Source organism: Coregonus clupeaformis, unplaced genomic scaffold (genome assembly GCF_020615455.1).
Source record: "Coregonus clupeaformis isolate EN_2021a unplaced genomic scaffold, ASM2061545v1 scaf0172, whole genome shotgun sequence".
NCBI classification, from domain to species: Eukaryota; Metazoa; Chordata; class Actinopteri; order Salmoniformes; family Salmonidae; genus Coregonus; species Coregonus clupeaformis.
Genome location: NW_025533627.1, coordinates 426,983 through 497,500, shown reverse-complemented (window position 1 = coordinate 497,500; position 70,518 = coordinate 426,983). Strand labels below are relative to the sequence as shown.

The 70,518-nt window shown below is 45.1% G+C and overlaps 3 protein-coding genes across 4 annotated transcripts in view; 2 read left to right on the top strand and 1 right to left on the bottom strand.

Moving 5' to 3' along the window:
- LOC121555697 (protein phosphatase 1D) overlaps positions 1-532 on the top strand; it is a 16,152-nt gene extending 15,620 nt beyond the window's left edge. The window contains 1 exon segment of the mRNA XM_045213928.1: positions 519-532. Within this exon segment, the coding sequence (XP_045069863.1) occupies positions 519-532 (14 nt within the window).
- Positions 533-13,086: 12,554 nt separating this feature from the next.
- LOC121555698 (amyloid protein-binding protein 2) lies at positions 13,087-41,605 on the top strand. Its single transcript, XM_041869530.2, has 13 exons — positions 13,087-13,411; positions 28,537-28,625; positions 29,868-30,019; positions 30,303-30,426; positions 30,607-30,775; positions 30,918-31,007; positions 31,562-31,629; positions 33,900-34,005; positions 34,295-34,419; positions 35,056-35,141; positions 38,530-38,720; positions 38,891-39,056; positions 40,524-41,605. Exons 1-13 carry the CDS (start codon positions 13,109-13,111, stop codon positions 40,784-40,786), a joined length of 1,932 nt encoding a protein of 643 aa, XP_041725464.1. The 5' UTR covers positions 13,087-13,108; the 3' UTR covers positions 40,787-41,605.
- A 17,225-nt stretch (positions 41,606-58,830) lies between these two features.
- The window catches only part of si:ch211-167j9.5 (fibroblast growth factor receptor homolog 1), a 16,979-nt gene continuing 5,291 nt past the window's right edge, over positions 58,831-70,518 (bottom strand). Inside the window, exons 5-11 of one of the 2 annotated variants that reach the window (XM_045213921.1) lie at positions 69,025-69,123; positions 67,075-67,235; positions 66,809-66,946; positions 66,358-66,469; positions 66,044-66,143; positions 65,615-65,714; positions 58,835-59,625 (exon numbers count right to left, since the gene is read on the bottom strand). In XM_045213921.1, the coding sequence (XP_045069856.1) occupies positions 59,542-59,625; positions 65,615-65,714; positions 66,044-66,143; positions 66,358-66,469; positions 66,809-66,946; positions 67,075-67,235; positions 69,025-69,123 (794 nt within the window). In that variant the 3' untranslated portion in view covers positions 58,835-59,541. Of the gene's footprint in view, positions 59,626-65,614; positions 65,715-66,043; positions 66,144-66,357; positions 66,470-66,808; positions 66,947-67,074; positions 67,236-69,024; positions 69,124-70,518 lie in introns of both variants that reach the window. The other variant, XM_045213922.1, reaches the window with a different exon arrangement.

Here is a 70,518-nt window from a genome sequence, read left to right as displayed (position 1 = left end):
CGGTTGGACATACTGTCAAATTATCTAAAATGATGTTGGAAGTGGCTTATGGTAGAGACAATGAACATTCAATTCTCTGGCAACAGCTCTGGTGGACATTCCTGCAGTCAGCATGCCAATTGCACGCTCCCTCAAAACTTGAGACATCTGTGGCATTCTGTTGTGTGACAAAACTGCACATTTTAGAGTGGCCTTTATTGTCCCCCAGCACAAGGTGCACCTGTGTAATGATCATGCTGTTTAATCAACTTCTTGATATGCCACACCTGTCAGGTGGATGGATTATCTTGGCAAAGGAGAAATGTTTCAGAACAGGAATGTAAACAAATTTGCACAAACTTACGTTTTTTTTGTGCGTATGGAAAATGTCTGGGATATTTTATTTCTGCTCATGAAACATGGGACCAACACTTTACATGTTGCGTTAATATTTTTGTTCAGTGTAATAATTAATTAATTAATAGTTGATGAGGTGAACTGTATAATATAGTCATTCAGGATGTTGTTCCCGCTGTCAGATGAGATCAGATGACACCTTGTGGCCGTTACCTGTAATTGCAATGCTATGCCTATTTTTTCCCTTTTTGCTGCATTTACCCCAACGACAGGATCTGCATACCAAATGCAGACAATTTAACTGTGTAGGCCAGCATTTCCAAAACTAGGGGTCGCAACCCCATATAGTGTGTCCTGATTTGAAAATGGGGTCACGAGATAAATAAAATCGGGCTTTGTTCATAGAACCGGAGTTACGTCAGTAACCTCGTTAGCCTCTAGATGAGGTTGTAATAAACAGAGCAGTTTCTGTTTTCTTCCTACAAGTGTGGCTCTATCTTTGGAACCATTTAAGCTACAAAATATTATGACCCAATCATATGTCTTCTGTTTCATCTCCAATGTCCACAAACCTCATTAGAACAGAATGGACAAGACCAGGCACTAAATCAGATTGGAGGGGGAGAAGAACATCAATGATGGTGTTGTTTTCTACACAGAAGATCATACAAAATAATCGCCTGATGATTTTCTGAACTTCCCAATACCTTTCTGATGCGTTTCAGTCATTTCAAACCATACTTCCTTCAGATTGAAATACTGTCAAAAGTTCTGTCAGATTGATTTTTAATAGACTGACATAGCCCCAATTTTCAACAAGAGAAATGATTTCTATGAGTTCTGATGCAGGGGTCTTATCAGAGAAAATGGTTGTGGCGAACTAGCTAGTTGTCAATACACTGAGTGTACAAAACATTAAGAACACCTTCCTAATATTGAGTTGCACCCCTCCTCCCCCTTTGCCCTCAGAACAGCCTCAATTCATCGGGGCATGGACTCTACAAGGTGTTGAAAGCATTCCACAGGGATAATAATAATAATAATATGCCATTTTAGCAGACGCTTTTATCCAAAGCGACTTACAGTCATGCGTGCATACATTTTTGTGTATGGGTGGTCCCGGGGATCGAACCCACTACCTTGGCGTTACAAGCGCCGTGCTCTACCAGCTGAGCTACAGAGGACCACGCTGGCCCATGTTGACCCCAATGCTATAAAGCTTTCACCTGGATTCACCTGGTCAGTCTATGTCATGGAAACAGCAGGCGTTGATAATGTTCTATACACTCAGTGTGGTTGTTGTTTTTAGTTTTGAGGGGTTTGAATTCAGGAAGAGCACTTATAAGCTAATAAGTTTAATTTGATTCTCATTTTGATTGACTTGGAATAGGACTGAGACTAGATACAGTATATATGACTTATTGACATCTTTTGAATGATATCAATGTTCTATTTGAAAAGCAGTCAGAAGCTTCGTCTTCAGTTACCTACACGGATATTACTTTCATGTATGAATGATGTGAATCAGTTAAAGCATTGTTTTTACCTGTTTTCATGTATGAATGATGTGATCAAGTTAAAGCATTGTTTTACCTGTTTTCATGTATGAATGATGTGATCAAGTTAAAGCATTGTTTTACCTGTTTTCATGTATGAATGATGTGATAAAAGTTAAAGCATTGTTTTTTACCTGTTTTCATGTATGAATGATGTGATCAAGTTAAAGCATTGTTTTACCTGTTTTCATGTATGAAAGATGTGATCAAGTTAAAGCATTGTTTTACCTGTTTTCATGTACGAATGATGTGATCAAGTTAAAGCATTGTTTTACCTGTTTTCATGTATGAATGATGTGATCAAGTTAAAGCATTGTTTTACCTGTTTTCATGTATGAATGATGTGATCAAGTTAAAGCATTGTTTTACCTGTTTTCATGTATGAATGATGTGATCAAGTTAAAGCATTGTTTTACCTGTTTTCATGTATGAATGATGTGATCAAGTTAAAGCATTGTTTTACCTGTTTTCATGTATGAAAGATGTGATCAAGTTAAAGCATTGTTTTACCTGTTTTCATGTATGAATGATGTGATCAAGTTAAAGCATTGTTTTACCTGTTTTCATGTATGAAAGATGTGATCAAGTTAAAGCATTGTTTTACCTGTTTTCATGTACGAATGATGTGATCAAGTTAAAAGCATTGTTTTACCTGTTTTCATGTATGAATGATGTGATCAAGTTAAAGCATTGTTTTACCTGTTTTCATGTATGAATGATGTGATCAAGTTAAAGCATTGTTTTACCTGTTTTCATGTATGAATGATGTGATCAAGTTAAAGCATTGTTTTACCTGTTTTCATGTATGAATGATGTGATCAAGTTAAAGCATTGTTTTACCTGTTTTCATGTATGAATGATGTGATCAAGTTAAAGCATTGTTTTACCTGTTTTCATGTATGAATGATGTGATCAAGGTAAAGCATTGTTTTACCTGTTTTCATGTATGAATGATGTGATAAAGTTAAAGCATTGTTTTACCTGTTTTCATGTATGAATGATGTGATAAAGTTAAAGCATTGTTTTACCTGTTTTCATGTATGAATGATGTGATCAAGTTAAAGCATTGTTTTACCTGTTTTCATGTATGAATGATGTGATCAAGGTAAAGCATTGTTTTACCTGTTTTCATGTATGAATGATGTGATCAAGGTAAAGCATTGTTTGACCTGTTTTCATGTATGAATGATGTGATCAAGGTAAAGCATTGTTTGACCTGTTTTCATGTATGAATGATGTGATCAAGTTAAAGCATTGTTTTACCTGTTTTCATGTATGAATGATGTGATCAAGTTAAAGCATTGTTTTACCTGTTTTCATGTATGAATGATGTGATCAAGTTAAAGCATTGTTTTACCTGTTTTCATGTATGAATGATGTGATAAAAGTTAAAGCATTATTTCATTATGTGACCTGTTGTCCTCACGTAGCTGCTGTTATGATTACAGTGCATCAGACTTTTTGACAGTACTGGTGTTTTTAGAAAAAGGTCTGCCGACTGCCACATTTGCTTGATGACAAGCTCTTGTTAAATTATTCATTATTTTTAGTATGTCGCTTTTTCTAGACCAAAGTGCAATTTTAACTGGACAATTTGTAGCGTTTTTGTTTGATGTTTTCATTTCATAGTAGGCCAATTTTTTATTTTTTTTTGTAAGTAATACTGATGCTGGTGTGTGACATTCTCTGAGAACATATTTTCTGTTACTTTGTTGGTGATTGTTCCTAAAAACATTATGCCCAAAACATTCTTTCTGATAGGTGTCCCAAATTGCACCCTATTCCATATGTAGTGCACTACTTTTTGACCAGAACCCTGGTCAAAAGTAGTGCCTATCAGTGAGCTCCATAATTCACTGGACAGTGACCATTCTTTTGTTATTTTGGTTCTGTACTCTAGCACTTTGAGTTTGAAAGGATACAATGACAATGAGGGTGAAGTGCAGACTGTCAGCTTTAATTTGAGGGTATTTTCATACATATCGGATGAACCGTTTACGGAATTATAGAAGCTTTTGTACATAGTCCCCCATTTTCGGGCATAAAAAAACATTGGACAGTTTAACATAATGTCAGAATAAAGTAATCATTGTTAATATTTGGTCGCATATCCTTTGCATGCAATGACTGCTTGAAGTCTCGATGCATCGCCATCACCAGACGCTGGGTATCTTCCCTGGTGATGCTCTGCCAGGCCTGTACTGCAGCCATCTTCAGTTCCTGCTCGTTTCGGGGACTTATTGCCTTAAGTCTCCCTCTTCAGCATGTAAAATGCATGTTCAATTGGATTCAGATCTGGTGATTGACTCGGCCAGTCAAGGATTTTCCACTTTTTGGCCATCAAAAACCCCTTTGTTGCTCTAGCAGTATGTTTAGGGTCATTGTCTTGTTGCATGATGAAGTGCCGTCCAATGAGTTTGGAGGCATTTGGTTTTATCTGAGCAGATAAAATATTTCTGTAGACTTCAGAATTCATTGTTCTACTTCTGTCTGCAGTCACATCATCGATGAAGACAAGTGAGCCTGTTCCACTGGCAGCCATACAGGCCCAAGCCATAACACCCCTCCACCATGTTTCATGGATGAGGTGGTATGCTTTGGATCATGGGCATTTCTTTTTTTCTCCACACTTTTGTCTTTCCATCACTCTGGTACATGTTAATCTTTGTCTCATCTGTCCACAATACTTTTTCCAGAACTCTTGGGGCTCTTTTTAGGTGCTTTTTAGCAAACTGTAATCTTGCCTTTCTGTTCTTCAGGCTTATCAGTGGTTTGCATCTTGTAGTGTACCCTCTGTAGTCCTGCTGGTGTAGTGTTCTGCGTATGGTAGACTTTGACACATCTACACCTGCATCCAGGAGAGTGTTTTTGATCTGTTGGGCTGTTATCAGGGGTTTTTTCTTCACCATAGAGAGTATTCTCCGGTCATCCACTACAGTGGTCTTCCTCTGTCTACTGGGTCTTTTGACATAATTGAGTTCACCGGTTGTTTTTTTCTTGTTAATGATGAACAAAACTGTTGACTTGGGCATGGCCAGGGTTTTTGCAATGTTCCTGAATGATTGATTTTCATTTCTGAGCCTTATGACGGCCAACTTCATTTGCATCGACACTGCTGTCTTCCTCATGTTGTCACACCCCAATAACAACCTCCAAAGGCAATAGCAACGTCTAGAATCATTACTATTCATCAACAGCTCTCCTGCATTCACTAACGACACAAATGAATACACCTGCCTAACAACACACATCTGTGAAGCCAATTTAACAAAAACTTGTAGTACCTTAAAATGGGGGGACCATGTACAAAAGGTGCTGTCATTTCTAAACGGTTCATCCGATATGTATGAAAATACCCTCAAATTAAAGCTGACAGTCTGCACTTCACGCTCATTGTCATTGTATCCTTTCAAACTCAAAGTGCTAGAGTACAGAACCAAAATAACAAAACAATGGTCACTGTCCAATGAATTATGGAGCTCACTGTATATATGGTACAATTATGAGATGCGTCCTTTGTTTTTCCAGGTGAAGTGAGTCATTTTACAGGTTCATTCAGTTATGGCATCCTGTCCTGCTTGACACTGACAAAGTGGTGCTGACAGCAATTAGTGCATGTGTACAGTGTTCCTGTGGAAAAGAAACACCACTTGTTTTGAATTGAAAATATATTAAATAAAAATGTTTTCTGAGTGGTGTCTTCTTGACTTATTGGGGGTTTAAAAGTACACCATGTAGCTCAAGTGGATTTTGTGATTAATATTACCTCCAGCCTTTACTACACATCACCAATAACAACTACTGTATATACACTTTTATAAACATGGAATTTAAGATTGAAATCTAGTTTAAAGAATACCAGTAGCAACACATTTTGGCACAGGACCAAACAAGACATTTAGTATTTACACTACCATTCAAAAGTTTGGGGTCACTTAGAAATGTCCTTGTTTTTGAAAGAAAAGCTATTTTTTTTGTCCATTAAAATAACATCAAATTGATCAGGAATACAGTGTAGACATTGCTAATGTTGTAAATGGCTATTGCAGCTGGAAACGGCTGATTTTTAATGGAATATCTACATAGGCGTACAGAGGCCCATTATCAGCAACCATCAGTCCTGTGTTCCAATGACACGTTGTGTTTGCTAATCCAAGTTTATCATTTTAAAAGGCTAATTGATCATTAGAAAACCCTTTTGCAATTATGTTAGCACAGCTGAAAACTGTTGTGCTGATTAAAGAAGCAATAAAACTGGCCTTCTTGAGACTAGTTGAGTATCTGGAGCATCAGCAATTGTGGGTTCGATTACAGGCTCAAAATGGCCAGAAACAAATAACTCTCTTCTTCTATTCTTGTTCTGAGAAATGAAGGCTATTCCATGCGAGGAATTGCCAAGAAACTGAAGATCTCATACAACGCTGTGTACTACTCCCTTCACAGAACAGCGCAAACTGGCTCTAACCAGAATAGAAAGAGGAGTGGGAGGCCCCGGTGCACAACTGAGCAAGAGGACAAATACATTTGTGTCTAGTTTGGGAAACAGACGCCTCACAGGTCCTCAACTGGCAGCTTCATTAAATAGTACCCACAAAACACCAGTCTCAACGTCAACAGTGAAGAGGCGATGCTGACCTTCTAGGCAGAGTTGCAAAGAAAAAGCCATATCTCAGACTGGCCAATAAAAAGAAGAGTTTAAGATTGGCAAAAGAACACAGACACTGGACAGAGGAAGATTGGAAAAAGTGTTATGGACAGACGAATTGAAGTTTGAGGTGTTCGGATCACAAAGAAGAACATTTGTGAGATGCAGACCAAATGAAAAGATTCTGGAGGAGTGCTTGATGCCATCTGTCAAGCGTGGTGGAGGCAATGTGATGGTCTGGGGGTGCTTTGGTGGTGGTAAAGTGGGAGATTTGTACAGGGTAAAAGGGATCTTGAAGAAGGAAGGCTATCACTCCATTTTGCAACGCCATGCCATACCCTATGGACGGCGCTTGATTGGACCCAATTTCCTACTACAACAGGACAATGACCAAAAGCACAGCTCCAAACTATGCAATAACTATTTAGGGAAGAAGCAGTCAGCTGGTATTCTGTCTATAATGGAGTGGCCAGCACAGTCACCAGATCTCAACTCTATTGAGCTGTTGTGGGGCGGAAGTTAGCTTAGTGGTTGTGCCTGTAATTGCTCCTGTAAGTTGCTCTGGATAAGAGCGTCTGCTAAAAAAGTGCCCATCAAGCCAATTCAATTTGTGGGAGGTGCTTCAGGAAGCATGGGGTGAAATCTCTTCAGATTACCTCAACAACTAGAATGCCAAAGGTCTGCAAGGCTGTAATTGCTGCAAATGGAGGATTCTTTGACAAAAGCAAAGTTTGAAGGACACAATTATTATTTCAATTAAAAATAATTTTTTCTAACCTAATGACTACATTTCCTATGCATTTTCCTATATTTCCTATTCAAACTCATTTCATGTATGTTTTCATGGAAAATAAGGACATTTCTAAGTGACCCCCAAACTTTTGAACGGTAGTGTACATATCACCCACAAACTCAGTACATTAAACTGTCCCAGAAGAAAGCGTATGTACGTCACAAATGGCACCCTATTCCTAATGACCAGCGAGACTGCAAAAAAAGTCAACCTGGAACGCCACCTAATCTGTACCAACGATACTGTATTATACCTGTCCTCTACCAATGATACTGTATTATACCTGTCCTCTACCAACAATACTGTATTATACCTGTCATCTACCAACAATACTGTATTATACCTGTCCTCTACCAACAATACTGTATTATACCTGTCATCTACCAACAATACTGTATTAACTTGTCCTGTACCAACGATACTGTATTATACCTGTCCTCTACCAACAATACTGTATTATACCTGTCCTCTACCAACGATACTGTATTATACCTGTCCTGTACCAACGATACTGTATTATACCTGTCCTCTACCAACAATACTGTATTATACCTGTCATCTACCAACAATACTGTATTAACTTGTCCTGTACCAACGATACTGTATTATACCTGTCCTCTACCAACGATACTGTATTATACCTGTCCTCTACCAACGATACTGTATTATACCTGTCCTGTACCAACGATACTGTATTATACCTGTCCTCTACCAACAATACTGTATTATACCTGTCCTCTACCAACAATACTGTATTATACCTGTCCTCTACCAACAATACTGTATTATACCTGTCCTCTACCAACAATACTGTATTATACCTGTCCTCTACCAACGATACTGTATTATACCTGTCCTCTACCAACGATACTGTATTATACCTGTCATCTACCAACAATACTGTATTAACTTGTCCTGTACCAACGATACTGTATTATACCTGTCCTCTACCAACAATACTGTATTATACCTGTCCTCTACCAACAATACTGTATTATACCTGTCCTGTACCAACGATACTGTATTATACCTGTCCTCTACCAACAATACTGTATTATACCTGTCCTCTACCAACAATACTGTATTATACCTGTCCTCTACCAACAATACTGTATTATACCTGTCCTGTACCAACGATACTGTATTATACCTGTCCTCTACCAACAATACTGTATTATACCTGTCCTGTACCAACGATACTGTATTATACCTGTCCTCTACCAACAATACTGTATTATACCTGTCCTCTACCAACGATACTGTATTATACCTGTCCTCTACCAACAATACTGTATTATACCTGTCCTCTACCAACAATACTGTATTATACCTGTCCTCTACCAACGATACTGTATTATACCTGTCCTGTACCAACGATACTGTATTATACCTGTCCTGTACCAACGATACTGTATTATACCTGTCCTGTACCAACGATACTGTATTATACCTGTCCTCTACCAACGATACTGTATTTTACCTGTCCTCTACCAACGATACTGTATTATACCTGTCCTGTACCAACGATACTGTATTATACCTGTCCTCTACCAACGATACTGTATTATACCTGTCCTCTACCAACGATACTGTATTATACCTGTCCTCTACCAACAATACTGTATTATACCTGTCCTCTACCAACGATACTGTATTATACCTGTCCTGTACCAACGATACTGTATTATACCTGTCCTGTACCAACGATACTGTATTATACCTGTCCTCTACCAACGATACTGTATTATACCTGTCCTGTACCAACGATACTGTATTATACCTGTCCTGTACCAACAATACTGTATTATACCTGTCCTGTACCAACGATACTGTATTATTACATTTACATTTACATTTTAGTCATTTGCAGACGCTCTTATCCAGAGCGACTTACAGGAGCAATTAGGGTTAAGTGTCTTGCTCAAGGGCACATTTACGTCATTTAGCAGACGCTCTTATCCAGAGCGACTCACAAATTGGTGCATTCACCCCTATAGCCAGTGGGATAACCACTTTACAATTTTTTTTGGGGGTAGAAGGATTACTTTATCCTATCCCAGGTATTCCTTAAAGAGGTGGGGTTTCAAATGACTCCGGAAGGTGGTGAGTGACTCCGCTGTCCTGGCGTCGTGAGGGGAGCTTGTTCCACCATTGGGGTGCCAGAGCAGCGAACAGTTTTGACTGGGCTGAGCGGGAACTATGCTTCCGCAGAGGAAGGGGAGCCAGCAGGCCAGAGGTGGATGAACGCAATGCCCTCGTTTGGGTGTAGGGACTGATCAGAGCCCGAAGGTACAGAGGTGCCGTTCCCCTCACTGCTCCATAGGCAAGCACCATGGTCTTGTAACGGATGCGAGCTTCAACTGGAAGCCAGTGGAGTGTGCGGAGGAGGGGGGTGAAGTGAGAGAACTTGGGAAGGTTGAACACCAGACGGGCTGCGGCATTCTGGATGAGTTGTAGGGGTTTAATGGCACAGGCAGGGAGGCCAGCCAACAGCGAGTTGCAGTAATCCAGACGGGAGATGACAAGTGCCTGTATTAGGACCTGTGCCGCTTCCTGTGTAAGGCAGGGTCGTACTCTCCGAATGTTGTAGAGCATGAACCTGCAGGAGCGGGTCACCGCCTTGATGTTAGCGGAGAACGACAGGGTGTTGTCCAGGGTCACGCCAAGGCTCTTCGCACTCTGGGAGGAGGACACAACGGAGTTGTCAACCGTGATGGCGAGATCATGGAACGGGCAGTCCTTCCCCGGGAGGAAGAGCAGCTCCGTCTTGCCAGAGTTCAGCTTGAGGTGGTGATCCGTCATCCATACTGATATGTCTGCCAGACATGCAGAGATGCGATTCGCCACCTGGTTATCAGAAGGGGAAAGGAGAAGATTAGTTGTGTATCGTCAGCGTAGCAATGATAGGAGAGGCCATGTGAGGATATGACAGAGCCAAGTGACTTGGTGTATAGGGAGAAAAGGAGAGGGCCTAGAACTGAGCCCTGGGGGACACCAGTGGTGAGAGCACGTGGTGCGGAGACAGCTTCTCGCCACGCCACTTGGTAGGAGCGACCGGTCAGGTAGGACGCAATCCAGGAGTGAGCCGCGCCGGAGATGCCCAGCTCGGAGAGGGTGGAGAGGAGGATCTGATGGTTCACAGTATCAAAGGCAGCAGACAGGTCTAGAAGGACAGGAGCAGAGGAGAGAGAGTTAGCTTTAGCAGTGCGGAGAGCCTCCGTGACACAGAGAAGAGCAGTCTCAGTTGAATGACCAGTCCTGAAACCTGACTGGTTTGGATCAAGAAGGTCATTCTGAGAGAGATAGCAAGAGAGTTGGCTAAAGACGGCACGCTCAATAGTTTTGGAAAGAAAAGAAAGAAGGGATACTGGTCTGTAGTTGTTGACATCAGTGGGATCGAGTGTTGGTTTTTTGAGAAGGGGAGCAACTCGCTCTCTTGAAGACGGAAGGGACATGGCCAGCGGTCAAGGATGAGTTGATCAGCGAGGTGAGGTAGGGGAGAAGGTCACCGGAGATGGTCTGGAGAAGAGAGGAGGGGATGGGGTCAAGCGGGCAGGTTGTTGGGCGGCCTGCAGTCACAAGTCGCAGGATTTTATCTGGAGAGAGAGGGGAGAAAGAAGTCAAAGCATAGGGTAGGGCAGTGTAGTAGGACCAGCAGTGTCATTAGACTTAACAAACGAGGATCGGATGTCGTCAACCTTCTTTTCAAAGTGGTTGACGAAGTCATCCACAGAGAGAGAGGAGGGGGGAGGATTCAGGAGGGAGGAAAATGTGGCAAAGAGCTTCCTAGGGTTAGAGGCAGATGCTTGGAATTTAGAGTGGTAGAAAGTGGCCTTAGCAGCAGAAACAGATGAAGAAAATGTAGAGAGGAGGGAGTGAAAAGATGCCAGGTCGGCAGGGAGTTTAGTTTTCTTCCATTTCCGCTCCGCTGCCCGGAGCTCTGTTCTGTGAGCTCGCAATGAGTCATCAAGCCACGGAGCTGGAGGGGAGGACCGAGCCGGCCGGGAGGATAGGGGACACAGAGAGTCAAAGGATGCAGAAAGGGAGGAGAGGAGGGTTGAGGAGGCAGAATCAGGAGATTGGAGGGAGAAGGATTGAGCAGAGGGAAGAGATGATAGGATGGAAGAGGAGAGAGTAGTGGGAGAGAGAGAGCGAAGGTTGCGGCGGCGCATTACCATCTGTGTAGGGGCAGAGTGAGTAGTGTTGGAGGAGAGCGAGAGAGAAAAGGAAACAAAGTAGTGGTCGGAGACATGGAGGGGAGTTATAATACAGTATCCTCTACCAACAATACTGTATTATACCTGTCCTCTACCAACAATACTGTATTATACCTGTCCTCTACCAATGATACTGTATTATACCTGTCCTCTACCAACGATACTGTATTATACCTGTCCTGTACCAACACTACTGTATTATACCTGTCCTCTACCAACGATACTGTATTATACCTGTCCTCTACCAACGATACTGTATTATACCTGTCCTCTACCAACGATACTGTATTATACCTGTCCTCTACCAATGATACTGTATTATACCTGTCCTCTACCAACGATACTGTATTATACCTGTCCTCTACCAACACTACTGTATTATACCTGTCCTCTACCAACGATACTGTATTATACCTGTCCTGTACCAACAATACTGTATTATACCTGTCCTGTACCAACGATACTGTATTATACCTGTCCTCTACCAACGATACCTGTGTCTGTACCAGCACCAGACAGAAGGTGGCAACCGCAGGCAAGTTACAAAAAATATATCACCCATTGCGCAATAAAGTCATTGGTCGGGACTTTTGTATATAGTTTTTGGGCGGATTCGATTATGCTGAGCCGCAGGGCGCTGGTTCTAGACGTCAACAGTAATCTGCGCGGCACGGTCATGTTGTCAACAAGGCAGCATGGTGCATCGTCCAGAAACATACATCTCTAGCATAAAATAAACGTTTGAATTTTCTAACTAGTTTTAATTGGGAAGTCAGCTAAAGCGTTTCTATAAAAAACTATCACTTTGCATGTGAAAACACAAAACCCTACTCATTACTACACGTGCTTAATTACGTAACTTTTGTTTTGAGCCGACTTCACCATCGGACAGAGCTGGACACCTGGCTCACGCCAGGAAGCAGCCCAGTTCTAAATCGAATGCAATCAACTTTTAGCCATGCAAAACACGCATGCACGGGCGAGATTAATCGAACCCCCTCATTGGTCGGGAGCAGAGAGCGAGCGCAGTAGAGAGGTTGTCTTGCAAATGATCTGGGATGAGGGACAAAACATGGGATTGTGACAGCCAGTGGTTGTTTTTGTGCAATCCCCTTGAATCGATCTCTGTTTTCCTCTGAGCTGAAACTAAAGGGTGTATGAGGAGTTGCCGAGAAAGTGTTTTTACTCCAGTTAGGGAGTGAAGGGTATGTAGTGAGAGTTGTAACAAAGATGTTTTAACTAAACCAAGATAGACCACAGCCTGTCGTTTCCAAATGGGAACAAGCAAGGAGGTGGGCAGAGCTAAGCACGAGCTAGCGAGATCCTATTAGCGCGTTCTAGTAGACATTTGCATTTTTCCGTTAGGGAACGCCTACTCTGAATTGCGCGTGTGCAATAACTCATTTGGTTTTGCACGCTTTCTAAACAACGCAATTTTTTAAAACTTTGACAAAGGGTAAAGTCTACAAAACTTAGTCCACTCTGTTCGTAACAGATTCTAGTTTTCGGAACAGAAAACGGTATTGAGATCAAATGTTTCATCGATGAGAAAATTAGCAGAATGTCGGCCAGAGTCTCCTTCCAACTTCTCGCCACTGGGCTTCCTCTCACTACCATATTTGTGAGTGGAAACGAAAGCGGATGCTTCTCATTTATACATCCGGTGAAATATCTGTCTCGTTGTTCTGTGGTTGGAAGGGGTTTGTTGCTGAAGAAGGAAAACAATATGGCGGCGGTGGAGCTAGAATGGATCCCTGAAACCCTGTACAACACTGCTATATCTGCAGTGGTGGACAACTACAGTCGATCTCGAAGGGACATACGCTCCCTTCCTGAAAATATACAGTTTGATGTGTACTATAAGGTAAGGACTGTCACGCCAAACTTTAGCTAGTTAGTCTTGTGATTTTAGCTAGCTACCGTTAGTTAGCTCAGTTTCTTGCTTGTTATTGTGCCTAGCTAGCTAACATTATCTCGCTAGTTGTTTACTCTAAATAGCTTGCTAGCAGACCGACATTATGCTGCATATTTTGTCAAATTAAGAACTTTGCTAGCTGAAGTGTTTTCACAATTTTATTTCGTTCAGCAGCAGCAACAAAGTCTGTGTGTTCAGGTAATGAGGCCACATTGTTGAAAAACAAATACAGCCAAATATAATACTTCATAATAGATAAATCATTTCATAATATTAATATAATCGCTCTGGATAAGAGCGTCTGCTAAATGATGTAAATTAATCAACATTTCTCATAGTAGTTGGCACAAATGTCATTAATCGCACACGGACTGGTTCATAATAATTAATGACCTAGTGTCACTGACAGAGTTGCCGTGCATTATTAAATACAATATGATTGCAAACGTGACTTTCATTGAAATTAAGCTGCAGCGATGAGGTGCTTTCAGAGCGTGGCAGAAAAAATAAAACAGAATTTTAACTGAAAATTACCAAAGTTAACGCATTTCTTGAGTAAAAAGACAGGTGCTGCTAATACTGCCATCTTCGTGGAGGCAGAGGACATGTACAGTGCATTTAGGAAGTATTCAGACCCCTCGACTTTTTCAACATTTTGTTAAATTACAGCCTTATTCTAAAATGTATTATAGTTTTTTTTTATTCCCCCGCATCAATCTACACACAATACCCCATAATGACAAAGCAAAAACAGGTTTTTCGAAATGTTTGCAAAATATGTAAGTATTCAGACCCTTTACTCAGTACTTTGTTGAAGCACCTTTGGCAGCGATTACAGCCTCGAGTCTTCTTGGGTATGACGCTACAAGCTTGGCACACCTGTATTTGGTGTTTCTCCCATTCTTCTCTGCAGATCCTCTCAAGCTCTGTCAGGTTGGATGGGGAGCGTCGGCTGCACAGCTATTTTCAGGTCTCCAGAGATTATCGATCAGGTTCAAGTCTGGGCTCTGGCTGGGCCACTCAAGGACATTCAGAGACTAGTCCCGAAGCCACTCGTGCATTGTCTTGGCTGTGTGCTTAGGGTCGTTGTCCTGTTGGAAGGTGAACCTTCGCCACAGTCTGAAGTTCTGAGTGCTCTGGAGCAGGTTTTCATCAAGGATCTCTCTGTACTTTGCTCCGTTGGTGCCAGGTTTCCTCCAGACGTGGCACTTGGCATTCAGGCCAAAGAGTTCTATCTTGTTTCTCATGGTCAGAATCCTTTAGGTGCCTTTTGGCAAACTCCAAGCAGGCTGTCATGTGCCTTTCACTGAGGAGTCGCTTCCGTCTGGCCACTCTACCATAAGGCCTGATTGGTGGAGTACTGCAGAGATGGTTGTCCTTCTGGAAAGTTCTACCATCTCCACAGAGGAACTCTGGAGCTCTGTCAGAGTGACCATCGGGTTCTTGGTCACCTCCCTGACCAAGGCCCTTCTCCCCCGATTGCTCAATTTGGCTAGGTGGCCAGCTCTAAGAAGAGTCTTGGTGGTTCCAAACTTCTTCCATATAAGAATGATGCAGGCCACTGTGTTCGTCGGGACCTTCAATGCTGCTTACATTTTTTGGTACCCTTTCCCAGATCTGTGCCTCGACACAATCCTGTCTCGGAGCTCTACGGACAATTCCTTCGACCTCATGGCTTGGTTTTTGCTCTGACATGCACTGTCAACTGTGGGACCTTATATAGACAGGTGTGTGCCTTTCCAAATCATGTCCAATCAATTGAATTGACCACAGGTGGACTCCAATCAAGTTGTAGAAACATCTGAAGGATGATCAATGGAAACAGGATGCACCTGAGCTCAATTTCGAGTGTCATAGTAAATGGTCTGAATACTTATGTAAATAAGGTATTTCTGTTTTTTAATACATTTTACAAAAAATTCAAAAAACCTGTTTTCGCTTTGTCAATATGGGGTATTGTGTGTAGATTGAGGGGAAACAACGATTCAATCAATTGTAGAATAAGGCTGTAACGTAACAAAATGTGGAAAAAGTCAAGGGGTCTGAATACTTTCAGAATGTACTGTATGTGTAGCCCATGTACACTGTATCTGATGCTGTCTGGACAAAAAGAGCAATAGTGTGCAACTGCAGCCTGCAATTCGGGGCGTTCCTGCATGTGGGCATCCCATTGGTTCCTGCTTGTGACACTTTTTGAATGTGGGTCAAAACGGAATTAAAGGTATTATCAACGTTTTTCCCGCCCCTCATCTTTCTAGTTAGCGGAGTGCGAACGGTAGACAGTGTCCTTCGCTCCCGCCTGCTGAACACCTGCACCCACCGTCGTTAACAGAACTGCGGGAAAATAGTGCCAGACAGGCGGGGCGAAGGACACTGTCCACCGGTCGCCCCTGCTAACACAGCATACAGGAGCCTGGGGCGACACTATGTGCTAGCTACCTAGGTAGCTTGTTAGCGACACTATGTGCTAGCTACCTAGGTAGCTTGTTAGCGACACTATGTGCTAGTAAGCCAGCTAGCACACGATGTCGCCTCCGTCTGCTGTGTACTGAAGAAACCGTGCCCGCTGTGTACCGGACTAGCTGGTTAAGCTAGCACACAGTGTCCTTCGCTCCCGCCTGCCGAATACCTGCCCTCGCCGTCGTTAGCAGAACTGCGGGAAAACCGTGCCCGACAGGTGGGGGACGAAAGTCTCTGTCTATTGGTGTATGGCTAGCTAGCTACCGTTGTCGTCCCCGCCCCTTTCTTCTGTGGGGTTTATCGGCGGCTGTCATTAAACATTATAGTGCATTAACGCCACCTACTGCACTGGAACACCCCCGCCTCCCGCCTGTCCTAGCTTAAAATGGACCAATAGAAGTATAAAGAGGGGTTCCTGCAAATGCAGGGACGCCCTTAATTGCAGGCCGCAATTGCACCCTTCTCAAAAAGACTTGGGCAATTCATACTCTTTTTGACCAGACAACATCAGATACATGGGCTAGATCTAGTAAGACAGAGGGGCGCTGTTTCGCTCGGATGCTTTCTCCGGTCAGGTGGTTTCAATTGAAGGAAAGTTGGCAGGTGCTGAGTGCACCTGTTCGGATGATGGAATTATTTTTGGATGAACGTGCGAAGGTAACCTAGCTTTTGAATTGATTTGTTTGATAATCAGATGAAAAGGGGGGAGCTCTGCCTGGGGCCTCCAAATCACTAAGTCTGTCCCTGCCCCCCCCTGGAAATTAAAGTTAGATTTAGTGGTTCATTCTTAATGGTCACAGGGGAGTGGTTTTCTCAGGGACACTCATCCTAGCCCCTACCTAATGAATGGTATGGGGACAAACTGCTCTATTGTGTACCTACAAAGGCTATGTTTGTAATGTTCTTAGAATAGCCTATATTTTCATAGTAAACATGATATTTACAAGCATTTCGCTACACCTGCAATAACATCTGCTAAATATATTTGTATGTGACCAATAGCATTTGATTTGATTTGATATGCTGTGCTACTTTGCCACAAAAACTTGCATTTCAACTTCCTTTTAGTGCTTTGAGAGGGTGTGAGAGTCAAGCTCAGTCACTGGGCTGTAGCAGAGAGGAAGAGGCAAAGCGAGTTGGTCGACTCCGCCCAAAATCTGACCGTGCAGATTAAGCAGGCTTGGTTTTGTATGGGGGGGGCAATGAATGGGGGGTGTTGAATTTGGACAAGATAAAAGTGAATTGCTATTTTGATAAGTGAATCTTATTTGATCAAATAAAAGTTAGATAATAGTTAGGTTGTTACGAGTGTATTGATATGTTTTCTACAAAAGATAATTGGCTAGAATGTTCCCACCTGATCGCACCGCCTCCCACGTGCCTTTCGCCTTTGCAGACATTTATTTATATTGTTAGAGCGGTCAGTTGACCATCTTGTCAGTATAATAGATCATCTTTGGCTGTAGTCTGTGTGGAATACCAGCTTCCAGCTCAGCACATTTTGATGACATGCCAGACATCAGCCATTCGCTTTGTTTGAACCTCTGTGTGACTGTGCCAAATTGCACCCTATTCCCTATATAGTGCACAAGTTTTGACCAGGGCAAAGTAGTGCACTATATAGGGAATAGGTGCCATTTGGGACATGGATTTGTTTGCTGCTGGTGGGCAGTGTCTGTGTCCCAAATGGCACCCTATTCCCTATATGTGCACTACTTTTGACCAGATCCTTATGGGCCACTATATATGGAAAAGGGTGCCCTTTGGAGTAACCCTGGACTGGGCCTAGTTATCCCAGAAGTAGTGTTTTTTTAAAGGCATATTCGAGGCACAAGTGGGGCATTGTATGCTGATTTCACCAGTCCATCATGATGAGGGAGAGATCGGTCTTCACTATTTGACTACATCAGAGTGTAGGCTAATTTTTACTATGTAGGCCTACTTGAAATGTCTCAGATTTTAGGGGTGGTTTCTCAGACACAGAGAAAGCCTAGTCTCTGGTTAAAAAGAAAGCTCAATGGAGAATCTCCAGAGAAAATTATTTTTGGTCCAGGGCTAGCTTTAGGCTTCATCTGTGTCTGGGGGAAAATGGCCCCGTATTAAGAGTTTTGTAACTTTGACAAACAAGAATCCTGTAAGTGAGTATCTGTCAGAGAGATTTCACAACCGCTGTCTTGTAGTGCTGAGCGATTTAGTTATTTTTGAGGTCTGTTCAGGTTCGGTTAGATTATAAAAAAAAAAAAGAATCACGGTTTTTGGTTTTCTATCATTTTTGACATTACAATGATTTTAGAGCTTTTTAATGGAAATTCCAAAGCCCAAAACATTGAAAATATTCCATTGTCTTTGTCAGGTCCACATTGGGTAGACATCAATAGGAAAATAACTATGAAATAGTAAAATATTTCAGTTGTGTATATTACTTAGTTTTTATTTGATGACTTTATTCTTTTTGATTCTTCAAAGCAGGGGTCTCCACTCCAGTTCCTGAGAGCTACACTCCTGTAGGTTTTCGCTCCAACCCCAGGTGTTACTAACCTGATTCATCTTATCAACCTGCTAATTATTTGAATCAGGTGTGCTAGATTAGGGTTGGAGTGAACCTACAGGACGGTAGCTCTCCAGGAACAGGGTTGGAGTTAAAACCTACAGGACGGTAGCTCTCCAGGAACAGGGTTGGAGTTAAAACCTACAGGAGGGTAGCTCTCCAGGAACAGGGTTGGAGTTAAAACCTACAGGAGGGTAGCTCTCCAGGAACAGGGTTGGAGTTAAAACCTACAGGACGGTGGCTCTCCAGGAACAGGGTTGGAGTTAAAACCTACAGGAGGGTAGCTCTCCAGGAACAGGGTTGGAGTTAAAACCTACAGGACGGTAGCTCTCCAGGAACAGGGTTGGAGTTAAAACCTACAGGAGGGTAGCTCTCCAGGAACAGGGTTGGAGTTAAAACCTACAGGACGGTAGCTCTCCCATCTAATCTCTGCTCAATTAGTAGCAGTCCGCCAGCCAGCCAGGCCATCTAACATTATGTGCTCCCAATACTGTACTGTCTTTAGTCATCCTATTTAGCTAGCCTGCCTAAGTGTGCTGCAGAGCTGTTTGACAAAATCCATTTGACTAGTTCTTCAAAGTAGATTCAGGTACACTTTCACCAAATGTCTCTTATCTGTGTACATTCCTCTCTCATGCGGTCTGTGTGTATCTAACCTAACGTAGCAGGCGTAAAAGTGCCATTTGGGACGCAAACCAGGAAGTACGGGAGCAGTAGATCTATACTAGTAGTTATAGGGCTAGAGACAGACAGCTAACCACAGTAGATCTATACTAGTAGTTATAGGGCTAGAGACAGACGGCTAACCACAGTAGATCTATACTAGTAGTTATAGGGCTAGAGACAGACAGCTAACCACAGTAGATCTATACTAGTAGTTATAGGGCTAGAGACAGACAGCTAACCACAGTAGATCTATACTAGTAGTTATAGGGCTAGAGACAGACAGCTAACCACAGTAGATCTATACTAGTAGTTATAGGGCCAGAGACAGACAGCTAACCACGGTAGATCTATACTAGTAGTTATAGGGCTAGAGACAGACAGCTAACCACAGTAGATCTATACTAGTAGTTATAGGGCTAGAGACAGACAGCTAACCACAGTAGATCTATACTAGTAGTTATAGGGCTAGAGACAGACAGCTAACCACGGTAGATCTATACTAGTAGTTATAGGGCTAGAGACAGACAGCTAACCACAGTAGATCTATACTAGTAGTTATAGGGCTAGAGACAGACAGCTAACCACAGTAGATCTATACTAGTAGTTATAGGGCTAGAGACAGACAGCTAACCACAGTAGATCTATACTAGTAGTTATAGGGCTAGAGACAGACAGCTAACCACAGTAGATCTATACTAGTAGTTATAGGGCCAGAGACAGACAGCTAACCACAGTAGATCTATACTAGTAGTTATAGGGCTAGAGACAGACAGCTAACCACAGTAGATCTATACTAGTAGTTATAGAGCTAGAGACAGACAGCTAACCACAGTAGATCTATACTAGTAGTTATAGGGCTAGAGACAGACGGCTAACCACAGTAGATCTATACTAGTAGTTATAGAGCTAGAGACAGACAGCTAACCACAGTAGATCTATACTAGTAGTTATAGGGCCAGAGACAGACAGCTAACCACAGGAGATCTATACTAGTAGTTATAGGGCCAGAGACAGACAGCTAACCACAGTAGATCTATACTAGTAGTTATAGGGCCAGAGACAGACAGCTAACCACAGGAGATCTATACTAGTAGTTATAGGGCCAGAGACAGACAGCTAACCACAGTAGATCTATACTAGTAGTTATAGAGCTAGAGACAGACAGCTAACCACAGTAGATCTATACTAGTAGTTATAGGGCCAGAGACAGACAGCTAACCACAGGAGATCTATACTAGTAGTTATAGGGCCAGAGACAGACAGCTAACCACAGTAGATCTATACTAGTAGTTATAGGGCCAGAGACAGACAGCTAACCACAGTAGATCTATACTAGTAGTTATAGGGCTAGAGACAGACAGCTAACCACAGTAGCTCTATACTAGTAGTTATAGGGCTAGAGACAGACAGCTAACCACAGTAGATCTATACTAGTAGTTATAGGGCTAGAGACAGACAGCTAACCACAGTAGATCTATACTAGTAGTTATAGGGCTAGAGACAGACAGCTAACCACGGTAGATCTATACTAGTAGTTATAGGGCTAGAGACAGACGGCTAACCACAGTAGATCTATACTAGTAGTTATAGGGCTAGAGACAGACAGCTAACCACAGTAGATCTATACTAGTAGTTATAGAGCTAGAGACAGACAGCTAACCACAGTAGATCTATACTAGTAGTTATAGGGCTAGAGACAGACAGCTAACCACAGTAGATCTATACTAGTAGTTATAGGGCTAGAGACAGACAGCTAACCACAGTAGATCTATACTAGTAGTTATAGGGCTAGAGACAGACAGCTAACCACAGTAGATCTATACTAGTAGTTATAGGGCTAGAGACAGACAGCTAACCACAGTAGATCTATACTAGTAGTTATAGGGCTAGAGACAGACGAGCTAACCACAGTAGATCTATACTAGTAGTTATAGGGCTAGAGACAGACAGCTAACCACAGTAGATCTATACTAGTAGTTATAGGGCTAGAGACAGACGGCTAACCACAGTAGATCTATACTAGTAGTTATAGGGCTAGAGACAGACAGCTAACCACAGTAGATCTATACTAGTAGTTATAGGGCTAGAGACAGACAGCCAACCACAGTAGATCTATACTAGTAGTTATAGGGCTAGAGACAGACAGCTAACCACAGTAGATCTATACTAGTAGTTATAGGGCTAGAGACAGACAGCTAACCACAGTAGATCTATACTAGTAGTTATAGGGCTAGAGACAGACAGCTAACCACAGTAGATCTATACTAGTAGTTATAGGGCTAGAGACAGACAGCTAACCACAGTAGATCTATACTAGTAGTTATAGGACTAGAGACAGACAGCTAACCACAGGATATCTATACTAGTAGTTATAGGGCTAGAGACAGACAGCTAACCACAGTAGATCTATACTAGTAGTTATAGGGCTAGAGACAGACAGCTAACCACAGGATATCTATACTAGTAGTTATAGGGCTAGAGACAGACAGCTAACCACAGTAGATCTATACTAGTAGTTATAGGGCTAGAGACAGACAGCTAACCACAGTAGATCTATACTAGTAGTTATAGGGCTAGAGACAGACAGCTAACCACAGTAGATCTATACTAGTAGTTATAGGGCCAGAGACAGACAGCTAACCACAGTAGATCTATACTAGTAGTTATAGGGCCAGAGACAGACAGCTAACCACAGTAGATCTATACTAGTAGTTATAGGGCTAGAGACAGACAGCTAACCACAGAGATCTATACTAGTAGTTATAGGGCTAGAGACAGACAGCTAACCACAGTAGATCTAGACTAGTAGTTATAGGGCTAGAGACAGACAGCTAACCACAGTAGATCTATACTAGTAGTTATAGGGCTAGAGACAGACAGCTAACCACAGTAGATCTAGACTAGTAGTTATAGGACTAGAGACAGACAGCTAACCACAGTAGATCTATACTAGTAGTTATAGGGCTAGAGACAGACAGCTAACCACAGGAGATCTATACTAGTAGTTATAGGGCTAGAGACAGACAGCTAACCACAGTAGATCTATACTAGTAGTTATAGGGCTAGAGACAGACAGCTAACCACAGTAGATCTATACTAGTAGTTATAGGGCTAGAGACAGACAGCTAACCACAGTAGATCTATACCAGTAGTTATAGGGCTAGAGACAGACAGCTAACCACAGGAGATCTATACTAGTAGTTATAGGGCTAGAGACAGACAGCTAACCACAGTAGATCTATACTAAGTAGTTATAGGGGCTAGAGACAGACAGCTAACCACAGTAGATCTATACTAGTAGTTATAGAGCTAGAGACAGACAGCTAACCACAGTAGATCTATACTAGTAGTTATAGGGCCAGAGACAGACAGCTAACCACAGTAGATCTATACTAGTAGTTATAGGGCTAGAGACAGACAGCTAACCACAGTAGATCTATACTAGTAGTTATAGGGCTAGAGACAGACAGCTAACCACAGTAGATCTATACTAGTAGTTATAGGGCTAGAGACAGACAGCTAACCACAGTAGATCTATACTAGTAGTTATAGGGCTAGAGACAGACAGCTAACCACAGTAGATCTATACTAGTAGTTATAGGGCTAGAGACAGACAGCTAACCACAGGAGATCTATACTAGTAGTTATAGGGCTAGAGACAGACAGCTAACCACAGTAGATCTATACTAGTAGTTATAGGGCTAGAGACAGACAGCTAACCACAGTAGATCTATACTAGTAGTTATAGGGCTAGAGACAGACAGCTAACCACAGTAGATCTATACTAGTAGTTATAGGGCTAGAGACAGACAGCTAACCACAGTAGATCTATACTAGTAGTTATAGGGCTAGAGACAGACAGCTAACCACAGTAGATCTATACTAGTAGTTATAGGGCTAGAGACAGACAGCTAACCACAGTAGATATATACTAGTAGTTATAGGGCTAGAGACAGACAGCTAACCACATGAGATCTATACTAGTAGTTATAGGGCTAGAGACAGACAGCTAACCACAGGAGATCTATACTAGTAGTTATAGGGCTAGAGACAGACAGCTAACCACAGTAGATCTATACTAGTAGTTATAGGGCTAGAGACAGACAGCTAACCACAGTAGATCTATACTAGTAGTTATAGGGCCAGAGACAGACAGCTAACCACAGTAGATCTATACTAGTAGTTATAGGGCCAGAGACAGACAGCTAACCACAGTAGATCTATACTAGTAGTTATAGGGCCAGAGACAGACAGCTAACCACAGTAGATCTATACTAGTAGTTATAGGGCTAGAGACAGACAGCTAACCACAGTAGATCTATACTAGTAGTTATAGGGCTAGAGACAGACAGCTAACCACAGTAGATCTATACTAGTAGTTATAGGGCTAGAGACAGACAGCTAACCACAGTAGATCTATACTAGTAGTTATAGGGCTAGAGACAGACAGCTAACCACAGTAGATCTATACTAGTAGTTATAGGGCTAGAGACAGACAGCTAACCACAGTATCTATACTAGTAGTTATAGGGCTAGAGACAGACAGCTAACCACAGTAGATCTATACTAGTAGTTATAGGGCTAGAGACAGACAGCTAACCACAGTAGATCTATACTAGTAGTTATAGGGCTAGAGACAGACGGCTAACCACAGTAGATCTATACTAGTAGTTATAGGGCTAGAGACAGACAGCTAACCACAGTAGATCTATACTAGTAGTTATAGGGCTAGAGACAGACAGCTAACCACAGTAGATCTATACTAGTAGTTATAGGGCTAGAGACAGACAGCTAACCACAGTAGATCTATACTAGTAGTTATAGGGCTAGAGACAGACAGCTAACCACAGTAGATCTATACTAGTAGTTATAGGACTAGAGACAGACAGCTAACCACAGTAGATCTATACTAGTAGTTATAGGGCTAGAGACAGACAGCTAACCACAGTAGATCTATACTAGTAGTTATAGGGCTAGAGACAGACAGCTAACCACAGTAGATCTATACTAGTAGTTATAGGGCTAGAGACAGACAGCTAACCACAGATCTATACTAGTAGTTATAGGGCTAGAGACAGACAGCTAACCACAGTAGATCTATACTAGTAGTTATAGGGCTAGAGACAGACAGCTAACCACAGTAGATCTATACTAGTAGTTATAGGGCTAGAGACAGACAGCTAACCACAGTAGATCTATACTAGTAGTTATAGGGCTAGAGACAGACAGCTAACCACAGTAGATCTATACTAGTAGTTATAGGGCTAGAGACAGACGGCTAACCACAGATCTATACTAGTAGTTATAGGGCTAGAGACAGACAGCTAACCACAGTAGATCTATACTAGTAGTTATAGGGCTAGAGACAGACAGCTAACCACAGTAGATCTATACTAGTAGTTATAGGGCTAGAGACAGACAGCTAACCACAGTAGATCTATACTAGTAGTTATAGGGCTAGAGACAGACAGCTAACCACAGTAGATCTATACTAGTAGTTATAGGGCTAGAGACAGACAGCTAACCACAGTAGATCTATACTAGTAGTTATAGGGCTAGAGACAGACAGCTAACCACAGTAGATCTATACTAGTAGTTATAGGGCTAGAGACAGACAGCTAACCACAGTAGATCTATACTAGTAGTTATAGGGCTAGAGACAGACAGCTAACCACAGTAGATCTATACTAGTAGTTATAGGGCTAGAGACAGACAGCTAACCACAGTAGATCTATACTAGTAGTTATAGGGCTAGAGACAGACGGCTAACCACAGGATATCTATACTAGTAGTTATAGGGCTAGAGACAGACGGCTAACCACAGGAGATCTATACTAGTAGTTATAGGGCTAGAGACAGACGGCTAACCACAGTAGATCTATACTAGTAGTTATAGGGCTAGAGACAGACGGCTAACCACAGTAGATCTATACTAGTAGTTATAGGGCTAGAGACAGACGGCTAACCACAGTAGATCTATACTAGTAGTTATAGGGCTAGAGACAGACGGCTAACCACAGGAGATCTATACTAGTAGTTATAGGGCTAGAGACAGACGGCTAACCACAGGATATCTATACTAGTAGTTATAGGGCTAGAGACAGACGGCTAACCACAGTAGATCTATACTAGTAGTTATAGGGCTAGAGACAGACAGCTAACCACAGTAGATCTATACTAGTAGTTATAGGGCTAGAGACAGACAGCTAACCACAGTAGATCTATACTAGTAGTTATAGGGCTAGAGACAGACAGCTAACCACAGTAGATCTATACTAGTAGTTATAGGGCTAGAGACAGACAGCTAACCACAGTAGATCTATACTAGTAGTTATAGGGCTAGAGACAGACGGCTAACCACAGATCTATACTAGTAGTTATAGGGCTAGAGACAGACAGCTAACCACAGTAGATCTATACTAGTAGTTATAGGGCTAGAGACAGACAGCTAACCACAGTAGATCTATACTAGTAGTTATAGGGCTAGAGACAGACGGCTAACCACAGTAGATCTATACTAGTAGTTATAGGGCTAGAGACAGACGGCTAACCACAGTAGATCTATACTAGTAGTTATAGGGCTAGAGACAGACGGCTAACCACAGTAGATCTATACTAGTAGTTATAGGGCTAGAGACAGACAGCTAACCACAGTAGATCTATACTAGTAGTTATAGGGCTAGAGACAGACAGCTAACCACAAGGTAAAGCTTCTGAAAAACAACTTATGGTTGTTCAAAGAAATACTTGAAATTCAGACTCGTTCAGGGCAGCATTCTAGTATTCTAGTTTGCTCAGTTTTTTTTTGTTAATTCTTTCCAATGTGTCAAGTAATTATCTTTTTGTTTTCTCATGATTTGGTTGGGTCTAAATGTGTTGCTGTCCTGGGGCTCTGTTTGTTTGTGAACAGAGCCCCAGGACCAGCTTGCTTAGGGGACTCTTCTCCATGTTAATCTCTCTGTAAGTGATGGCTTTGTTTGGGAATCACTTCCTTTTAGGTGGTTTTAACAGCTATTTTCTGGATTTTGATAATTAGCGGGTATCGGCCTAATTCTGCTCTGCATGCATTTTTTGGTGTTTTACGTTGTACACTGATGATATTTTTGCAGAATTCTGCATGTAGGCTCTCAATTTGGTGTTTGTCCCATTTTGTTAATTGTTGGTTGGTGAGCGGACCCCAGACCTCCCAACTATAAAGGGCAATGGGGTTCTATAACTGATTCAAGTATTTTTAGCCAGATCCAAATTGGTATGTCAAATTTTATGTTCCTTTTGATGGTGTAGAAGGCCCTTCTTGCCTTGTCTCTCAGATAGTTCACAGCTTTGTGGAAGTTACCTGTGGAGCTGATGTTTAGGCCGAGGAAGGTATCGTTTTTTTTGTGTGCTCTAGGGCAACTGTGTCTAGATGGAATTTGTATTTATGGTCCTGGCATCTGGACCTTTTTTGGAACACCGTTATTTTTGTCTTACTGAGATTTACTGTCAGGGCCCAGGTCTGACAGAATCTGTGCAGAAGATCTAGGTGCTGCTGAAGGCCCTCTTTGGTTGGTGACAAGCACCAGATCATCAGCAAACAGTAGACATTTGACTTCAGATTCTAGTAGGGTGAGGCCGGGTGCTGCAAACTGTTCTAGTGCCCTCGCCAATTCGTTGATATATATGTTGAAGCGGGTGGGGCTTAAGCTGCATCCCTGTCTCACCCCCCGGCCCTGTGGAAAGAAGTATGTTTTTTTGCCAATTTTAACCGCACACTTTTTGTTTGTGTACATAGATTTTATAATGTTGAATGTTTTTCCCCCAACACCGCTTTCCATCATTTTGTAAAGCTTTTTTGAAATCAACAAAGCATGAGAAGACTATGCCTTTGTTTTGTTTTGTTTGTCAATTAGGGTGTGCAGGGTGAATACATGGTCTGTCGTACGGTAATTTGGTGAGGAAATGTACGAGTCTGCTGTTAATAATAGGATTTCCCCAAGGTTGCTGTTGACGCATATCCCACGGTAGTTATTGGGGTCAAATTTGTCTCCACTTTTGTGGATTGGAGTGATCAGTCCTTGGTTCCAAATATTGGGGAAGAGCTGAGGATGATGTTAAAGAGTTTAAGGATAGACAATTGGAATTTGTGGTCTGTATATTTTATCATTTCATTGAGGATACCATCAACACCACAGGCCTTTTTGGGTTGGAGGGTTTGTATTTTGTCCTGTAGTTAATTCAATGTAATTGGAGAATCCAGTGGGTTCCAGTAGTCTTTAATAGTTGATTCTAAGGTTTGTATTTGATCATGTATATGTTTTTGCTGTTTGTTCTTTGTTATAGAGCCAAAAATATTGGAGAAGTGGTTTACCCATACATCTCCGTTTTGGATAGATAACTCTTCGTGTTGTTTGTTTAGAATTGTCTAATTTTCCCAGAAGTGGTTAGATTCTATGGATTCTTCAGTTACATTGAGCTGATTTCTGACGTGCTGTTCCTTTTTCCGTAGTGTATTTCTGTATTGTTTGAGTGATTCACCATAGTGAAGGCGTAGGCTCAGGTTTTCTGGCTCTCTATGTTTTTGGTTGGATAGGTTTCTCAATTTCTTTCTTAGGTTTTTGCATTCTTCATCAAACCATTTGTCATTGTTGTTAATTTTCTTAGGTTACATTTTTTTATTTGATAGGGAAGCTGAGAGGTCAAATGTACTGTTTAGGTTTTCTACTGCCAAGTTTTGCAACATTTTGTCCAGGAAATTGTCTAGAAGGGATCGAATTTGTTGTTGCCTAATAGTTTTTTGGTAGGTTTCGACACTACTTTGTTTCCATCTATAGCATTTCCTAATATTATTCAGTTCCTTTGGCTTCGATGCCTCATGATTTGAGCATAGCTCTGTTCAAGTAGAGTGTGATTTTGCTGTGATCTGATAGGGGTGTCAGTGGACTGACTGAACGCTCTAAGAGACTGGGTTGAGGTCAGTTTAGGGGCTTTATTGGCATGGGAAACGTGTGTTAACATTGCCAAAGCAAGTGAAGTAGATAGTAAACAAAAGTGAAATAAACAATAAAAATCTCTCACTCCACCCTCACTCCCCCTCCACCCATCTCACTCTCTCCCCCCCTCTCACACTCTCTCTCCCCCCTATCTCACACTCTCTCTTTCTCTCGCTCTCTCCCTCCCCCTCTCTTCCTGCCTCCCCCTCTCTCTGTCTATCTATCTCTCTCTCACTCTCTCCCCCCCTATCCCTCTCCTCTCTCAATTCAATTCAAAGGGGCTTTATTGGCATGGTAAATATGTTTACATTGCCAAAGCAAGTGAAATAAACAAAAGTGAGAAGACACAACAGATTAGAACAGTAAATATTGCACTCAAGGTGGTTTCAAAAGGTTTCTCTCTCCTCTCTCTCTCTGTCTCTTGCTCTCAGCTATACCAACAGGGCCAGCTCTGCCAGCTGGGAGAGGAGTTCTGTGAGCTGGAGGTTTTTGCCAAAGTTCTGCGAGCTTCTGACAAAAGGTAGGCACCAAATGGACTGAGGCCTAGATGGGTAGTAACCCCGAACACAGACATCAGTGTTTCCTTCCCACTGTGTCGTCTCCGAGGTGGTTCCCCCCCCCAACGGCCCCTGAAGCAAGGTCTGCGCCTAGAATGGCACCCTATTCCCTATACAGTGAACTACTTTTCAAAAGTAGTGCACTATGTAGGGAATAGGGTGATGACATGACCTACCTAAGGCCACTGCAGTTTGACAGCCCCACACACTCTGGCCTGGCCTGCTTAACATCACTCTGACGTCATGATGTGGAGGAAAGGTGACCTGCTGAGACGCATGCTGCCTGGCTGGAGTGACTGAGTGGCTTATTGCCAGAGAGAATGAGAGTGAGACAAGAGGGAGTGAAAGTGCGTTTGTGTGTGTTCTAATGGGTATGAATGAATGTGTGTGTGTGTGTGTGTGTGTGTGTGTTACTCACCCCTAGAAAGGTAACTCCTGTCTCCCATGACTGTGGGTGCAATTGCAGCCTGGCCTTCAGTTTACGCTAGTGATGGGGGGGAAACATCGAAACAGTTACATATCGCAATATTATTTTAGATGATATTGTATCCATACTTTGACTCCAAGTAACGATTTGTAAAAAAACAACAAATACAATTTGCGTTAGCTAGCGCTAGTCAGTTTTACCTACGCCAAAACTCCAGTATTTGTTATCTTATAGCTTGTTCTCCATCTTCTTTTTAAGTAGTGAGCCAACATGTTTTCAGCACTTTAATTCCAGGATTTCCATTTTCTCATCCTGTCGTCTCTCTGCAGCAGACATCTGGTCAGCAATATGTTTGGGACATTGAATCGCAAATAAAATCACAGTATCGAATCGCAATACATATAGAATCGTGAGAATCGCGATACACAGAATCGTAAGTATCGTGAGAATCGCAAAATACATGTCACATCGGCACCTAAGTACAGTGATGATATCGTATCGTGAGGTCCCTGCCATGTGGTGTTGAACCACTATGTCCCCAGGCCTTTCAGACTAATGGCAGTTCTAATTGGAATTGACGTTGATCATATCAACGTTTTAATGTGTTAAACTGTCTGTTCTGCTTTTGGGTGGCAGAGCCATGGTTTAGTGGTACCACTCCCCGCTCTCAACACACATGCGACTCATCCGTAGACCCTTCTGCCTTTCCTCTGCTTCTATAACTAAACATGTCAAATGAAAGCTTAGAAATCCTTCCCTGCTCTGTCCGTCCTACCAGGCACCTGCTGCACCACTGTTTCCAGGCACTGATGGACCATGGGGTGAAGGTGGCTTCCGTACTGGCCAACTCCTTCAGTCGCCGCTGCTCCTACATCGCTGAGTCAGACGCCCACGTCAAAGAGAAGGCCATTCAGTTCGGCTTCATTTTAGGTGAACAAGCTTGTAATGTCTCGGGCTGTGTCCCAAATAGCACCCTTTTTTACCTACTTTTGACCAGAACTCATAGCGCTTTTGGGCAAAAGTAGTGCACTATATAGGGAATACGGTGCCATTTGGGACGTACAAAATGGGCTATCTTATCGATCTTCTGAGATACTCGGTGCAACTGCAAACAAGACGACCTGCAACGCCCACGCCATACTGTGGTCTGAGCCTTTTTCTGGGAGGTTAACCCAGTTGATTCTTTTGTTGGAATGGTCGGTTCTGTCCCTAGGTGGCTTCCTGTCTGACGCAGGCTGGTACTGTGATGCAGAGAAGGTGTTCCTGTCGTGCCTGCAGCTGTGTACGCTCCACGACGAGGTGCTGCACTGGTACCGAGCTGTGGAGTGCTGCGTCAGGTAGGTCTGGCTGGCCAGCTGGCAGTCTGTCTGTTCCTGTCTGGCTGTCTGTCATAGTTTATGAATAAAGGCGTTATTGCACCAACCAGTGCTAGCTCCGTTTCATTTGACTCATTGCGGGTAGGTACAGGAGCCTCTTTCCCCCTCTCACCTCTTCTCTGTGGTGTCCTTGTTCCTCAGGCTGCTCCATGTCCGTAATGGGAACTGTAAGTACCACCAGGGAGAAGAGACGTTCAAGCTGGCCCAGTCCTACATGGACAAACTAGCCAAACACGGCCACCAGGCCAACAAAGCGGCCCTGTATGGAGAGCTGTGTGCCTTGCTCTTCGCTAAGAGTCACTACGATGAGGTAGACATTCCTCTTATTTCAACAGAAAATATTTCGGATAATTTAAGAAGAAAAAAAAAACTTTTTTTTTTTTTTTTTTTTTTTTTTTATCCGAAAATGTAAATGATGAGTCTATTGGTTGGTTCCTGCTCCTGTGTGTCAGGCATACAGCTGGTGCATAGAGGCCATGAAGGAGATCACTGAGGGCCTGCCTGTCAAAGTGGTGGTGGACGTCCTCAGGCAAGCCTCCAAGGTAACAGAAATGTCATGGGGACGGTGGCTGTGTCCCAAACGGCACCTTATTCCCTACGTAGGGGCACTACTTTAGACCAGGGCCCATTTGGGACGCATACTACTTTTTTCACCAGGCTCCGGTCGAAAGTAGTGCCCTATGTAGGGAATTTGGGTGCCGTTTGGGACACAGGTGAAATATAATGGAGACAGTGTTGTTGAGACGATATGGAAATATTAGTGTCTGCTAAAGGATAACATCACTCCTACTCCGTCCCCTGCTCTCGGCAAGGAACTAGCCTTGTATCCATACAGTACAGCAGTTTTCCCATCTCTGGCCTTTGTGTCTGTGGCTGACAGCAGAACAACTCTGGAGGTAATATAGAGAACAGCCAGAACAGAACGACTTTATTTTTCCAGAAGGAACTTCAGTTGTGGCAAGTCTGATTAGATAAAGATATACAGGGTCTACGTGGAGCTCTGGTCGAAAGTAGTGCACTCTATAGGGACTAGGTTGCCATTTTGAAACGTAAATGGTGATTTGTGATGTCTGTTTGGCTGTGTGTCTTTTAACAGGCCTGTGTTGTGAAGAGGGAGTTCAGGAAAGCCGAACAGTTGATCAAACACTCCGTCTTTCTGGCACGGTAAGACTTGCTTTTTTTAATAGACTCCTTTTTATGGTAACACTTTACATTAAAGTATCCTTTATAACCTATCTATACATTTAAAATAAACTGTTTATAAACTATTGTTTAATCCTTTATAAATCATTTTATAGGTTGGCCCACCTCGGTGTGTTATATACAGTATATATACAGTCGTGGTCAAACGTTTTGAGAATGACACAAGTACTGGTCTTCACAAAGTTCGCTGCTTCAGTGTTATGAGATATTTTTGTCAGATGTTACTATGGTATACTGAAGTATAATTACAAGCATTCCATAAGTGTCAAAGGCTTTTATTGAGAATTACATTACGTTTATGCAAAGAGTCAATATTTTCAGTGTTGACCCTTCTTTTTCAAGACCTCTGCAATCTGCCCTGGCATGCTGTCAATTAACTTCTGGGCCACATCCTGACTGATGGCAGCCCATTCTTGCATAATCAATGCTTGGAGTTTTTGTTTGTCCACCCGCATCTTGACGATCGACCACAAGTTCTCAATGGGATTAAGGTCTGGGGTGTTTCCTGGCCATGGACCCAAAATGTCGATGTTTTGTTCCCCGAGCCACTTAGTTATCACTTTTGCCTTATGGCAAGGTGCTCCATCATGCTGGAAAAGGCATTGTTCGTCACCAAACTGTTCTTGGATGGTTGGGAGAAGTTGCTCTCGGAGGATGTGTTGGTACCATTCTTTATTCATGGCTGTGTTCTTCTGCAAAATTGTGAGTGAGCCCACTCCCTTGGCTGAGAAGCAACCCCACACATGAATGGTCTCAGGATGCTTTACTGTTGGCATGACACAGGACTGATGGTCGCGCTCACCTTGTCTTCTCCGGACAAGGTGTTTTCCGGATGCCCCAAACAATCGGAAAGGGGATTCATCAGAGAAAATGACTTTACCCCAGTCCTCAGCAGTCCAATCCCTGTACCTTTGGCAGAATATCAGTCTGTCCCTGATGTTTTTCCTGGAGAGAAGTGGCTTCCTCGCTTCCCTGTCTGTCCTCCAAAAGTCTTCGCCTCCCTGTGCGTGCAGATGAACTCGCAGCTGAATCAACTTTAGGAGACGGTCCTGGCGCTTGCTGGACTTTCTTGGGCGCCCTGATGCCTTCTTCACAACAATTGAACCTCTCTCCTTGAAGTTCTTGATGATCCGATTAAATGGTTGATTTAGGTGCAATCTTAATAGCAGCAATATCCTTGCCTGTGAAGCCCTTTTTGTGCAAAGCAATGATGACGGCACGTGTTTCCTTGCAGGTAACCATGGTTAACAGAGGAAGAACAATGATTTCAAGCACCACCCTCCTTTTAAAGCTTCCAGTCTGTTATTCTAACTCAATCAGCATGACAGAGTGATCTCCAGCCTTGTCCTCGTCGACACTCTCTCACTTGTGTTAACGAGAGAATCACTGACATGATGTCAGCTGGTCCTTTTGTGGCAGGGATGAAATGCAGTGGAAATGTTTTTTTGGGATTAAGTTCATTTTCATGGCAAAGAGGGACTTTGCAATTAATTGCAATTCATCTGATCACTCTTAATGACATTCTGGAGTATATGCAAATTGCCATTCTCAAAACCTTTGACCACGACTGTACACAAACCATAGGAACACCTTCCTAATATTGAGTTGGACCCCCTTTTGCCCTCAGAACAGCCTCAGTTCGTTGGGGCATGGACTCTACAAGGTGGTCAAAAGCGTTCCACAGGGATGCTGGCCCATGTTGACTCCAATGCTTCCCACAGTTGTGTCAATTTGTCTGGATGTCCTTTGGGTGGTGGACCATTCTTGATACACACGGGAAACTGTTGATCGTGAAAAACCCAGCAGCGTTGCAGGTCTTGACACAAACCGGTGCGCCTGGCACCTACTACCATACCCTGTTCAAAGGCACTTAAATATTTTGTCTTGCCCATTCACCCTCTGAATGGCACACATACACAATCCATGTCTCAATTGTCTCAAGGCTTAAACATCCTTATTTAACCTGTCTCCTCCCCTTCATCTACACTGATTGAAGTGGATTTAACAAGTGACATCAATAAGGGATCATAGCTTTCACCTGGTCAGTCTGTCGTGGAAAGGGCAGGTGCTCCTAATGTTTTATCCAGTATATTCTATCTATCTCTCTCTCTCTCTCTCTCTTTCTCTCTATCTCTCTATCTATATCTCTATCTCTCTATTAATAATAAACAGGTAAACCACTGATTCCATTTCTCTATAATTATTCACATGCCTGGATCACTCTATTTCAGGGAGCATTTTGGACATAAGCATCCCAAATACTCAGACGCTCTGCTAGACTATGGCTTCTACCTACTGAACGTAGATAACATCTGCCAGTCAGTGGCCATCTACCAGGTGGGTCATTCATTTAGGGTGGCAAAATTTCACGAACACTTTACCAAAATTACCAGATTTTCCCCAAATCCTGGTTGGACAATTCCTGGAATCAGGAGGGGAAAAAGCAGGAAATAATTTCAGTAAAACCTGGGAATTTTGGGAAAGTTACCAGAATTTTTTGCAACCCTAAAATCCTCATTAGTTAGCTCCCTGGTGTGAGACCGTAATGGTCAAAAGTAGTTCACTGCATAGAGAACAGACCGCCATTTGGGACCCAGCCAGATGCTGGTTTCTCTCTCGTGTGCAGACGGCGCTGGACATCAGGCAGTCTGTATTCGGGGGGAAGAACATCCACGTAGCGACGGCTCACGAGGACCTGGCCTACTCCTCCTACGTACACCAGTACAGTTCTGGGAAATTTGACAACGCGCTGTGAGTAGCTACAACCCCCCGATCCTCGTCCCTCTGCTATTCCTGGACTGAGTTTGACCCTGCTAGATAATTACATTAGACTCCCTTTTAGACATGCCAGAATACTATTTTTTGCATCCTAAATAGCACCCTATTCCCTAATATAATGCACTACTTTTGACAATAATAGGGGTGAACTATGAAGGTAATAGGGTGTACCATTTGGGACGCAGCCTTGAATAATACTTCCGTGGTTTCCATGCTGCTATAGTTTGCTGGTACTGTGAAGTCTTAAGTCATTCAAGGTTACTGTAGGTGTAATGCTCTGGCCATGTGCCATGTAATAGGAATTGAAGCATTATGACGGAATAGGAACTAGGAATAGTCCATTCTGAAGATATAGCTGACAGAAGGACTAGAGGAAGGGTTGTAGCGCTTTGTCTGTCATTTGTGGTGTGGCAAAACCAGCGCCACCCTTCACGTGTATGTTGCTACTGTTGATTTGGTCAGTTGTAGTTAGCCCCATTTCCTAACCTCCAATACCTAGACCCAGTACTTCCTAAAGTAATCCGTTTTCTTGGAAATGTTGTGGATTCTTTGTGTCTAAGTGTGTCTAAGTGTCAGCCTCTTACCCAAGCGTTCTGTTTGTTTCTCCAGATTCCACGCAGAACGTGCCATAGACATCATAACTCACATTCTCCCTGAAGACCATCTACTGCTGGCCTCGTCCAAGAGGGTCAAAGGTAATTCATTCCACCATTCTAACTGCTGAGTCACTCCTAGCTCGAACATCTGAGTCAATCACACGGCTATGTAGTGTCTCTGTAACACGGCTATGTAGTGTCTCTGTAACACTGCTATGTAGTGTCTCTGTAACACTGCTATGTAGTGTCTCTGTAACACTGCTATGTAGTGTCTATGTAACACTGCTATGTAGTGTCTCTGTAACACTGCTATGTAGTGTCTCTGTAACACTGCTATGTAGTGTCTCTGTAACACTGCTATGTAGTGCCTCTGTAACACTGTCTCTGTAACGCTGCTATGTAGTGTCTCTGTAACGCTGCTATGTAGTGTCTCTGTAACACTGCTATGTAGTGTCTCTGTAACACGGCTATGTAGTGTCTCTGTAACACGGCTATGTAGTGTCTCTGTAACACGGCTATGTAGTGTCTCTGTAACACGGCTATGTAGTGTCTCTGTAACACTGCTATGTAGTGTCTCTGTAACACGGCTATGTAGTGTCTCTGTAACACGGCTATGTAGTGTCTCTGTAACACGGCTATGTAGTGTCTCTGTAACACGGCTATGTAGTGTCTCTGTAACACTGCTATGTAGTGTCTCTGTAACACGGCTATGTAGTGTCTCTGTAACACTGTCTCTGTAACGCTGCTATGTAGTGTCTCTGTAACACTGCTATGTAGTGTCTCTAACACTGCTATGTAGTGTCTCTGTAACACTGTCTCTGTAACGCTGCTATGTAGTGTCTCTGTAACACTGCTATGTAGTGTCTCTGTAACACGGCTATGTAGTGTCTCTGTAACACTGCTATGTAGTGTCTCTGTAACACGGCTATGTAGTGTCTCTGTAACACGGCTATGTAGTGTCTCTGTAACACGGCTATGTAGTGTCTCTGTAACACGGCTATGTAGTGTCTCTGTAACACGGCTATGTAGTGTCTCTGTAACACTGCTATGTAGTGTCTCTGTAACACGGCTATGTAGTGTCTCTGTAACACTGTCTCTGTAACGCTGCTATGTAGTGTCTCTGTAACACTGCTATGTAGTGTCTCTGTAACACTGTCTCTGTAACGCTGCTATGTAGTGTCTCTGTAACACTGCTATGTAGTGTCTCTGTAACACGGCTATGTAGTGTCTCTGTAACACTGCTATGTAGTGTCTCTGTAACACGGCTATGTAGTGTCTCTGTAACACTGCTATGTAGTGTTTCTGTAACACTGCTATGTAGTGTCTCTGTAACACTCTCTGTAACACTGCTATGTAGTGTCTCTGTAACACTGCTATGTAGTGTCTCTAACACTGCTATGTAGTGCCTCTGTAACACTGTCTCTGTAACGCTGCTATGTAGTGTCTCTGTAACACTGCTATGTAGTGTCTCTGTAACACTGTCTCTGTAACGCTGCTATGTAGTGTCTCTGTAACACTGCTATGTAGTGTCTCTGTAACACGGCTATGTAGTGTCTCTGTAACACTGCTATGTAGTGTCTCTGTAACACGGCTATGTAGTGTCTCTGTAACACTGCTATGTAGTGTTTCTGTAACACTGCTATGTAGTGTCTCTGTAACGCTGTCTCTGTAACACTGCTATGTAGTGTCTCTGTAACACTGTCTCTGTAACACGGCTATGTAGTGTCTCTGTAACACTGCTATGTAGTGTCTCTGTAACACGGCTATGTAGTGTCTCTGTAACGCTGCTATGACCACAGTCAGTCATGAGATGAGGAGAAACCGCATGGTCCTATCTGACTTCCTCTAATACAACTCTTCCTAGTAGGATTATTGAGATGTTATTGACTGTTTCTGGCTCAGGGCCAGATTGTGTTGGTGTTGGTGGTGTGCTGTGGCAAACTTGTAGACCTATGTGTAATCATAAACTCAGCAAAAAAAGAAACGTCCTCTCACTGTCAATTGCGTTTATTTTCAGCAAACATAACATACTTAAATATTTGTATGAACATAACAAGATTCAACAACTGAGACATAAACTGAACAAGTTCCACAGACATGTGACTAACAGAAATGGAATAATGTGTCCCTGAACAAAGGGGGGGTCAAAATCAAAAGTAACAGTCAGTATCTGGTGTGGCCACCAGCTGCATTAAGTACTGCAATGCATCTCCTCCTCATGGACTGCACCAGATTTGCCAGTTCTTGCTGTGAGATGTTACCCCACTCTTCCACCAAGGCACCTGCAAATTCCCTGAAATTTCTGGGGGGAATGGCCCTAGCCCTCACCCACCGATCCAACAGGTCCCAGACGTGCTCAATGGGATTGAGATCCGGGCTCTTCGCTGGCCATGGCAGAACACTGACATTCCTGTCTTGCAGGAAATCACGCACAGAACAAGCAGTATGGCTGGTGGCATTGTCATGCTGGAGGGTCATGTCAGGATGAGCCTGCAGGAAGGGTACCACATGGGGGAGGAGGATGTCTTCCCTGTAACGCACAGCGTTGAGATTGCCTGCAATGACAACAAGCTCAGTCCGATGATGCTGTAACACACCGCCCCAGACCATGACGGACCCTCCACCTCCAAATCGATCCCGCTCCAGAGTACAGGCCTCGGTGTAACGCTCATTCCTTCGACGATAAACGCGAATCCGACCATCACCCCTGGTGAGACAAAACCATGACTCGTCAGTGAAGAGCACTTTTTGCCAGTCCTGTCTGGTCCAGCGACGGTGGGTTTGTGCCCATAGGCGGCGTTGTTGCCGCTCATGTCTGGTGAGGACCTGCCTTACAACAGGCCTACAAGCTCTCAGTCCAGCCTCTCTCAACCAATTGCGGACAGTCTGAGCACTGATGGAGGGATTGTGCGTTCCTGGTGTAACTCAGGCAGTTGATGTTGCCATCCTGTACCTGTCCCGCAGGTGTGATGTTCGGATGTACTGATCCTGTGCAGGTGTTGTTACATGTGGTCTGCCACTGCGAGGACGATCAGCTGTCCGTCCTGTCTCCCTGTAGCGCTGTCTTAGGCGTCTCACAGTACGGACATTGCAATTTATTGCCCTGGCCACATCTGCAGTCCTCATGCCTCCTTGCAGCATGCCTAAGGCACGTTCACACAGATGAGCAGGGACCCTGGGCATCTTTCTTTTGGTGTTTTTCAGAGTCCGTAGAAAGGCCTCTTTAGTGTCCTTAGTTTTCATAACTGTGACCTTAATTGCCTACCGTCTGTAAACTGTTAGTGTCTTAACGACCGTTCCACAGGTGCATGTTCATTAATTGTTTTATGGTTCATTGAACAAGCATTGGGAAACAGTGTTTAAACCCTTTACAATGAAGATCTGTGAAGTTATTTGGATTTTTACGAATTATCTTTGAAAGACAGGGTCCTGAAAAAGGGACGTTTCTTTTTTTTTTTTGCTGAGTTTTTATATACTGTCTCCCCAGCTCTGATCCTGGAGGAGATAGCCATCGACTGCCACAACAAGGAGACAGAGGAGCGCCTGCTGCAGGAGGCCTATGACCTGCACCTGTCTTCTCTGCAGCTGGCCAAGAAGGCCTTCGGAGAGTTCAACGTCCAGACAGCCAAACACTACGGAAACCTGGGACGGCTCTACCAGTCCATGAGGAAGTTCAAGGTCAGAGGGGGCGAGACACGCACACACACACACACACACACACACACACTAGTGTCCGGTGGGAAGTGCTGCAGCCCCTGGAGGCAGCAGTTTCTCTACCGCTATTTCTCATCTACATCATCTTATCCTACCTCTCTCGATAGCATTTTTAAACACGGTGTGTGTTGTAGGAGGCTGAAGAGATGCACATCAAAGCTATCCAGATCAAGGAACAGCTGCTGGGGCAGGAGGACTATGAGGTGGCTCTGTCTGTGGGTCATCTGGCCTCTCTCTATAACTATGACATGAACCAGTATGAAGACGCTGAGAGACTCTACCGACGATCCATCGCCATCGGTAAGTGTGTATATGTATGTATGTACTGTATGTACATAATTACAAAGCGAAAAATGGTTTTTAGAAATGTTAGCAAATTTATTAAAAATATAAAACGGAAATACCTTATTTGCATAAGTATTCAGACCCTTTGCTACGAGACTCGAAATTGAGCTCAGGTGCATCCTGTTTCCATTGATCATCCTTGAGATGTTTCTACAACTTCATTGGAGTCCACCTGTGGTAAATTCAATTGATTGGACATGATTTGGAAAGGCACACACTTGTCTATATAAGGTCCCACAGTTGACAGTGCATGTCAGAGCAAAAACCAAGCCATGAGGTCGAAGGAATTGTCCGTAGACCTCCGAGACAGGATTGTGTCGAGGCACAGATCTGGGGAAGGGTACCAAAACATGTCTGCAGCATTGAAGGTCACAAGGAATACAGTGGCCTCCATCATTCTTAAATGGAAGAAGTTTGGAAGCACCAAGACTCTTCCTAGAGCTGGCCGCCCGGCCAAACTGAGCAATCGGGGGAGAAGGACCTTGGTCAGGGAGGTGACCAAGAACCAGATGGGCACTCTGACAGAGCTCCAGAGTTCCTCTGTGGAGATGGGAGAACCTTCCAGAAGGACAACCATCTCTGCATCACTCCAGCAGTCAGTTACAGAGTTTAATGGCTGTAATATGAGAACTGAGGATGGATCAACAACATTGTAGTTACTCCACAATACTAACCTAAATGACAGAGTGAAAAGAAGGAAGCCTGTACATAATAAAAATATTTCAAAACACTCATCCTGTTTACAACAAGGCACTTAAGTAATACTGCAAAACAAATTGGCAAAGAAATTAGTTTTTTTGTCCTGAATACAAAGCGTTATGTTTGGGGCAAATCCAACACAACACATCACTGAGTACCACTTTTTCATGCATAGTGGTGGCTGCATCATGTTATGGGTATGCTTGTCAGCGGCAAGGACTAGGGAGGTTTTTTGGGATGAAAAGAAACTGAATAAGTTCAGGCAAAATCCTAGAGGAAAACCTGGTTAAGTCTGCTTTCGGCAGGACAATAACCTAAAACACAAGGCCACATCTACACAGGAGTTGCTTACCAAGACGATGTTGAATGTTCCTGAGAGGCCTAGTTACAGTTTTGACTTAAATCGGCTTGAAAATCTATGGCAAGACTTGAAAATAGCTGTCTAGCGATGATCAGCAACCAACTTGACAGAGCTTGAAGAATTTAAAAAGAATAATGGGCAAATATTTTACGATCCAGGTGTGGAAAGCTCTAGAGACTTACCCAGAAAGACTCACTGCTGTAATCGCTGCCAAAGGTGACTCCTGGGTTGAATACTTATCTAATCAAGCTAGTGTTTATTTTTTATTTTTATAAATGTTAGAATTGTTCTTCCACTTTTGACATTAAAGTATTAGGTCTTTATCTCTGTGTTTGTTCTTACCTGTGTATCTTTCCCGTCAGGTAAGAAACTATTCGGTGAGGGCTACAGCGGTCTGGAGTATGACTACCGGGGTCTGATCAAGCTCTACAACTCAGTAGGGAACTATGAGAAGGTGTTTGAGTACCACAACGTTCTGTCTAACTGGAACCGACTCAGGGACAGGCAGTTTGCTGTGGCAGATGCCCTGGAGGATGTTAATACTAGTCCCCAGCAGACACAGGAGGTGGTACAGGCCTTCCTACTGGCCCAGAGATATGGGCCCACACGACCCTGCCTGGGCTGAGACACACACACACACACACAGCAAGGAGCATCCAGGATGGGACTGGTTCACCAACCCCCTCACACCAATCCAATCCAAGGAGCTAACTATTTATTTGACTTTAAGAAGAGAACAGAGATTTTCAAAAAATACTTGTGTTTCTTCATGGAAATCTCACAAACCCTTTTTTAGTTACATTTTTTTCTTTGCCTTTTTTTTTTTTTTCTTTGGGTTTTGACGACTTCTTTTGTATCTGAACCAGTGTAGCTCTGACCACCACGAGAATTCACTGTGTCTCGCTCTCTCTCTCTCTGTTGGAGACATGGAATACCCTACGGTGTTATTTTGCCCCCACAGCCCCCCTCGTCGTAGTCACTCAACGGCCACGGGGACCACACACCAGTGACTGGGGATGCGTCCCCAAATGGCACCCTATTTCCTACGTAGTGGGAACAGCGGGAGTATTTCCAATGGGCCCTGGTTAAAAAGTAGTACATTTTATATAGGGAATAGTGTGCCATTTAGGATACAGACTGAGAAATGTTTCTACCAACGTCCCTCCCCAGGTGTCACCACAAAGGAGGGCAATTTTAAACAAAATGTGCAATGATTTATATATACACTAGATGACTGTGCTGTGTTGAAGCCACGTGCCTCCAATTTGGCACTCCCCAACCGTTGTAAGAAAATATATTTAGGAAGTTATAGAAATGCATTTAGTTAATGTCTACATTAGTTTTTGCCACGTTTATTATATTATAGACCCCTTAATGCATACTTTTAGATTAGATTATGTGAGCTAAATATACAAATGTACAAATAAAACATTTTCCTCAAAGTATAATTTTCTGAAAGTTCTAATATTACTGTCCCCGCTACAACAACAAAAATGCCTAAATACATGTAATTTTGTCCTTGAAACATTTAATTGAAATACTGTAGAATTCCATTCATTCCTATGGAGGACTGCTGCTACTGGGGAGTGGCAATATGGCCGACCGACGGCTTCAAAGACTTTCATTGGCCAATACATAGCATCAGCAATCCAGGGTTTATATACATCATTGGTCATGTGCTTGTTGCGACTCCTACAGTGGACAATGTTACAGATTTATTATCCCATCAGTTTGTTGCGTTCTGAAAACAAAACACTTCAGTTCCATTTTACGGATGAACTCTTTGGTCCTCAGGAAAGTATTGGTGGTCCTTTTTTGAAGCATAGATTTGACTTTTAAAGAAATACACTTTATTTTTTTTGGACCATTATTGGAGGGGGACTGTAATCAGTGGAACACACAAGGACCAGTGGGTTTATTGTTACTGTAGTCTAGACACACGACTAGTTCTTTTTTTAATTTTTTTAATTTTGTTTCATTTAATATTGCTTTACGTGCAGCGTAGTTCTGACATAGCTTAATTGAAATGCCGATATTATAATTTATGCAAAGTGTGTTTTAAAGCCCTACGGTATGGTTTCAGAAGGATGAGCCAAATTGATTTGTGACCGAGGTGGGAGACCTCAAAGTGGTCAATCGTCACCATCCTACAGTCTCAATTAAAGGGTTTCCGGGCCTTTCCGGGCCACTCTTTTTACATTGGAGTGAGTTTACAAGCAATCCTCACCTTGCCTGCCTCTTCAGAACCACATTGAAAGTGTGTAGCAGTGGAGAGATGAAGCTTTCAGAAAGTTGGTGACATTGGGTTAAATGCCACAGCGTTTTAATATGAAGCCTTCAGAAAGTAGGGGGTGACGATTGGGTTGAATGCCACAGCATTTTCACATTCGCTAGATTACATGTCACACCTTTGTCTAACTGTGAAGCCAATGTTTTCTTTCATTTCGTCTTTTATTTTATATATAACAAAAAAAGCTTGGCCTTGCTCTCTCTCTCTCTCTCTCCTCTACCTCTCTCTCTACCTCTCGCTCTCGCTCTCGCTCTCGCTCTCGCTCTCGCTCTCGCTCTCGCTCTCTCTCTCCTTCTCCTCAGTGCGAAGCGCTGTAGGTATCTGTTGGATGTCCGTTTTGTGCTTGTAGTAAGTGTGTCTGCAGCAGCAGAGTGTTATTACTCCCCGTGCTGAAGTCCAAGCCTTAGCCCTTAAAGGACGCCCAGCTACAACAGTGCTCTGCCCTTCTCTGGCTCCATGTACTCTTCTATGCTTGCTTCTAAACCCCCCCACCACCCAACCCCTCTTCTTAATGCTTCCTTCCAATGTAACAACCTGTCTGTTGGCAAGCATCACAGACTTTGACATCACCCCAATACCTTAACTATTGGAGTAGACCTACAGTACCTACCTGCCAGGGACCATTTGGCCAGCAGGCTGCTCCAAGGTCTCCTCAAATGACCAACTGACCACTCTCTAGAACTAACCATCTATTCTAGAACTGTGGAGGGTATGAAATAGAACGGACCCAGACATATTATAGACAACTTTGCAATGTCATCTTCTGAATGTAAGGGAAGACCTTTATAAAGATGTGTGTGTGTGTGTGTGTGCATCATGTGACAAGACTGGTGGTCCACAATGTGACCTGCTGTGTGCGAAAGGGAACAGGAGACCAGCCGGGTTGAGGATGGGGGAGGGGACTCCCTGGCTTGATAAAGATTGATGACAAGTGGAAGAAAAAGCTAAATAAAGCTGTGAGCTCTAAAAAAGAGTGGAAGTGCATTTCTGTCTTTCGAGTCCCTAGATGTTGTATTCTTCTACCAAATCAAATCTGTGACACCGTGTACCATGTTTTGATGACTTAGAATTCTGTATTTTATCTATACTGAACCAAAATATAAACACAACATGTAAAGTGTTGGTCCCATGTTTCATGAGCTGAAATAAAAGATCCCAGGAATGTACCATATGCACAAAAAGCTTATTTCTCTCAAATGTTGGGCACAAATTTGTTTACATCCCTGTTAGTGAGCATTTCTCCTTTGCCAAGATAATCCATCCACCTGACAGGTGTGGCTTATCAAGAAGCTGATTAAACAGCACGATCATTACACAGCTGCACCTTGTGCTGGGGACAATAAAAGGCAACTCTAAAATGTGCAGTTTTGTCACGCAACACAATGTCTCAGGTTTTGAGGGAGCATGCAATTGGCATGCTGACTGCATGAATGTCCACCAGAGCTGTTGCCAGAGAATTTAATGTTAATTTCTAATATAGGGATGTCATTTTAGAGAATTTGGCAGTACATCCAACCGGCCTCACAACCGCAGACCACGTGTAACCACGCCAGCCCAGTACCTCCACATCCATCTTCTTCACCTGCGGGATCGTCTGAGACCAGCCACCCGGACAGCTGATGAAACTGTGGGTTTGCACAACAGAAGGATTTCTGCACAAACTGTCAGAAACCGTCTCAGGGAAGCTCATCTGCGTGCTCGCCATCCTTACCAGGGTCGACCTGACTGCAGTTCGGCATCGTAACTGACTTCAGTGGGTAAATGCTCACCTTCGATGGCCACTGGCACGCTGGAGACATGTGCTCTTCACGGATTAATCCCAGTTTAAACTGTACCAGGCAGATGGTAGACAGTGTGTATGGCGTTGTGTGGGCGAGCTTTTTGCTGATGTCAACATTGTGAACAGAGTGCCCCATGGTGGCGATGGGGTTATGGTATGGGCAGGCATAATCTACGGACAACTAACACAATTGCATTTTATCGATGGCAATTTGAATGCACAGAGATGCCGTGACGAGATCCTGAGGCCCATTGTCGTGCCATTCATCCGCCGCCATCACCTCATGTTTCAGCATGATAATGCACGGCCCCATTTCGCAAAGATTTGTACACAATTCCTGGAAGCTGAATATAACGCAGTTCTTCCATGGCCTGCATACTCACCAGACATGTTACCCATTGAGCATGTATGGGATGCTCTGGATCGACGTGTACGACAGCGTGTTCCAGTTCCCACCAATATCCAGTAACTTCGCCCAGCCATTGAAGAGGAGTGGGACAACATTCCACAGGCCACGATCAACAGCCGGGTCAACTCTATGCGAAGGAGATGTGTCGCGCTGCATGAGGCAAATGGTGGTCACACCAGATACTGACTGGTTTTCTGATCCACGCCCGTACTTTTTTTTTTAGGTATCTGTGACCAACAGATGCATATCTGTACTCCCAGTCATGTGAAATCCATAGATTAGGGCCTAATTTATTTATTTCAATTGACTGATTTCCTTACATGAACTGTAACTCTCAGAAATTGTTGCATGTTGCGTTTATATTTATATTCAGTGTAAATGTTTTTTCTTACCCCAGCTGTGCATTTAGTTGCTAAGATGATAGTAATTTACATACTAGGCATAAAGGGATCAGATTCAATACACTGATGCCATAGTAACGGAGGAACACCACCAGGATCAGATTCAATACACCGATGCCATAGTAACGGAGGAACACCACCAGGATCAGATTCAATACACCGATGCCATAGTAATGGAGGAACACCACCAGGATCAGATTCAATACACCGATGCCATAGTAACGGAGGAACACCACCAGGATCAGATTCAATACACTGATGCCATAGTAACGGAGGAACACCACCAGGATCAGATTCAATACACTGATGCCATAGTAACGGAGGAACACCACCAGGATCAGATTCAATACACTGATGCCATAGTAACGGAGGAACACCACCAGGCACTACATCTCCAATCCACAACTATTTATGTTACATTACAATATCAAAATGCAGCTCTAAATGCTTTCTCACAAATATGTTGTGACCAGATTTCCTTCCTTTATGCAAATGATTTATATTCTTTCAAAATGATATTTATTTATTTATTTATTGTAAGACACATTGATGTAATCAGTCAATGGTGCCACCTGTCAGTGATTTTAGGGGGTGGAATAATTATGATTTTATACTGAACTAAAATATAAACACAACATGAAAAGTGTTGGTCCCATGTTTCATGAGCTGAAATAAAATAAATGTTTCCTGCTTCTTCACCTGCGAGATCGTCTGAGACCAGCCACCCGGACAGATGATGAAACTGAGGAGTATTTCTGTCTGTAATAAAGCCCTTTTGTGTGGAAAAACATATTCTGATTGGTTGGGCCTTGCTCCGTAGTGGGTGGGCCTGGCTCCGTAGTGGGTGGGCCTGGCTCCGTAGTGGGTGGGCCTTGCTCCGTAGTGGGTGGGCCTGGCTCCATAGTGGGTGGGCCTGGCTCCGTAGTGGGTGGGCCTGGCTCCGTAGTGGGTGGGCCTGGCTCCGTAGTGGGTGGGCCTGGCTCCGTAGTGGGTGGGCCTATGCCATCCCACGCCCTCCCAAGGCCCAACCAATCAGAATGTGATATACATAGATTAGGGCCTAATGAATTTATTTCAGTTTACTGATTTCCTTATATGAACTTGTAACTCAGTAAAATCGTTGAAATTGTTGCACGTTGCGTTTTATATATTTTTGTTCAGTGTAAATGGTTTCTCTGTCCAGACTTGTAAGATATCCAGACACAATGCACTACCTCCGGAGGTGGTCAGGAAGATCAGATCACAATCAGGTCACAACGTGTGTCTTAATCATCTACACCTCGTCTAAAAATGTCGGCACAATCAGAATGTGGACAAGATCAGAACTAAGGACGCAAGTTAGAACCAGGTATAAACGGGGCCAGAAAACCCAAGACACAACAAAGATCTTTAATTGGAATGTTTTAAGGAAAATTATAAAGTGCATTGCTAGCTTGGCTACCAGTCTGATTGTGCCGTCATGCCCCGCCTTGTCATGCCAAGGCGTTGACACGATGGCACAAACAGATCTGGATTGCTTCGTACAACCAATGAAGCAGTGCCAGTGAGTGAACCCCCACCACACGTCAGACGATGATGTCAAACTCCTGAGCCAAATAAACAGAGAGCATATGGGATAATTAGTCATGATTGGTGGATATGATATTACTGAACTCCTGTGCCTCCTCCAATTAAAATTACATTGTATGTTCAGAACAGAATTGTTTTGTCTGTATAAAATAATGAGTCAGAGATACATAGTAAAGTATATCCATATAGGGATACATATTGTCTAACTACAGTATATCCATATAGGGATACATATTGTCTAACTACAGTATATCCATATAGGGATACATATTGTCTAACTACAGTATATCTATATAGGGATACATATTGTCTAACTACAGTATATCCATATAGGGATACATATTGTCTAACTACAGTATATCCATATAGGGATACATATTGTCTAACTACAGTATATCCATATAGGGATACATATTGTCTAACTACAGTATATCCATATAGGGATACATATTGTCTAACTACAGTATATCTATATAGGGATACATATTGTCTAACTACAGTATATCTATATAGGGATACATATTGTCTAACTACAGTATATCTATATAGGGATACATATAGTCTAACTACAGTATATCTATATAGGGATACATATTGTCTAACTACAGTATATCTATATGGGGATACATATTGTCTAACTACAGTATATCTATATGGGGATACATATTGTCTAACTACAGTATATCCATATAGGGATACATATTGTCTAACTACAGTATATCCATATAGGGATACATATAGTCTAACTACAGTATATCTATATAGGGATACATATTGTCTAACTACAGTATATCTATATGGGGATACATATTGTCTAACTACAGTATATCCATATAGGGATACATATTGTCTAACTACAGTATATCTATATAGGGATACATATTGTCTAACTACTGTATATCTATATGGGGATACATATTGTCTAACTACAGTATATCCATATAGGGATACATATTGTCTAACTACAGTATATCTATATAGGGATACATATTGTCTAACTACAGTATATCTATATAGGGATACATATAGTCTAACTACAGTATATCTATATAGGGATACATATTGTCTAACTACAGTATATCTATATGGGGATACATATTGTCTAACTACAGTATATCCATATAGGGATACATATTGTCTAACTACAGTATATCCATATAGGGATACATATAGTCTAACTACAGTATATCCATATAGGGATACATATAGTCTAACTACAGAGTGTCAACGTGTGTGAGTATGTGTTTACATCAGTGTAATCCCAGGAGACAGTTGTGTCTTACCTCCACTGAGACACCCAGGAGCCTCCCTGCTGCCAGGATCAGAGTCCCCAGTGTCTGCAGCCAGAGGGGGGCACAGAGGGGGTGGGTGAGGACCCCCCGCTGGTACCCATACAGCCACAGGGGTAGGCCGTGTAAACCACCAATCACCAACGTCCCCAGGGGCATCCGAAACCCTAGCAACATGAGAGAGAATGTTCCAGGATCTCCCTAGCAACATGAGAGAGAATGTTCCAGGATCTCTCTCTAGCAACATGAGAGAGAATGTTCCAGGATCTCTCTAGCAACATGAGAGAGAATGTTCCAGGATCTCCCTAGCAACATGAGAGAGAATGTTCCAGGATCTCCCTAGCAACATGAGAGAGAATGTTCCAGGATCTCCCTAGCAACATGAGAGAGAATGTTCCAGGATCTCCCTAGCAACATGAGAGAGAATGTTCCAGGATCTCCCTAGCAACATGAGAGAGAATGTTCCAGGATCTCTCTAGCAACATGAGAGAGAATGTTCCAGGATCTCACTAGCAACATGAGAGAGAATGTTCCAGGATCTCCCTAGCAACATGAGAAAGAATGTTCCAGGATCTCCCTAGCAACATGAGAGAGAATGTTCCAGGATCTTTCCATTCACTTCAGTCTGAAAACCAGGGCCTGTATTCAGAAGTGTCTCAGTGTCTAGAATCAGGTCCCAGGTCCATCTGATTCTATGTTCTAATATATTGCTCATTGAGATGAACCAAAACATGACTGGTAGCTACAGCAGAGAACCCCTTATTAGAACATCTTACTTTGGCAGACCACTTCTGTGACACGTTTATGAAAAACATGTCATAGACTAAAGGCTGGCTTCAGACATACAGTATAGGGGATTAGCCCTTTACCTTTGGCCATGATGGTCTGTACCCACAGAGGGCTGTCTGTGAAGCTGCTCTTCCACTGGGCACCACGGGCCATGATGGTCTGTACCCACAGAGGGCTGTCTGTGAAGCTGCTCTTCCACTGGGCACCACGGGCCATGATGGTCTGTACCACAGAGGGCTGTCTGTGAAGCTGCTCTTCCACTGGGCACCACGGGCCATGATGGTCTGTACCCACAGAGGGCTGTCTGTGAAGCTGCTCTTCCACTGGGCACCACGGGCCATGATGGTCTGTACCCACAGAGGGCTGTCTGTGAAGCTGCTCTTCCACTGGGCACCACGGGCCATGATGGTCTGTACCCACAGAGGGCTGTCTGTGAAGCTGCTCTTCCACTGGGCACCACGGGCCATGATGGTCTGTACCCACAGAGGGCTGTCTGTGAAGCTGCTCTTCCACTGGGCACCACGGGCCATGATGGTCTGTACCCACAGAGGGGTGTCTGTGAAGCTGCTCTTCCACTGGGCACCACGGGCCATGATGGTCTGTACCCACAGAGGGCTGTCTGTGAAGCTGCTCTTCCACTGGGCACCACGGGCCATGATGGTCTGTACCCACAGAGGGCTGTCTGTGAAGCTGCTCTTCCACTGGGCACCACGGGCCATGATGGTCTGTACCCACAGAGGGCTATCTGTGAAGCTGCTCTTCCACTGGGCACCACGGGCCATGATGGTCTGTACCCACAGAGGGCTGTCTGTGAAGCTGCTCTTCCACTGGGCACCACGGGCCATGATGGTCTGTACCCACAGAGGGCTGTCTGTGAAGCTGCTCTTCCACTGGGCACCACGGGCCATGATGGTCTGTACCCACAGAGGGGTGTCTGTGAAGCTGCTCTTCCACTGGGCACCACGGGCCATGATGGTCTGTACCCACAGAGGGGTGTCTGTGAAGCTGCTCTTCCACTGGGCACCACGGGCCATGATGGTCTGTACCCACAGAGGGGTGTCTGTGAAGCTGCTCTTCCACTGGGCACCACGGGCCATGATGGTCTGTACCCACAGAGGGCTGTCTGTGAAGCTGCTCTTCCACTGGGCACCACGGGCCATGATGGTCTGTACCCACAGAGGGGTGTCTGTGAAGCTGCTCTTCCACTGGGCACCACGGGCCATGATGGTCTGTACCCACAGAGGGCTGTCTGTGAAGCTGCTCTTCCACTGGGCACCACGGGCCATGATGGTCTGTACCCACAGAGGGCTGTCTGTGAAGCTGCTCTTCCACTGGGCACCACGGGCCATGATGGTCTGTACCCACAGAGGGGTGTCTGTGAAGCTGCTCTTCCACTGGGCACCACGGGCCATGATGGTCTGTACCCACAGAGGGCTGTCTGTGAAGCTGCTCTTCCACTGGGCACCACGGGCCATGATGGTCTGTACCCACAGAGGGGTGTCTGTGAAGCTGCTCTTCCACTGGGCACCACGGGCCATGATGGTCTGTACCCACAGAGGGCTGTCTGTGAAGCTGCTCTTCCACTGGGCACCACGGGCCATGACGGTCTGTACCCACAGAGGGCTGTCTGTGAAGCTGCTCTTCCACTGGGCACCACGGGCCATGACGGTCTGTACCCACAGAGGGCTGTCTGTGAAGCTGCTCTTCCACTGGGCACCACGGGCCATGATGGTCTGTACCCACAGAGGGCTGTCTGTGAAGCTGCTCTTCCACTGGGCACCACGGGCCATGATGGTCTGTACCCACAGAGGGCTGTCTGTGAAGCTGCTCTTCCACTGGGCACCACGGGCCATGATGGTTACACACAAACACACACCACTCCACTGAAGATACCAGCCAGCCCCACTAGAACAGAACAGAACAGATGATATGGACGCTGGCATACTAAGGCCTACATATTGAAGACAGACAATACATCATAAGCGGTTGATAGCGTTCATTATGTGTTGCCCTGCAGTTACTTGCTATACAGGTTATTTAGTGAACATGTCATTACGTGGAGAAAAATGCACAACTGAAAGTTGCCTCGAGGCTCAAACTGGCGGTTCAACAAGTTCAACGTTGCACAGAAAGAGATACGTTTTCAGTAGTGCTCTGTGTTTCAGGAACATAGTGTGAGAAGTCAATGTATCCTGAAAGGCTGCGGATTTCTGGATGAGCTCCAGGGGTTTGATGGCACAAGTGGGGAGCCCAGCCAACAGAGTTGCAGTAGTCTAGACAGGAAATGACAAGAGCCTGGATTAGGACCTGCGCCGCTTCCTGTGTGAGGTAGGGTCGTAGTCTACAGATGTTGTAGCGCATGAACCTGCAGGAGCGAGTCACTGCTTTGATATTTGCAGAGAACGACAGGGTGTTGTCCAGGGTAATGCCAAGGTTCTTTGCACTCTAGGAGGGGGACACCGTGGAGTTGTCAACCGTGATGGAGAGGTCTTGGAGCGTGCAGCCCTTTCCCGGGAGGAAGAGCAGCTCTGTCTTGTCGAGGTTGAGCTTGAGGTGGTGGGCCGACATCCAATCTGAGATATCTGCCAGGCACGCAGAGATGCATGTTGCCACCTGGGTGTTAAAAGGGAGTAAGGAGAAAAGTAGTTGAGTGTCATCCGCATAGCAATGATAGGAGAGACCATCTGAGGATATGACGGAGCCGTGTAGAGAAAAGAGGAGGGGGCCTAGAACCGAGCCCTGGAGGACACCAGTAGCGAGAGTACGTGGTGCAGACACAGATCCTCTCCACGTCACCTGGTAGGAGCGGCCTGCCAGGTAGGAGGCAATCCAGGAGTGTGCAGAGCCTGAGACGCCCAGCCCTGAGAGGGTGGAGAGGAGGATCTGATAGTTCACGGTGCACTCACCATTATTGGGCTACAAATGGCCCACTATTCCCTATATAGTGCATTACTTTTGACCAGGACCCATAAGGCTCTGGTCAAAAGTAGTAGTGCACTATATAGGGAATAGGGTGGCATTTGGGACGCAGCCTCTGTGTTGACGGTACATAGCCTACCTACTTCATACAGCTGGTTCCACACCATGCTTCTCCCAAGGTCGTCTATCACCACGTCTAGCCAGGCCCCAAACCTGGAGGTCTGCCCAAGCCCCCCGAGCTAGCCGTCCATCCAGCCCTGGACAACACAGGAACTACAGATGTTAATGTGAAGCCTATGGTACAAAAAAACACAGAAACTGTGGGCTACTGTTCAATAGGCATAACTATACACAGGTGCAACTGGAAGTTATCGTAATGGGATTTAACTTGGAATTGAGGAGTCTGTCATAAAGTGTAAACTGATGTGGCAAATGGAATATGCATGCTAACTTTGGACTACTTTTAAATAGGTATATCACAATCATAATTTTTTGCATTTATTTTATGTTTAAACATGGGTTTGAAGATGATTCACTTGTTATTATTTACCATCTAGAATGATAGAGATTGAGTAGGTAGACAGAAACACGGGTGGATTGTTGAAGGCATTCCAAGCAGAAAGTATAAGTACTAGGCGTATATAACCTGTAACCAGAATGAAAAATGAAGATGTGAGAGAAAAATCAAGAATACTGTTACAAATTAGTCCTCCTTTACAGTAAATTGTACAACTAATAATACATTATTATACATTATTTAATGGAGCTTATTGCTTCCTATACATTACACTAGCCATTGGTCTCTGGACGAATGACAGTAGACCACCTGACCATTGCTACCAAACAACAACAAAAAGTATTTCTCTCACCTATGATGTTGGGCCAATAAACCAAAACCTCTTGTCCCATATTCAGTCAGTTACTACTGGCTGTCACCAAGGTAATCTGAATTGTCGGCCTGTCATTGTAGCTCCAGATCAGACAGCGCGCTCCCGCCTCATTCGGAACAAAGATGATGCAACTGTTCAGCGACCTCTAGCCACCAAAAGCGAAAATATCTCGAAATATATTCGACATTTATTTATGAACTCATATTACAGTATATGCGGTAATAGAATCCCGAATCCGTAGTATACGGATGTACACTTGATGATGATCACTCATTATGGCAGTCACCTAGGGGTTAGCTGTCTAATGGTGAATACAAGACAACTGAGAACTCGGGAAAATAACGAGGTGAAATCATGACATTAGTGATCTTCCGGTCGGAAAGTCGGAGCTCTAGAAAGCTGTAAGAGTTTCAATTTTGATGACCGTTCAAAACGATTTTTCCCAGTCGTACCGCGTTTTTTTTTTCGAGTTGCCAGTTGTCTTGAACGCACTGAAGTCGGAGATTTCCGAGTTTCGAGTTCCCTGTTGTTTTGAACGCAGCATCACTGGTCGAATTGCTCTTCCAATGAGGTCACAGGGAACTCTCTGACGTAGAAACATAAATTGTTCCTCTACCACGCTGGCGACAGGTTTCCACTAGATATCACAGCCACAAAGTCAAAACTGGCTATACAGTAATAATTAACGAAATCAAAAATGTAAGGGTTGGGCATAAGGTTAGCAGTGTGGTTAAGGTTAGGTTGAAATCACATTTTAACAAAATAAATTGTAGATATGTTTTCCCTGTAAATATATAACCCCTATAGACGGGGTTTATGACTTTGTGGCTGTGGTAACTAGTGTGGCTACCCGACATGTCCGCCAGGTATTCGGTAGCTACGATTGTACAGGTGCAACCCAAGACGTTAATTGGACTTTCGATTGGACTTTGAATTGAGGATTTGGTCATAGAACTATGAACTGATAGTCAAGTGGAACACCACACACACACACGTGTAGAATAACTGTATAGTATAAAAACTGTGTAGCCTACTGCATACTTCATGTGTATCCACAAGGGGGAGCCAGAGACTAATTAAAGTATCAAAGCCAATGTATGTATGCGATTTATCAGACGGAAGAGGAAGCGAAACACCCCACTCGCTGTTTTTTTCTGATTCAATGAAAGTCAATGAACTCAGTTGACCAGACCCAGCTGCTATTGCATTGGTGTCTATGGGAGTAGACCGGAACTGACCTTTTTACAATGGTAAATGGCCTGAGTGACCTCTTCATTTATCCACCATCTTTGGTGTGTTCAGAAAGATGCAGAGGATCTTAAACAAACAACAATGGCTGCCGTTGGCCTAGTGCTTTACAGCCAGACGTTAATTCTACATAGTTTTCAAGGTATATCAGACCCATATCCATCCATAGAGAAGACCTGTCGGCTCTGCGGACAAAATCTGCGCATCAAGGGGACATTACAGGCAACCCAAATAATATTTGACAAGCCCAAGGCCTCAAAAGAAAAAAAGTTATGCGACAGATTCTTTGCCACCGGTTTAATGCGAACTGATGCGCCAGGGGTGAAGTCGGGCAGAATTTGTGCTAAGTGCTATCGACAATTCCTCAGGATAGAGGAATCTGTAAACGTTTTAAAGAAATGGCAATCAGAGCAACATGCACCCGGGACGAGCGAGAAGAGGAAGCATGAACGGGAGCCGAGTCCATCTGAAAACAGACAGGGGAGTCAAGAACACATCATTTGAACGTGAGCCGAGTCCATCTGAAACAGACAGGGGAGTCAAGAAGACAACACTTGCTCCCTGAAACCATAGTTGTCCCTCAACCGATCAGTGCAGGCGGTATCTTTCTTCTTCAATATTTGGTCTTTTGACTAATCATATCAGCTCTGAAAAATATCTGATGTGAAAATATCAGGGTTGTATTCATTACGTCTCGCAACGGAAATAGTTTACCGCAAACGGAATGAAACGGGGAGGGACCTACCTGAATATGTCCAATAGAAACTTGTTTTTGTTGCAAAGCGTTTTGCTTTTGGAGTAAACTGTTTGTTGCAAAAAAACATTTTGCAACACGTTTTGTAACAGTCGGCGTAATGAATACACCCCTGATCGGTCAAAAAACCAATTAGTGGAAAAAATATCAGAATTGGGGAGCGTTCCTCTGCCCAGGCATTGCTGACACATGCCAGATCTTACAACGTTTTTTTCTACAAAGTATTTTACGTATCATAGGTTATAGCAATCTGTCAGTCGATGACCTGACACGCAACCATTGTTTGATGCATGCAACGTCTGAGCAGGGGATCTTGACCTTGGGCTTCCTGTGTAAACGCAGCCGTAGATGTTGCCTGGTTACCCATCCTCTCCGGCCAAACGCCACGCCCGCTAACGTTTCTTCTCCACGATGTGATGAATGGAGCGATCGATAGATCAGCTGAATTTAATTCAAGATTAGTCAGGTTAGCCTTGACAAATGAGACCATGTGTCAAGAAATTAGAAAGCAGATGACACAGAAAATAGAAGCAGAGGTCAAGGCATATGCAAGACCCTTAAATTATTTGACTTCTGCTGAACCTTGCAATCTTGAGTAGTACCTCGTTGGAGAATATGAAGGCTTTTTCATATGAAGCATTGGATGATGAGTTGTCCAGGAAGACACCATGGCTTTATACCACCATCAATACTGCAACAGGTGGTTCCACCATCCACAACTGTGTGGCTGTCTCTGTGGCCCTGAAAGGTAGAAACCCCAGGCTTTCTGCACTGGCCTATGTCATCAACTCAACACTGACCCAAGGGGGGGTTAACAACCACACACAGCAATGTCCTCAATAAGCAGAAAGAGATGAAGACAGCTGGGTACAACAACATCAACATTAGATGCTGGAGGGAGGACTGTGAGCTGTTCTTCCAACATAGTGCCAGCGGTGAAGTCTTCCCCCGACCCCCCTCCTACTGAATCAATGGAGGAGACTGGAAGACAGGAGGAAGAGGAGGACGGGGGACCAGTGGAGGATGAGTTTGAAATAGAGCTGGACTGGGGTCAACTGGAGGAAGAGGGTGAAGGAGAGGAGGAAGAGTGGGGTCCACTGTCAGAAGAGACAGAACGAGAGGAGGACAGAGGATCAACAGAGAGGAGGACAGAGGATCAACAGAGAGGAGGACAGAGGATCAACAGAGAGGAGGACATAGGATCCACAGAGAGGAGGACATAGGATCCACAGAGAGGAGGACAGAGGATCCACAGAGAGGAGGACAGAGGATCCAAAGAGAGGAGGACAGAGGATCCAAAGAGAGGAGGACAGAGGATCCACAGTGCAGGGAGAGACAGATGATCCACAGAGAGGAGGACAGAGGATCCACAGAGAGGAGGACAGAGGATCCACAGAGAGGAGGACAGAGGATCAACAGAGAGGAGGACAGAGGATCCACAGAGAGGAGGACAGATGATCCACAGAGAGGAGGACAGAGGATCCACAGAGAGGAGGACAGAGGATCAACAGAGAGGAGGACAGAGGATCAACAGAGAGGAGGACAGAGGATCAACAGAAAGGAGGACAGAGGATCAACAGAGAGGAGGACAGAGGATCAACAGAAAGGAGGACAGAGGATCAACAGAGAGGAGGACAGAGGATCCACAGAGAGGAGGACAGAGGATCCACAGAGAGGAGGACAGAGGATCCACAGAGAGGAGGACAGAGGATCAACAGAGAGGATGACAGAGGATCAACAGAGAGGAGGACAGAGGATCCACAGAGAGGAGGACAGAGGATCAACAGAGAGGACAGAGGATCCACAGAGAGGAGGACAGAGGATCCACAGAGAGGAGGACATAGGATCCACAGAGAGGAGGACAGAGGATCAACAGAGAGGAGGACAGAGGATCCACAGAGAGGAGGACAGAGAATCCACAGAGAGGAGGACAGAGGATCCACAGAGAGGAGGACAGAGGATCCACAGTGCAGGGAGAGACAGAGGATCCACAGAGAGGAGGACAGAGGATCAACAGAGAGGAGGACATAGGATCCACAGAGAGGAGGACATAGGATCCACAGAGAGGAGGACAGAGGATCCACAGAGAGGAGGACAGAGGATCCAAAGAGAGGAGGACAGAGGATCCACAGAGAGGAGGACAGAGGATCCACAGTGCAGGGAGAGACAGATGATCCACAGAGAGGAGGACAGAGGATCCACAGAGAGGAGGACAGAGGATCCACAGAGAGGAGGACAGAGGATCAACAGAGAGGAGGACAGAGGATCCACAGAGAGGAGGACAGATGATCCACAGAGAGGAGGACAGAGGATCCACAGAGAGGGAGGACAGAGGATCAACAGAGAGGAGGACAGAGGATCAACAGAAAGGAGGACAGAGGATCAACAGAGAGGAGGACAGAGGATCCACAGAGAGGAGGACAGAGGATCCACAGAGAGGAGGACAGAGGATCCACAGAGAGGAGGACAGAGGATCCACAGAGAGGAGGACAGAGGATCAACAGAGAGGAGGACAGAGGATCCACAGAGAGGAGGACAGATGATCCACAGAGAGGAGGACAGAGGATCCACAGAGAGGAGGACAGAGGATCAACAGAGAGGAGGACAGAGGATCAACAGAAAGGAGGACAGAGGATCAACAGAGAGGAGGACAGAGGATCCACAGAGAGGAGGACAGAGGATCCACAGAGAGGAGGACAGAGGATCCACAGAGAGGAGGACAGAGGATCAACAGAGAGGATGACAGAGGATCAACAGAGAGGAGGACAGAGGATCCACAGAGAGGAGGACAGAGGATCCACAGAGAGGAGGACAGAGGATCAACAGAGAGGACAGAGGCTCCACAGAGAGGAGGACAGAGGATCCACAGAGAGGAGGACAGAGGATCCACAGAGAGGAGGACAGAGGATCAACAGAGAGGAGGACAGAGGATCCACAGAGAGGAGGACAGAGGATCAACAGAGAGGATGACAGAGGATCAACAGAGAGGAGGACAGAGGATCCACAGAGAGGAGGACAGAGGATCCACAGAGAGGAGGACAGAGGATCAACAGAGAGGACAGAGGATCCACAGAGAGGAGGACAGAGGATCCACAGAGAGGAGGACAGAGGATCAACAGAGAGGAGGACAGAGGATCAACAGAGAGGAGGACAGAGGATCCACAGAGAGGAGGACAGAGAATCCACAGAGAGGAGGACAGAGGATCCACAGAGAGGAGGACAGAGAATCCACAGAGAGGAGGACAGAGGATCCACAGAGAGGAGGACAGAGGATCCACAGTGCAGGGAGAGACAGAGGATCCACAGAGAGGAGGACAGAGGATCAACAGAGAGGAGGACATAGGATCCACAGAGAGGAGGACATAGGATCCACAGAGAGGAGGACAGAGGATCCACAGAGAGGAGGACAGAGGATCCAAAGAGAGGAGGACAGAGGATCCACAGAGAGGAGGACAGAGGATCCACAGTGCAGGGAGAGACAGATGATCCACAGAGAGGAGGACAGAGGATCCACAGAGAGGAGGACAGAGGATCCACAGAGAGGAGGACAGAGGATCAACAGAGAGGAGGACAGAGGATCCACAGAGAGGAGGACAGATGATCCACAGAGAGGAGGACAGAGGATCCACAGAGAGGAGGACAGAGGATCAACAGAGAGGAGGACAGAGGATCAACAGAAAGGAGGACAGAGGATCAACAGACAGGAGGACAGAGGATCCACAGAGAGGAGGACAGAGGATCCACAGAGAGGAGGACAGAGGATCCACAGAGAGGAGGACAGAGGATCAACAGAGAGGATGACAGAGGATCAACAGAGAGGAGGACAGAGGATCCACAGAGAGGACAGAGGCTCCACAGAGAGGAGGACAGAGGATCCACAGAGAGGAGGACAGAGGATCCACAGAGAGGAGGACAGAGGATCAACAGAGAGGAGGACAGAGGATCCACAGAGAGGAGGACAGAGGATCCACAGAGAGGAGGACAGAGGATCCACAGAGAGGAGGACAGAGGATCCACAGTGCAGGGAGAGACAGAGGATCCACAGAGAGGAGGACAGAGGATCCACAGTGCAGGGAGAGACAGGAGGAGAAGAAGAGGGGTGTAAATCATCAGTGCTAGAAGGAAATGACAGACAGGAAGAGGACTCAGAGTGGATTCAGAGACCGAACACTTTGGATTAAACCTCACCTGTGGATTTAAAGAAGTAGCCTAACACAGGGTCTGTAGATTACATATCTAGGCCTAGGCTACATCTCTGAACAACAAGGGACTAATCATATTATGTGTCCCAAATTGCACCCCATTCCCTATATAGTGCACTACTTTTGACCTGGGCCAATAGGGCTCTATGTAGGGAATAGGGTGCCATTTGGGACACAATCATACCGTGAAATGACTCCTGTTGAGGGGGCCAACGTGTGAGGTATACTGATCCTGTTGTGTGTACAGTGTGTTTACAACGGTATTAAAGAGACCAGTCCCAATTGGATGTTGAATTCAGACTTTATTGTCCCAGCAGGGAAATTCATTGTGCAGCAAAGAGTGCAAAGCTGCTCAACAAGAACTTCCACTTTTGTCATTGCGCGCTTCCCAAAATGGCACCCTATTCCCTATATAGTGCACTACTTACCCCATAGGGCTCTGGTCAAAAGTAGTGCATTATATAGGGAATAGTGTGCTATTTGGGATGCACCCATTGAGTGCTAATAGTCCCTGGGCCAAGATGACCCAGCCAATAAACCACTGTTATTATTAAACCTATTTTTTTTAATGAATAAAAATAGTATTTCCTGAAATATTACACAACTCATTGTTACTTCTTACAGTGTATTTACATCATTGGCAGTAGTGCCATAAGAACATGTATAATTAACAGAATATCTACTACAAATGATTTGAAATGATCATGAGCTTGCCTGAGATAGTAGACGTATATTGTTTACTTTATCACCAATCCAGATATCATATGTACAAGTATATCAGTTTAGATACAGCATCATCTCAAAGCTGACTGGAGTTGTCAATGTCTAGATGTACTAAATTCAGTACTGGTTGATTCTTTTTGAGTCGTGGCTGTCCTTCCCTCCTGTTTCCAGGAGTCTTGGGTTCCCCACATCCACGTAATCCTATAAAGAGATGTGCATTCAATAAAAGAAGCTCTACGCAAGTCATTATGTACAGTTGAAGTCGGAAGTTTACATACACCTTAGCCAAATACATTTAAACTCAGTGTTTCACAATTCCTGACATTTAATCCAAGTAAAAATTCCCTGTTTTAGGTCAGTTAGGATCACCACTTTATTTTAAGATTGTGAAATGTCAGAATAATATTAGAGAGAATGATTTATTTCAGCTTTTATTTCTAACATCACATTCCCAGTGGGTCAGAAGTTTACATACACTCAATTAGTATTTGGTAGCATTGCCTTTAAATTGTTTAATTTGGGTCAAACGTTTCGGGTAGCCTTCCACAAGCTTCCCACAATAAATTGGGTGAATTTTGGCCCATTCCTCCTGACAGAGCTGGTGTAACTGAGTCAGATTTGTATGCCTCCTTGCTCACACATGCTTTTTCAGTTCTGCCCACAAATGTTCTATAGGCTTGAGGTCAGGGCTTTGCGATGGCCACTCCAATACCTTGACTTTGTTGTCCTTAAGCCCTTTTGCCACAACTTTGGAAGTATGCTTGGGGTCATTGTCTATTTGGAAGACCCATTTGCGACAAAGCTTTAACTTCCTGATTGATGTCTTGAGATGTAGCTTCAATATATCCACATAATTTTCCTTCCTCATGATGCCATCTATTTTGTGAAGTGCACCAGTCCCTCCTGCAGCAAAGCACCCCCACAGCATGATGCTGCCACCCCCGTGCTTCACGGTTGGGATGGTGTACTTCGGCTTACAAGCACCCCCTTTTTCCTCCAAACATAACGATGATCATTATGGCCAAACAGTTCTATTTTTGTTTCATCAGACCAGAGGACATTTCTTCAAAAAGTACGATCTTTGTCCCCATGTGCAGTTGCAAACCGTAGTCTGGCTTTTTTATGGCGGTTTTGGAGCAGTGGCTTCTTCCTTGCTGAGCTGCCTTTTAGGATATGTTGATATAGGACTAGTTTTACTGTGGATATAGATACTTTTGTACCTGTTTCCTCCAGCATCTTCACAAGGTCCTTTGCTGTTGTTCTGGGATTGATTTGCACTTTTTGCACCAAAGTACGTTCAACTCTAGGAGACAGAACACGTCTCCTTCCTGAGCGGTATGACGGCTGCGTGGTCCCATGGTGTTTATACTTGCGTACTATTGTTTTTTTTTCAAATGAACGTGGTACCTTCAGGCTTTTAGAAATTGCTCCCAAGGATGAACCAGACTTGTGGAGGTCTACAATTTTCTTTCTGAGGTCTTGGCTGATTTCTTTTGATTTTCCCATGATGTCAAGCAAAGAGGCACTGAGTTTGAAGGTAGGCCTTGAAATACATCCACACTTACACCTCCAATTGACTCAAATGATGTCAATTAGCCTATCAGAAGCGTCTAAAGCCATGACATCATTTTCTGGAATTTTCCAAGCTGTTTAAAAGGCACAGTCAACTTAGTGTATGTAAACTTCTGACCCACTGGAATTGTGATACAGTGAATTATAAGTGAAATAATCTGTCTGTAAACAATTGTTGAAAAAAGTACTTGTGTCATGCACAAAGTAGATGTCCTAACCGACTTGCCAAAACTATAGTTTGTTAACAAGAAATTTGTGGAGTGGTTGAAAAACGAGTTTTAATGACTCCAACCTAAGTGTATGTAAACTTCCGACTTCAACTGTATCTAGATCATGCTACTACTGTGGGGTCTTCTACTGTGGGGGTCTCCTACTGTGGGGCCTCTACTGTGGGGTCTCTACTGTGGGGCCTCTACTGTGGGGCCTCTACTGTGGGGTCTCTACTGTGGGGCCTCTACTGTGGGGCCTCTACTGTGGGGCCTCTACTGTGGGGCCTCTACTGTGGGGCCTCTACTGTGGGGCCTCTACTGTGGGGTCTTCTACTGTGGGGTCTTCTACTGTGGGGTCTTCTACTGTGGGGTATTCTACTGTGGGGCCTCTACTGTGGGGCCTCTACTGTGGGGTCTTCTACTGTGGGGTCTTCTACTGTGGGGTCTCCTACTGTGGGGTATTCTACTGTGGGGTCTTCTACTGTGGGGTCTTCTACTGTGGGGTCTCCTACTGTGGGGTCTCCTACTGTGGGGCCTCTACTGTGGGGCCTCTACTGTGGGGTATTCTACTGTGGGGCCTCTACTGTGGGGCCTCTACTGTGGGGCCTCTACTGTGGGGTATTCTACTGTGGGGTCTCCTACTGTGGGGTATTCTACTGTGGGGTATTCTACTGTGGGGTCTCCTACTGTGGGGTCTTCTACTGTGGGGTATTCTACTGTGGGGTCTCCTACTGTGGGGTCTTCTACTGTGGGGTATTCTACTGTGGGGTATTCTACTGTGGGGTCTTCTACTGTGGGGTCTTCTACTGTGGGGTATTCTACTGTGGGGTCTCCTACTGTGGGGTATTCTACTGTGGGGTCTTCTACTGTGGGGTCTTCTACTGTGGGGCCTCTACTGTGGGGTCTCCTACTGTGGGGTATTCTACTGTGGGGCCTCTACTGTGGGGTCTTCTACTGTGGGGTCTTCTACTGTGGGGTCTCCTACTGTGGGGTCTCCTACTGTGGGGTCTCCTACTGTGGGGTCTTCTACTGTGGGGCCTCTACTGTGGGGCCTCTACTGTGGGGTCTCCTACTGTGGGGTCTCCTACTGTGGGGTCTTCTACTGTGGGGCCTCTACTGTGGGGCCTCTACTGTGGGGTCTCCTACTGTGGGGTCTCCTACTGTGGGGTCTTCTACTGTGGGGCCTCTACTGTGGGGCCTCTACTGTGGGGCCTCTACTGTGGGGTATTCTACTGTGGGGTCTTCTACTGTGGGGTCTCCTACTGTGGGGTCTCCTACTGTGGGGTCTCCTACTGTGGGGCCTCTACTGTGGGGTCTCTACTGTGGGGACTCTACTGTGGGGTCTTCTACTGTGGGGTCTCCTACTGTGGGGTCTCCTACTGTGGGGCCTCTACTGTGGGGTCTCCTACTGTGGGGCCTCTACTGTGGGGTCTTCTACTGTGGGGTCTTTTTTTTTTTTTTTTTGTCATTTAGCAGACGCTCTTATCCAGAGCGACTTACAGGAGCAATTAGGGTTAAGTGCCTTGCTCAAGGGCACATCGACAGATTTTTCACCTAGTCGGCTCGGGGATTAACCTTTCGGTTACTGGCACAACGCTCTTACCCACTAAGCTACCTGCCGCCCCACTGTGGGGTCTCCTACTGTGGGGTCTCCTACTGTGGGGCCTCTACTGTGGGGTCTCCTACTGTGGGGTCTTCTACTGTGGGGTCTTCTACTGTGGGGTCTTCTACTGTGGGGTCTCCTACTGTGGGGTCTTCTACTGTGGGGCCTCTACTGTGGGGCCTCTACTGTGGGTCTAAAGTCACAGGACAGGTGTAACCTGCAGGATGCATACAGGAAGTTTTACTGCCTATAGTCAGTTCACATTTTATCATATCAGATTAAGGTAAAGAGACGAGGAGAGGAATACACTATTCTATTGGGATGCACCACATGACCAGAGAGAGGAATACACTATTCTATTGGGATGCACCACATGACCAGAGAGAGGAATACACTATTCTATTGGGATGCACCACATGACCAGAGAGAGGAATACACTATTCTATTGGGATGCACCACATGACCAGAGAGAGGAATACACTATTCTATTGGGATGCACCACATGACCAGAGAGAGGACAGAGAGAGAGAGAGAGAGAGAGAGAGAGAGGTGAAAGGTTAAAACATTGAACTAGAATCCTATAGACCAGTAGTCACCAACCGGTCGATCTCCAAGGCATCTCTAGTCGATCGCAGAACATTTAAGTAAAAACCCAACGATAAGCCTTGTGTTCCTTTTTTTTTAAATTCATCTTGCGGTTTTAGTTGCACCCGATTCAGCTGCACCGCGCGCCGGCTAGTTACAAATCAAGTGCACTATAGACCTACCACTGGCCAATCGGATGGCTCAGATTACCATGTCTGCAGTAACGTAGCAGGCGTAAAAGAAAGCGGTTTAGGTTTTTACTCAGCACTTTCAACACTTTCCATTCAACACTTTTATAAGCCATAAAATGTGCGTTCTCCCTACTTTCACTCACACTACAACCAGCACTGCAGCTGTAATGAATGAGTAGGAGAGTGTATCTATAGGCTTGCATTGTTATTATTAGCGGCTTGGGTCTTTTTTAATATTGAGGAATATTTCACCTTTCTCTGGTCATCATAGGAGTAACAACATGAATTTGTGCATGAGGCAGAAATAATGCAGTGCGACTCGAGTTCCCGCCATCAGCTGGAAGACTGAGTCCCCTTTTTGGTCGGTGTCAGTGGAGGAAAGGGAGAGCGGAGGGCTGCAGAGAGGCGGAGGAGCGGAGGGCTGCAGAGAGGCGGAGGAGCGGAGGGCTGCAGAGAGGCGGAGGAGCGGAGGGCTGCAGAGAGGCGGAGGAGCGGAGGGCTGGAGGAGCGGAGGGCTGCAGAGAGGCGGAGGAGCGGAGGGCTGCAGAGAGGCGGAGGAGCGGAGGGCTGCAGAGAGGCGGAGGAGCGGAGGGCTGCAGAGAGGCGGAGGCGGAGGCTGCAGAGAGGCGGAGGAGCGGAGGGCTGCAGAGGCGGAGGAGCGGAGGGCTGCAGAGAGGCGGAGGAGCGGAGGGCTGCAGAGAGGCGGAGGAGCGGAGGGCTGCAGAGAGGCAGAGGAGCGGAGGGATGGTGAGAGGCGGAGGAGCGGAGGGCTGCAGAGAGGCGGAGAGCGGAGGGCTGCAGAGAGGCGGAGGAGCGGAGGCTGCAGAGAGGCGGAGGAGCGGAGGGCTGCAGAGAGGCGGAGGAGCGGAGGGCTGCAGAGAGGCGGAGGAGCGGAGGGATGTTGAGAGGCGGAGGAGCGGAGGGATGGCGAGAGGCGGAGGAGCGGAGGGCTGCAGAGAGGCGGAGGAGCGGAGGGATGTCGAGAGGCGGAGGAGCGGAGGGATGTCGAGAGGCGGAGGAGCGGAGGGATGTCGAGAGGCGGAGGAGCGGAGGGCTGCAGAGAGGAGGAGGAGCGGAGGGATGTCGGGGCGGAGGAGCGGAGGGATGTCGAGAGGCGGAGGAGCGGAGGCTGCAGAGAGGAGGAGGAGCGGAGGGATGTCGAGAGGCGGAGGCGGAGGGATGTCGAGAGGCGGAGGAGCGGAGGGATGTCGAGAGCGGAGGAGCGGAGGGATGTCGAGAGGCGGAGGAGCGGAGGGATGTCGAGAGGCGGAGGAGCGGAGGGATGTCGAGAGGCGGAGGAGCGGAGGGCTGCAGAGAGGCGGAGGAGCGGAGGGATGTCGAGAGGCGGAGGAGCGGAGGGATGTCGAGAGGCGGAGGAGCGGAGGGATGTCGAGAGGCGGAGGAGCGGAGGGATGTCGAGAGGCGGAGGAGCGGAGGGATGTCGAGAGGCGGAGGAGCGGAGGGATGTTGAGAGGCGGACCCTCAGTCTGCTGCTCTCTCCCTCCGCTGAGACTGACCATCGGATGCAGGCACCATCAGCCCAGTAAAATAAAAATAAAAAGCAAATTGTTTAAATTCATGCTCACTCTGATCACTATTACCGGTGTGATCATAGCCTACCTCAAAAATGGTCTGAGAAGAACAACATTGTCAGGGAAATTCAAGCAAAGCCAATATACGGTGATAATTGTTTGGGCCTATAGCCTACTGCACAAACCTCATTACTACAGAACTGTTTTTAATAGGTTAATGTTGCACAGGGATATGTTTTTTTAAGTAATGTTAAAAAAAATTCTGAAAGTGATCTCGACTCAAAAAAGGTTGGTGACCACTGCTATAGACGAATCCAAAATCCTAGAAGATTCTATTCCAACTGTCATAGAACTCCACAGAAGATTATATTCCAACTGTCATAGAACTCCACAGAAGATTCTATTCCAACTGTCATAGAACTCCACAGAAGAGATTCTATTCCAACTGTCATAGAACTCCACAGAGGAAGAAGAAGAGGTGGATGGAAGATGGCTCACTGAATCATTATCCATGACGTCCTCCAGGATTCTCACTATGTCTGTGAAGGACGGCCTGGAAGTGTAGGGTTCCATCCAGCAGTCTCGCATTATCTGCAGTCTGAGAGGGAGCGAGAGCGAGAGGGAGAGCTAGGACTGCATCCATAGGGCTTCTGTTCAAAAGTAGTGCACTAAATAATGAATTGGGAGCCATTTGTGACGAAGCCCCTAGAATACTTTCATCCTAAAAGCTTCATCCAGTATTCCACAGAGGGGCTTTGTGCATGCCTGGGTTGTGTTCAGGAAGGAGACATTATTTTAAACAAAGAGGTCCTACCTGAACTTGTCCAATAAGAACACAGATTTTTGTTTTGCTACATTGTGCCCTACTGAACATGGCACTGTCGCTGCGGTAACCACAACACTACCAATGATGTCACGGTCACTCACATCTCTGGCCTGCAGCCCTCGGGGTCTTTGTTCTTGTGACCGGCACAGATGTGATAGACCACGGCCTCTGGCGTCTCCAGGTTCGGGTACGGCAAGGTGCCTGCCAAACCACAAGCACCCACTGTTGTCATGTCCAAGGTGTTATAATCACATCGAATTTAGAATTTGTTCTAATTTACTTATCTGGGTAAATAAAGGGTTAGATGAATACAATCTCAGTCCTGTCATCATTATGCGCACTGGGCAGCCACCTGTACAGGCTTGTAAATGATGGCAGACATTTTGTTTCCATTGTTTATGAACACAAAACTCACCAAATGTCTGCATCTCCCACAGCACGATGCCAAACGCCCACACGTCCCCCTTGAAGCTGTAATAGTTGATTCTGAAGTACTCAGGGGGGTACCAGCGTAGGGGCACACGTTCCTACACACGTAACCGTACATTGGAAACAGTTACCCTTTAAAACTCACACCAAGACCATCATCACGTTTAGGGCCAGTTTCCTGCGACAGATTCAGCCTAATCCTGTCCTAAAAAGCATTGTCAATATCCCTGTGACTGGACTACCCCCCGAATTTGCTACAGTATGAAGTCATCTGACCCAGAGGTGTTTCATGTGGTTTCTGTCAGCATGTGTGCGTGTGACTGAACCCTGTGTGTGTGTGTGTGTGTGTGTGTGTGTGTGTGACTGAACCCTGTGTGTGTGTGTGTGTGTGTGTGTGTGTGTGTGTGTGTGTGTGTGTGTGTGTGTGTGTGACAGACCTGTGGGTGTTTCCTGCGGCTGCTGCGTCGGCTCCTCATGCGGGTCAGGTCTCTGGCCAGACCAAACTCTGACACCTTTACCTCCCAGGGAAACCTGCTCACCATGATGTTCCTGAGGGCCAGGTCACAGTGCACCACCTGAAACACAACACAGATCCCAGAACAGTTACTGTCTGTCTGTCTGAGTAAGGACAGGTCCAAGACCAGTAATGCCAGTGGCAGTTGGTGTCATAAGGAATGTGTGGGAGGAGGAGGAAACTGGGTACCATTTTGGATCGGAGGTGTTCCATGGCCAGTGCGATGTGATAGGATGCAATGGTGAGCAGGCTCTGTAGCTCAGGGTCATTGGCCAGCTTGTCTCTGTTGGTCTGAAGGAAGCTCCGCAGGGTTCCATAGCTCACAAACTCCATGATCAACACATAGGGTTCTGGGAGGACACACACAGGCACAAACACACACACACACACACACACATACACACACACACACACACACACACACACACACACACACACACACACACACACACACACACACACACACACACACACACACACACTACCATTAGAATTCAGCTTGCAGTAGTTGTAGGAAATATATTATAGATAAGGAGCCACTCTTTTTCTATTCTATATGGAGACAGACAATGTAAATAATGCAGACACATAGAGTGGTCAAAAATAGTACACTATAAAAGTAGAGTGTCGTTTAGGTGGTGTCTGTCCTTACCCTCAGTGGAGTTCCAGTCCAGCAGCCGGAGGTGGTGTCTGTCCTTACCCTCAGTGGAGTTCCAGTCCAGCAGCCGGAGGTGGTGTCTGTCCTTACCCTCAGTGGAGTTCCAGTCCAGCAGCCGGAGGTGGTGTCTGTCCTTACCCTCAGTGGAGTTCCAGTCCAGCAGCCGGAGGTGGTGTCTGTCCTTACCCTCAGTGGAGTTCCAGTCCAGCAGCCGGAGGTGGTGTCTGTCCTTACCCTCAGTGGAGTTCCAGTCCAGCAGCCGGAGGTGGTGTCTGTCCTTACCCTCAGTGGAGTTCCAGTCCAGCAGCCGGAGGTGGTGTCTGTCCTTACCCTCAGTGGTGTTCCAGTCCAGCAGCCGGAGGTGGTGTCTGTCCTTACCCTCAGTGGAGTTCCAGTCCAGCAGCCGGAGGTGGTGTCTGTCCTTACCCTCAGTGGAGTTCCAGTCCAGCAGCCGGAGGTGGTGTCTGTCCTTACCCTCAGTGGAGTTCCAGTCCAGCAGCCGGAGGTGGTGTCTGTCCTTACCCTCAGTGGAGTTCCAGTCCAGCAGCCGGAGGTGGTGTCTGTCCTTACCCTCAGTGGAGTTCCAGTCCAGCAGCCGGAGGTGGTGTCTGTCCTTACCCTCAGTGGAGTTCCAGTCCAGCAGCCGGAGGTGGTGTCTGTCCTTACCCTCAGTGGAGTTCCAGTCCAGCAGCCGGGGTGGTGTCTGTCCTTACCCTCAGTGGAGTTCCAGTCCAGCAGCCGGAGGTGGTGTCTGTCCTTACCCTCAGTGGAGTTCCAGTCCAGCAGCCGGAGGTGGTGTCTGTCCTTACCCTCAGTGGAGTTCCAGTCCAGCAGCCGGAGGTGGTGTCTGTCCTTACCCTCAGTGGAGTTCCAGTCCAGCAGCCGGAGGTGGTGTCTGTCCTTACCCTCAGTGGAGTTCCAGTCCAGCAGCCGGAGGTGGTGTCTGTCCTTACCCTCAGTGGAGTTCCAGTCCAGCAGCCGGAGGTGGTGTCTGTCCTTACCCTCAGTGGAGTTCCAGTCCAGCAGCCGGAGGTGGTGTCTGTCCTTACCCTCAGTGGAGTTCCAGTCCAGCAGCCGGAGGTGGTGTCTGTCCTTACCCTCAGTGGAGTTCCAGTCCAGCAGCCGGAGGTGGTGTCTGTCCTTACCCTCAGTGGTGTTCCAGTCCAGCAGCCGGAGGTGGTGTCTGTCCTTACCCTCAGTGGTGTTCCAGTCCAGCAGCCGGAGGTGGTGTCTGTCCTTACCCTCAGTGGAGTTCCAGTCCAGCAGCCGGAGGTGGTGTCTGTCCTTACCCTCAGTGGAGTTCCAGTCCAGCAGCCGGAGGTGGTGTCTGTCCTTACCCTCAGTGGAGTTCCAGTCCAGCAGCCGGAGGTGGTGTCTGTCCTTACCCTCAGTGGTGTTCCAGTCCAGCAGCCGGAGGTGGTGTCTGTCCTTACCCTCAGTGGAGTTCCAGTCCAGCAGATGGAGGTGGTGTCTGTCCTTACCCTCAGTGGAGTTCCAGTCCAGCAGCTGGAGAACATTATTGTGGTGCACCAGCTTCCTCATGATGGATACCTCCATCTCCACATGCTTAGGGGTCACACCTACAGGACAAAATGGATGCTATTATTGAAAAATAGATTGAACTCTCAGGGTTCTACAGTGCCACCATTTGACTCGCATATGCCCCAAAATATCTTGCTGTGCGACCTGGAATTTTAATTTAGGAGCACCAGTGTGCATAGAACAATTAAGGATTCTAGCTTTAATACCTCAAATATTTTAAATTGTACCCCTAAATGCATTTGTGTGCACCTACATTTCTCAAATTAGGCGCACATGTTCTTCTTGTAAAAGGTCAGCGTACAGCCCTGGCTCTTTGTGGACGTTCCAAATAGCACGCTATTCCCTATACAGACCCTGGCCCCACTCTCCAAGGGTGTCTCTGGGAGAGTTGGGATATGCAAAAAACACACTTCCAATTCACACATGCGTATTAATACACACTTGTACATGTGTGAAATAGGACAAATATAAGCACCCACCAAATAATAATAATAATAATAATAATAATAATAATATAATGAAAAAATATATATATATATTTATATATACAGTGGGGAGAACAAGTATTTGATACACTGCCGATTTTGCAGGTTTTCCTACTTACAAAGCATGTAGAGGTCTGTAATTTTTTTATCATAGGTACACTTCAACTGTGAGAGACGGAATCTAAAACGAAAATCCAGAAAATCACATTGTATGATTTTTAAGTAATTAATTTGCATTTTATTGCATGACATAAGTATTTGATACATCAGAAAAGCAGAACTTAATATTTGGTACAGAAACCTTTGTTTGCAATTACAGAGATCATACGTTTCCTGTAGGTCTTGACCAGGTTTGCACACACTGCAGCAGGGATTTTGGCCCACTCCTCCATACAGACCTTCTCCAGATCCTTCAGGTTTCGGGGCTGTCGCTGGGCAATACAGACTTTCAGCTCCCTCCAAAGATTTTCTATTGGGTTCAGGTCTGGAGACTGGCTAGGCCACTCCAGGACCTTGAGATGCTTCTTACGGAGCCACTCCTTAGTTGCCCTGGCTGTGTGTTTCGGGTCGTTGTCATGCTGGAAGACCCAGCCACAACCCATCTTCAATGCTCTTACTGAGGGAAGGAGGTTGTTGGCCAAGATCTCACGATACATGACCCCATCCATCCTCCCCTCAATACGGTGCAGTCGTCCTGTCCCCTTTGCAGAAAAGCATCCCCAAAGAATGATGTTTCCACCTCCATGCTTCACGGTTGGGATGGTGTTCTTGGGGTTTTACTCATCCTTCTTCTTCCTCCAAACACGGCGAGTGGAGTTTAGACCAAAAAGCTATATTTTTGTCTCATCAGACCACATGACCTTCTCCCATTTCCTCCTCTGGATCATCCAGATGGTCATTGGCAAACCAGACGGGCCTGGACATGCGCTGGCTTGAGCAGGGGGACCT

What these genes read in the sequence shown, in the direction of transcription:
- LOC121555698 (XM_041869530.2), top strand. Translation starts at nt 13,109, where the DNA reads ATGTCGGCCAGAGTCTCCTTCCAACTTCTCGCCACTGGGCTTCCTCTC. An exon ending in CTGCGAGCTTCTGACAAAAG is followed by an intron (nt 28,626 to 29,867) that starts GTAGGCACCAAA and finishes CCGTCCTACCAG; the next exon opens with GCACCTGCTGCACCACTGTT. An exon ending in CACTCCGTCTTTCTGGCACG is followed by an intron (nt 31,630 to 33,899) that starts GTAAGACTTGCT and finishes ACTCTATTTCAG; the next exon opens with GGAGCATTTTGGACATAAGC.